The sequence below is a fragment of the Equus asinus genome, chromosome 2 (assembly GCF_041296235.1).
Source record: "Equus asinus isolate D_3611 breed Donkey chromosome 2, EquAss-T2T_v2, whole genome shotgun sequence".
NCBI lineage: Eukaryota > Metazoa > Chordata > Mammalia > Perissodactyla > Equidae > Equus > Equus asinus.
In genome coordinates this window covers 121,810,234-121,882,322 of record NC_091791.1, presented here as the reverse complement: position 1 = coordinate 121,882,322, position 72,089 = coordinate 121,810,234, and positions in this window count along the sequence as shown.

The window sequence follows — 72,089 nt, the reverse complement described above, 5'->3', positions numbered from 1 at the left end:
AGATGAAGAGGATATATGTATCTTACAAGATATCCAAAAAATAAGTAAAGCAATGCAACAACTGACAGAAATATGAGAAGAACCAAAGATAAGTCAACAATTCTAATAGGAGATTGCAACATTTCTTTCTCAGAAGCTGATTGACCAAGAGATTAAAAAAATAAGCAAAGATACAGAATTTTTGAACAACATGATGAATACACTTGAAATTTTAAAAGATGTAGAGAAGCTTATGTCCAATAGGAATGTACCATTCTTTTGAATGCACATAGGATTTTGTAAATGATATATACTAGGCTGCATGGGAAGCTCCAATAAATTCCAAAGAATTAACATCACATCGAGGATGTTCTCTCATGAGAATGTAATAAAATTAGAAATAAAGAATAAAAGTTACCTTTTATTTTTTAAAAATCCTATATATCTGAATGTTTAGAAGCATGCTATTAAGCAAAAGGAAATGATAGGGGACACGGTGGAATACTTATTGCTGAATGACAAAACACTACATGTCAAAATTTGTGAGATATGGCTAAAGCAAAGGGACATATTTAGTTTTAAATACATTTATAAGGAAACAAGAAAAGTTGAAATAATGGACAAATCATTCAACTCAAGAAGGTAGAAAAAGAACAAATGAAAGAAGCAGGAAGGAAATAATAAAGAAAAGTGCAGACAATCAAGTAGAGAACTAGAAAATAATAGATGTTTAACTGCCCTATTGGATAAAGCTACTGAGTAGAAAGACCTCTGGAAAGACTGACCATCAGAGAGAGAGAGGCAGAAAGGAGGAAGTGAACAAAACAGAACTATCTGTGGTTTCTATTAGTGACAATTTCATAGGTATTACAGTTTTAGAAATCACAGATATTTTCGTATCATATTACAATTGTTGCAGGTATCTCAAAATATTATTTATGCATCTCATTACTTTGAAATTATGGCATTTATTAGACCCGCCACTATATCTTGCTATTTAATGTAGTAATAATATTTCAGTAACTATTTCAGTAGTTGGTTGCCTTTGCAATCCTACATATTTTATTTTACACCTTTAAAATCTTAATTCAGAGAAGTCTGTAAACTTCACTTGACTACCAGAGGGATCCAGGGCACAAAAAAGGGTTATGAACTCCTGCATTTGTCACTTTCCTAATAAAATCAGGACCGAAACAAGGATGTCTACCATCTCCAGTGGCACAAAGGATTCTCAGGCCAGAAGTCTAGCAAGTCTGCCAATGATATCAACCTATCGCCGCCCTGCCCTACGTGATCTTCCCCCTTACACACATACACATCCAATCAGTTTTGGTTCCTTGCTAAGTGAGAGGAAAGGGAAGGAAGATGAAGAATGGGAAAGGAAAAATAAACTCCAAGCACAATGCAATCCTTCAGTCCCCAACACTTGTAGATCTCCAACCCTCTCAAGTGAGGGTACAGCTTCAGTCTTGGTGGGTTCCCAAGAGAATCCAAGCCAGACCTAGCAGGAGGTGGCAGGTCAGTTCCAGCAGCAGGTAGGACATGGAAACAAGGGTACTGCCCCAGTCCCGTGCCTGCTGTGTCTTGGGGGCTAGCTTGGGGATGTCTTGGCCATCAAAAAAGTGCCAACATTCATTTCCTATCCTGTTGCTCTGTCTAGCTGTTTGGACTTCCCTTGACTTCCTACTCACGCAGATATTATAGCCCTGCCCTGAACCTCTGTCCATTTGCCTGGAGCCCTGGTTTCTTATCTGGCTGTAACAAACTCTCTCCCTACGAAAGTGGGAAGAGAATGGGTCAGGTTCTGCCCTGGGCTCCCAGCAGCTCACTAGAAACCAAAGGGACGATGATGTTGTAATTGACCTGACAATGAAGACCATTATTGCTTACTGAAGTGTTGGAAACCCAAATTATTCAAGAGGTCAAGTAGCTATCTACAACATATAAAACAATCATTTCACTTAAAGACATTCAAATGATATGTAAAAATACATACCCGCTACAAAGTAGGCCAAACAAAGCAAGTCTACAGGCTTTATTCAGCTCCAAGAGCCATCAGTTTGCAACCTCTAGCAATTCCTGTTGCCTCCAAAATTACTCAGTCCTGTGAGGAGAAGCTGTGCCCTGCACTAAGCCTACCCTACATACTCGGTAATCTTTGTGCCCTCTAATTTGAACTATTTGCTCCCTCCACTTCCTGGGGAAGCATCGAGGCTGCCCACTGCCATATCAGATTCCCTGTTTCTTTTACTCACCACTTCGGCTGCTGAGCAGCTAGCATGCCTAGTGTCTGGGTAATGACCCAGTCAGCACACCTTCCCATGAGTCCTCAGAGCCTCTCTTCCTAAATGCACGCACAAAATTGCTGCTGAAACCCAAGAGAAGATTTGGCTAAAGAAGGTGGCACAGAGAATCTAAATATAGTTATCGGTCAGGTGCAATCTCCATTGAATATAGAACATATAAACTGGATTTTTTTTAGACTCTTGGAGTAAAATATATGATTGTGGGCTTCATTCATGAACCAATTCTTTTATATAATTCATGCTCATTTCAAAATATCCTTGTCGTTTGACAGCCTACAGAGAGGTAGGTTGACCAGAAAATTAGCATTAGCACTGCCTGCAAATTGCAGGTTTTAATAGCTCTAGTCATAGTCATGGAAATAACCAGAGGAGATCAAATTAAGGAACTGCAACAACCTAAAGGGCTCAAAGGAAAGGGAGAAATGGCAATCCTTACCATTTACACAGCAGTCTGCAGCTTGGAAAGGGCTTTCATGTTCATTATCTACTGTGATCTTCATAGGTCATGTGTGGAAGGTTTATCATCCCTGATCCACAGATGAGGAAACCAAAGTCCGGGGCGGTTCCCTCAACACCCCAACCAACAAGTTCCAGAGCCAGGATTTGAAGCCAGAGGTGCTGGCTCCACCCCGATGTTGCTCTACTACATGGATCAGCAAACTTTTTCTGTAAAAGGCCAGATAGTGAATATTTGAGGCTTTGAGGACCATCCAAGGGTCTTTGTTACAACTAATCAACTCTGCCATTATATGATAAAAGCAGCCATAGACAATATGTAAACAAACGGGCATAGCTGTGTTCCACTTAAACTTTATTTACAAAAACAGGCAGAGAGCTGGATTTGGCCCCAGACCATAGTGTGCTGACCCCTGCTCTACCACTTTACCTTTGTACTGTCATGAACCAGCTCACAACTGAACTGGTATGGAAGAAGGAGCAATGCTGAAAGAACAGAAAGTAGAAAGGTTAAGGAAAATGCGTGGTAAGAGAGTCCCAGGAAAGGACATTATTTACAATGGAGTTAAGTCAGAGTCCTGGGTTTGAATGCTTTGGAAGAGGTAGGACAGACACTCCTCTAGCTTCCTCATGAACAAAAGGGCATCACCAGCCACCAAAATTCTTGTGTTTCCTAGAAAAGAAATAGGAAGGAGTTTCAAAAGTGCAAATGTGATCATCGATTTGGTTTACAAGAGTTTCATGATCAAAGTAGGACTAGAAACAAACTCCTGGCCCCATATCATACTTGGTCCCACAACATTCCCTACTCATATCCACAGAAGCCCTGTAGGCTCACCCATGTCCCAGATTGCAGGAGCCAGCTCGCCCTAGGAAGATTGAAGAAGCCCTAGGTGTGCTCTCAGACGGTGGAACACCATGTCTACTTGCTCTTCATCTGCCTTGGGAGTCCTGTTTAGGTTGTCAAGATTCTGCCTTGCTCCTCAGTCCATATGCTCATCTAATTCACTGTATGGAAGCTGGATCCCTGTCTTTGTCTCTGTGCATTGGTCCCTATGGATGTCTCCTACTCCATCCCTGTATGACCATCATCTGTCCTGCTGTTGTCAAGTGCTCCATCTCAGTGAGTGTGCCCAGGGTCAGGCTAAGGCCCCTTCCAGGTTGGTATGTCCTATTGCAGTAAACTCTCCCATGCCTGGCTGTGTCATGCACATCCACCCTCCTCCCTCATTGCAGGGATGTCTTTCTCCTTCCCACGGGAAGACAGGTGCATAGAACGTGCTACCCCTTTCACAGTAATATGGGCTAACCCATTCTATTCAAGGACCATAGAAGAGCCATTTACAAATATCATTAATTTTGCAGGAGCAAATCTCCCTTTGGCATATATAGATTCCTTAATGGTCAATGGCAGATCCAGAAAGAAAGTATGTCCTTTCATCGTCACCCATAAGAGAGAAACCTGAAGGGTCAAGCCACAAGGGAGCAGTGACTGGAGTAATATGAAGGAGTTATCAACATTCAAGAGTTAGCAGAGCAGTCCCAAGAAGGTCCAAACTCTGGACTCACACATAGAGTGGGTGGTTGGAGGTTCCTGGGTGTGAGAGTCTTGGGTGGCAAAAGGGCAGCAGCAGCCCAAAACAGGAGTCTCCAAGGAAAGTTCAGCCAGAGGCTTTAAGCCCTAATCTAGGAGTGTGGGGTGAAGTAGGGAAAGCCCTCAGGTACCCCCAATCTGCCTCTCCCCTCACTGCCATGATGGGTAAAGCAGTCCTCTTCCTGGCTTGCCATTAGGAGCCCACATAACCTTCAGACTGGTATGGGGAATAGCTCACAGGCACTAGGCCAATTCTATCTTGAGAGAGGAATGAAGTACCCCAGAGTCAGTGATAGCCATTGATTCGCTAATTACAATGAAGTGTGATCAAGTAGGCAAAAAAGACTGCAGGAGCCAAGAGGAGAGACCTAACCAGGGTAGGGTCAGGGACCTTTCCCTGGGGACAGTGGCCAGGCAGTGAGCCAGTGAGCAGCAGGACTTCTGACATACTTTCTCCCTTATGTCAGAGTCACAGACTGGTTTCATCTGGTCCCAAGACCCTTTTTTATTGCTCATCTAGTGTTTTACATTAAAATTCACTGCCAACATTTTAAAATCTGAAATTTCACATTAAAATCTGGACTCCTGATTTCTCTCTAAAAGAATGGAAAGAGCTACAACTCTAAGTCACATTTTTACATAGTCCCAGTAGTTGGATCTGAGTAGCTAATGCACTCTTTCAAGAGGGTGTATATTCCCCAGGTTGTCACAATTCCCACTCTTCTCCAACTCCCCAACACTGAAGCTAAGGTCAGTTGAAGTTTGCGATCATGTATCTTGCCCATTTCACTCATTTTTTTACTGGCTGGCCCATGGAAATGTACTCATTTCTTGCTTCTGCATTAACCCTTTCTCTTCTTCCCTTCACCTTCCTCTTCCTATCAAGGCAGCTAATTTAAGGCACACACTCAATAAATATTTGATATATCGAATTGAAAATTGCCACATGCCCTATTTTGCTGTGGAAGCAGAGCAGCAGGGATGTGGAGGAAAAAACACCGGACTGAAAACAAGGAGACTCCCATTCTAATTTATTTTGTGCCAACACATGTCTAAAACTGAATCTCACCTTTGTCCAAAGGCCACGGTGGAAGGAAATGTGCCCTTTTCACAGTCTCACAATCAATAGTATAAAAGGGTTCCCCATTAACTACTGAACTCAGTCCAAATTTCAAGTTCTGGAACCTCATGGCCCAGTTGCAGTCTGCCCTTCCAACCCTACTTCCCATTGGTAACACTCACTTATCCATTTTTCCTTCATGTTGAATTAGTCTCCTAGCTTTCTGCAGAAAGCTGTGCTCTCCCTAATGCAAGGCCCCTGCCTGGCACACAGTGGAAGTCACTCTTAGTTGCCTGCACGACAGGTACTCTCCCCACCTTCCTGAACTCCAATTTTGTTTGGAATAATGATGTCCCAGCCCTGGTGATGAATGGTGATTTGATCTAATCCCAGCATTTCACTCCTATCCCATTTTGCCAAATACATAACTACCAGCATCCTTAAAGGGTGAGGTTGCCATGTCTCCCAGCTCCAGACAATGCAACTTAAGGGGAGTCTGCTGGAAGCACTCAGGGAAGCTTTGGTTTTCCTGATTAACTGAGTACCTTCAAATGGTACTATTCCTCCATGCATCTTCCCACCTTGAACGTAGCCATGATGCCTGGAGCTACAGGAGCCATCTGGTAGCCACACGGAGACAAGTTATACTAAAGACAGCAAAGTAACCAAACAGCAAGAAGAGAGGCAAGGTAGAGCCTTGCTGCATCATGGAGCCCCTACACTATCCTTGGACAACCTCTCTTTGGACTCCTTGTAATGTGAAAGAATTAAAAATTTTTATTGCTTACGGTATTATTAGCGGTGCTGTTATTTGTTCCTGAAAGAATTCCTCCTCCTTCCTATCTTCTCTCTGGCTTTGTTATATTGAAGATAATGTATATATTGCATCTAGAATGATGTCTAGCCCATAGTAGTTACTCTATAAGTCAATGCCATCCCTGCATCTGCAGTTCCTTGTCCCCAAGATGCAGATCCAAGTTCTCTGCCACCTCTACAATTCCAGTGGTATCATCAGGGCCAACACTTTAGCATGAACCATATAAGGTTGTCTAAAATTCATATTGAAATATCGCTTTTTTCTGGGGGCCGGCCAGGTGGCACAACTGTTAAGTTCACACGTTCCGCTTCTTGGAGGCCCGGGTTCGCCAGTTCGGATCCCGGGTGTGGACATGGCTCCGCTTGGCAAACGCCATGCTGTGGTAGGCGTCCCACGTATAAAGTAGAGGAGGATGGGCATGAATGTTAGCTCAGGGCCCATCTTCCTCAACAAAAAGAAAAGGATTGGCAGTAGTTAGCTCAGGGCTAATATTCCTTAAAAAAAAAAGTGTATATATATATATATATATATATATATATATATAACTTTTTTCAGGCTGTCTTCTCTCCTTTACCTTAATGTAAATTCTTTTTTATATATATTTATTTTTTACTGCAATAACATTGGATTATAACATTATATAGCTTTCAGATGTACATTGTAATATATTTCTAATTCTAGGTAGATTATTACATCATGTTCACCACCCAAAAACTAATTATAGTCCATCACCTCACATGTGAGCCTAATCACCCCTTTTGCCTTTCCCCCACCCCCTACCCAAGTGGTAACCACCAATCCAATCTCCTTTGCTATGTGTTTTTTTGCCATTGTTTTCATCTTCTACTTATGAGTGAGATCATATGGTATTTGACTTTCTCACTCTGACTTATTTCACTGAGCATAATACCCTCAAGGTCCATCCATGTTGTCACAAATGGCCGGATTTCATCATTTCTTATGGCTGAGTAGTATTCCATTGTGTATATATACCTCATCTTCTTTATCCATTAGTCCCTTGCTGGGCACCTAGGTTGCTTCCAAGTCTTGGCCATTGTGAATAATGCTGCAATGCACAGAGGGGTGCATGTATCTTTATGCACTTGTGTTTTCAAGTTCTTTAGATAAATACCCAGCAGTGGGATAGCTGGATCATATGGTAGATCTATTCTTAATTTTCTGAGGATACTCCATAATGTTTTCCATAGTGGCTGCACCAGTTTGCACTCCCACCAGCAGTGTACGAGGGTTCCCTTCTCTCCAACACTTGTTTCCTGTCTTGTTAATTATAGCCATTCTGACACAAATGACGTGGTACTTCCTTGTAGTTTTGATTTGCATTTCCCTGATAGCTAAAGATGTTGAGCACCTTTTCATATGCCTGTTGGCCATCCATGTATCCTCTTTGGAGAAATCTCTGTTCAGATCTTTTGCCCATTTTTTAATTGGATTGTTGGTTTTTATGTTGTTGAGCTGTATGAGTTCTTTGTATATTTTGGATATTAACCCTTTATCTGATATCTGGTTTGCAAATATCTTCTCCCAACTGTTAGGTTGTCTTTTCGTTTTGTTGATGGTTTCCTTTGCTGTGCAGAAGCTTTTTAGTTTGATGTAGTCCCATTTGTTCATTTTTTCTTTTGTTTCCCTTGCCTGGTCAGACATGGTACTTGAAAATATGCTGCTAAGACTGATGTCAAAGAGCATACCGCCTATGTTTTCTTCTAGACATTTCATGGTTTCAGGTCTTACATCCAAGTCTTTAATCCATTGTGAGTTGATTTTTGTACATGGCGTAAGGTAATGAGCAACTTTCATTCTTTTGCAAGTGGCTGTCCAGTTTTCCCAACACCATTAATTGAAGAGACTCTCCTTTCTTCATTGTATGTTCTTGGCTCCCTTGTCGAATATTAGCTGTCCATAAATGTGTAGGTTTATTTCTGGGCTCTCGATTCTGTTGCATTGATCTGTGTGTCTGTTTTTGTGCCAGTACCATGCTGTTTTGGTTACTATAGGTTTGTAGTATATTTTGAAATCAGGGAGTGTGATACCTCCAGCTTTGTTCTTTTTTCTCAGGAATCCTTTGGCTATTTGACGTCTTTTGTTGTTCCACATAAATGTCAGGATTCTTTGTTCTATTTCTGTGAAAAATGTTATTGTAACTTTGATAGGGATTGTGTTGAACCTAAAGATTGCTTTAGGAAGTACAGACATTTTAACAATGTTAATTCTTCCAGTCAAGAGCATGGAATAACTTTCCATTTCTTTATGTCTTCTTTGATTTCTTTCAACGTTTTATACTTTTTGGTGTACAGATCTTTCACCTCTTTGGTTTATTCCTAGGTATTTTATGCTTTTGGTTGCAAATGTAAATGGGATTGTGTTCTTAAGTTCTCTTTCTGCAACTTCATTCTTAGTGTATAGAAACGCAACCGATTTTTGTATGTTGATTTTGTATCCTGTGACTTGACTGTATTCATTCATTATTTCTAAAAGTTTTTCAGTGAACTCTTTAGGGTATTCTATATATAAAATCAAGTTGTCTGCAAAGAGTAACAGTTTCACTTCCTCTTTGACAATGTGCATCCCTTTTATTTCTTTTTCTTGCCTGATTGCTCTGACTAGGACTTCTAATACTGTGTTAAATAAGAGTGTTGACTGTGGGAATCCATGTCTGGTTCCTGTTCTTAGAGGGATAGCTTTCAGTTTTTCTCCATTGAGAATGATATTTGCTGTGGGTTTGTCATATATGGTATTTATTATGTTGAGGAATTTTCCTTCCATACCCATTTTATTTAGAGTTTTTAGCATAAATGGATGCTGCATCTTGTCAAATGCTTTCTCTGCATCTATTGAGATGATGATGTGATTTTTATTCTTCATTTTGTTAATGTGGTGTGTCACGTTGGTAGATTTGTGGATATTGAACCATCCCTGCATCCCAGGAATGAAACCCACTTGATCATGATGAATGACCTTTTCAATGTATTGTTGTATTCCATTTGCAAGTATTTTGTTGAGGATGTTTGCATTGACGTCCATCAGTGATATTGGCCTATAATTTTCTTTTTTTGTGTTGTCCTGGTCTGGTTTCTATATCAGGATAATGTTGGCTTCATAGAATGAATTAGGAAGCCTCTCATCCTCTTCAATGTTTTGGAAGAGTTTGAGAAGGATAGATATTAAGTCTTCTTTGAATGTTTGGTAGAATTCACCAGGGAAGCCATCTGGTCCTGGACTTTTATTTTTTGGGATGTTTTTGATTGCTTTTTCCATCTCCTTACTGGTGACTGGTCTATTCAAATTCTCTCCTTCTTGGTCCAGTTTTGGAAGGTTGTATGTTTCTAAGAATTTATCCATTTCTTCTAGATTATCCAATTTGTTGGCGTATAGCTTTTCATAGTATTCTCTTATTATCTTTTGTATTTCTGAGGTGTCCATTGTAACTTCTCCTCTTTCATTTCTGATATTATTTATTTGAGCCTTTCTCTCTTTTTTTCTTGGTGAGTCTAGCTAATGGTTTGTCAATTTTGTTTATCTTTTCAAAGAACCAGCTCTTGGTTTCATTAATTTTTTCTATTTTTTTTTTAGTCTCTTTATCATTTATTTCTGCTCTGATTTTTATTATTTCCTTCCTCCTGGTGATTTTGGGCTTTGTTTGTTCTTCTTTCTCCAGTACCTTTATATGCACTGTTAGACTGTTTTTTGGGATTTTTGTTCTTTGTTGAGGTAGGCCTGAATTGCTATAAACTTCCCTCTGAGAACCACTTTTGCTGTATTCCACAGATTTTGGCATGTCGTATTTTCATTTTCATTTGTCTCCAGGAATTTTTTGATTTCTCCTGTGATTTCTTCATTGACCCAATCATTGTTCAGTAACATTTTGTTTAATCACATTTTTGTGGCTTCTCTCATTTTCTTCCTGTAGTTGATTTCTAGTTGCATACCTTTGTCATCAGAAAAGATCCATAGGATTATTTCGATCTTCTTAAATTTATTGAGACTTGTTTTGTGGTCTAATATGTGATCAATCCTGGAGACTGTTCCATGTACATTTGAAAAGAATGTGTATTCTGTGGTTTTTGGATGGAATGTTCTATGTATATCCACCTAGTCCATCTGGTCTAATGTGTCCTTTAAGGCCAGTGTTTCCTTATTGATCTTCTGTTTGGATGATCTAGCCATTGGCGTAAGTGGAGTGTTAAAGTCCCCTACTATTGTTGTGTCACTGTCTATTTCTCCTTTTATGTCTGTTAATAATTGCTTTATATATTTAGGTGCTCCTATGTTGGGTGCATAGATATTTCCAAGTGTTATTTCTTCTTGTTGGATTGTTCCCTTTAACATTATGTAGTGCCCTTCTTTGTCTCTTGTTACAGTTTTTGTTTTAATGTCTATTTTATCTGATGTAAGTATTGCTACCCCTGCTTTCTTTTCTTTGCCATTTGCATGGAATATCTTTTTCCATCCTTTCACTTTCAGTTTGTGAGTGTCTGTAGGTCTGAAGTGTGTCTCTTGTATGCAGCATATATATCAGTTTTTTTTTATCCAATTGGCCACCCTATGACTTTTGATTGGAGCATTTAGTTCATTGACATTTAAAGTAGTTACTGATAAATATGCGTTTATTGCCACTTTGTAACTTTTTTCTGGGTGTTTTATTAGTTCTTCTCTGTTCCTTTCTTTTTCTCTTGCTCTCTTCCCTTGTGGTTTGATGTCTTTCTTTAGTAATATGTTTGATTTCTTTTGTCTTGCTTATTTGCTTATTATAGGTTTCTGATTTTTGATTACCATGAAGATCCTATATAATATTCTATGTATAGAATATGCTATATTGAGTCTATATTGAGTTGATTGATAGACTCTGTTGCTTGACCTCTTTCTCAAAGCTCTACTTTTTCACTCCCCTCCTCCCACATTTTGTGTTTTTGAAATCATATCTAATCTCTTGTTTTAAGTGTGTCTATCCATTACCCTCTCATCGTTGAAATAAGTAATTTTAGTACTTTTGTCTTTTAACCTTCATCGTATCTTCACAGGTGGTTGATCTGCTACCTTTATTATATTTTTACCTTTACCAGTGATTTTATTGCCTGGTTTTTTGGGGGGGTTTCTTTGACAATGTTTTTATCCCTATTTGTGGTCATTGTTTTCCCACTTAAATAAGCCCCTGCAGCATTTCTTGTAGAACCAGTTTCTTGGTGATAAACTCCTTTAATTTTTGCTTGTCTGGGAAGCACTTTAGCTCTCCTTCCATTCTGAATGACAAGCTTGATGGACAGAGTATTCTTGGCTGTAGATTTTTTCCTCTTAGCACTTTAAATATGTCATGCCATTCTCTTCTTGCCTGTAGGGTTTCAGCTGAGAAGTCCACTGATAGCCTTATAGGCTTTCCTTTGTATGTCACTTGTTGCCTTTCTCTCACTGCTTTTAGGATTCTCTCTTTATCTTTAATTTTGGACATTTCAACTATAATGTGTCTTGGTGTGGGCCTCTTTGGGCTTATCTTGTTTGGAGCTCTCTTTACTTCCTGTACTTGTATATCTGTTTCCTTCCTTAGGTTAGGAAAATTTTCAGCAATTATTGTTTCAAATAGATTTTCTTCCCCTTTGTCTCTCTCTTCTCCTTCTGGGACATCTATAATACAAATGCTAGTGCACTTGATATTGTCCCAGAGTTCCCTTAGACTGTTCTCTTTCTGTCTAATTCTTTTTGCTTTTTTCTGTTCAGCTTGGGTGATTTCCTCTAGTCTTCCGTGTAGCTCACTGATCTGTACTTCTGTATCCTTTACTCTGCTATTGAGTCCCTCTAGTGAATTTTCATTTCCAGTGTTGTAGTCTTCATTTCTGATTGGTTCCTTTTATATTTTCCAGTTCTTTGTTGATGAGCTCACTGTGTTCATCCAGTCTTCTCCCATTATCTGTGAGCATCCTTGAGTTTTTGTTTGAACTCTTTGTTGGGTAGGTTGCTTACTTCTGTTATATTTACTCCTTTTTATGGGGTTTTGTCCTGTTCCCTTGCTTGGAATGTATTCCTTTGTCTCCTCATTATGCCTTTTTCTCTGTGCTTATTTATATGTATTAGGTGGCTCAGCTATGTTTCCTGATCTTGGAGAAGTGGTCCTATGCAAGAGATGCCTTTTGAGGGCAGCAATGTTCTTCCCTCTCATCCCCAGTCCAAATGATCCAGGAGTCACCTCTTTGTAGGTTACTTGTGTCCTTCTGCTGTGGCAGGGTTGCTTTTAATGCAGGTAGCCAGGGAGTCTAATCTTTCCCTCCCTGGCCAGTTGTTTGTAAATCCAGTTTGGGGAACCTCAGCACCATTGGCTACAAGGTCTAACAGCACATTCCTGTTGCAGTTTTCCTCTTAATTGGGTAGGTGTAGCTGGTTGCTAGGCTCAGGGGCTTACAGTTGCTATAGGCCTCAGGTCTACAAGGCTGTTGTCAGTTCTCTTAGGAGAGCCACTGAGTGGGGCTGGTCCTAGGCATGGGAGCACTCAATTATTTCAAGTTTTGGAAGCTGAGGCTGATCCTTTTAATGGGTATTTGTTAAGCACAGGTCTTCTGCCACTGATAAGCCCCACCCCCTGAAGGACCACATGCACCATTAACACAGTTCTGGTCCATGTGCACTTCCCAACCTCCTGGAGCATAACCCCAATGCCTCACTGCAGAGGCCCCCACCTCTCCACCAATGCCCCCCACAGTTCACCTGGTCCTCACACAGGTCCTGCCCCACAGAGGCAGACACTCTCCCCTGCCTATAGAGGATCAAGGCACCCAGCCAATGCAGGCCGACAAGTATCCTGAGGGCTTGCTGTTGGGCAGGGCTTGTCCCTATGGCAGGCTGCCTGCCCTGGCTGAACAAGATTAAAATCTGCACTCTAGTGGGTGTGGCAGATCCCAGGGGTAACAGGCCAGGGGAAGAACCTCAGTGGTGTCCACCAGGGTCTGTGTTAGCACGCCTGGACCAGGTCAGAACAATGTCCCCCAACAATGTCTCAGTCTCTGTAGAGGTCCCTCCTCTCAGCAAGATGCCCCTAGAGCCCACCAGGTGAGTCTCTTTTCACCAAAGGACTGTCAGCCTTCTTTGTGGTGATTTTGGGTTGCTGAGATGGGTGAGTTTGTGCATAGGCCCTTTAAGACCCAGGTCTTTTTGGCTTTCGTCCAATAGCTTTTCTGGGGGTATCCCCACTGCAGTTAATGGCCAGCAAAGCCAGATACTAAGACCCTTGTCTCAGTTGTGCTGAGTCTGAAGGATGCTTACAGCAGTATCAGCCCTCACTCCAGACCTCACTCCTCCAGGGAGTCCTGTGTACTTTAGCATGGCTCCCTCCTGGCCAGCTGAGAAACTCTGCTGCTCCTCAAGGTGGCTTTTTTCCTCTCCAGCTGGAATTTCTGCCTCTTCTGCCTTAGTCAGGACTGTCCCTTGTTGTGGGGGTTCTTTTTATCCAGTTTTCTATCCAGGGTAAATTTTCCGAAAATAGTTGTAACCTGGTTGTGTTCATGGGAGGAGATGAGTTCAGAGTCAGCTTACACCACCATCTTGACAAGATCTCTCCCAGTACCATTTGTTGAAGAGGCTTTCCTTTCTTCAGTGTATGTTCTTGGCTCCTTTGTCAAAGATTAGCTGTCTGAAGATGTGTGGTTTTATTTCTGGGCTTTCAATTCTGTTCCATTGATCTGGGTGCCTGTTTTTGTACCAGTACCATGCTGTTTTGATTACTATAGCTTTGTAGTATATTTTGAAGTCAGGGATTATGATGCCACCAGTTTTGTTTTTGTTTCTCAGGATTGCTTTTGCTACTCTGGGTCTTTTGTTGCCCCATGTGAATTTTAAGATACTTTGTTCTATTTCTGTGAAGAATGTCATTGAGACTCTGATTGAGATAGCATTGAATCTGTAGATTATCTTAGGTAGTATGGACATTTTAACTTTGTTTATTCTTCTAATCAAAGTATATGGAATATCTTTCCACTTCTTTATGTCATTATCGATTTCTTTCAGTAATGTTTTATAGGTTTCCTTGTATAGGTCTTTCATCTCCTTGGTTAAATTTATTCCTAGGTAGTTTATTCTTTTTGTTGTGATTGTAAATGGGGATGTATTCTTGAGTTCATGTTTTGTTACTTCATTACTAGAGTATAGAATTGCCACTGATTTTTGTATCTTGACTTTGTATCCTGCAACTTTGCTGTAGTTGTTGATTATTTCTAAGTTTTCTGATGGATTCTTTAGGGTTTTCTGTATATAAATCATGTCATCTGCAAACAGCAAGATTTTCACTTCTTCAGTGCCTATTTGGATTCCTTTTATTTCTTTTTCTTGCCTAATTGCTCTGGCCAAAACCTCTAGTACTATGCTGAATAAGAGTGGTGAGAGTGGGCACCCTTGTCTTGTTCTCAGAGGGATGGCTTTCAGTTTTTCCTCATTGAGTATGATGTTGGCAGTGGGTTTGTCACATATGGCCTTTATCATATTGAGGGGTTTTCCTTCTATACTCATTTTATTGAAAGTTTTTATCATGAATGGCTGTTGAATCTTGTAAAATGCTTTCTCCATGTCTATGGAGATTATCATGCGGTTTTTGTTCCTCATGTTGTTAATGTGGTGTATCACATTGATTGATTTGTGGATGTTGAGCCATCCTGGTGTTGGCCTTGTAGAATGTGTTAGGAATATTTCCATCTTCCTCAACTTTTTGGAATAGTTTGAGAAGAATAGGTAATAAACTGTCTTTGAATGTTTGGTAGAGTTCTCCCAAGAAGCCATCTGGTCCTGGACTTTTATTTTTTGGGAGGTTTTTCATCATCATTTCAATCTCTTTACTTGTGATTGGTTTATTCAAATTCTCTATTTTCTCTTGATTCAGTCTTGGGAAGTTGTAAGAGTCTAAGAATTTATCCATTTCTTCTAGATTGTCCAGTTTGTTGGCGTATAGTTTTTCACAATATTCTCTTATAATCCTTTGACTTTCTGTGGTATCTGCTGTACTTTCTCCTCTTTCATTTCTCATTTTATTTATTTGAGCCTTCTCTCTTTTTTCTTAGTGAGTCTGGCTAAAGGTTTCTCAATTTTGTTTATTTTCTCAAAGAACCAACTCCTTGTTTCATTGATCCTTTTTAAGTCTTTTTTGTTCAAATTTCATTTATTTCTGCTCTAATTTTTGTTATTTTCCTCCTTCTTCTGAGTTTGGACTTTGTTTGTCTTTTTTCTAATTCTGTCAGCAATAGTTTAAGATTACTTATTTGAGCTTTTTCCTGTTTGTTAATGTGGGCTTGTGTTGCTATAAATTTTCCTCTTAGGACGGCTTTTACTGCATCCCATAAGAGTTGGTATGGTGTGTTTTCATTCTTGTTTGTCTCCAAATATTTTTTGATTTCTCCTTTTATTTCTTCAATTATCCATTGGTTGTTCAGTAGCATGTTGCTTAGTCTCTACATTTTTGTTCCTTTCCCTGCTTTTTTTCTTATAGTTGATTTCTAGTTTCATAGCATTATGGTCAGAAAAGATATTAGATGTAATTTCAATCTTCTTAAATTTATTGAGGCCTTGAGAAAGTTCCATGTGCACTTGAGAAGAATGTATATTCTGCTTTTGGGGGTCTAGTGCTCTCTATATATCTATTAAGTTCATCTGATCTAGTTTTTCACTTAAGTCCACTATCCCCTTTTTGACTTTTTGTATGAACGACCCATCCATTGATGTAAGTGGGGTACTGAGGCCCCCTACTATTATTGTGGTGTTGGTAATATCTCCTTTTAGGTTAGTTAATAGTTGCTTTATGTACTTTGGTGCACTGGTGTTGTGTGCATACATGTTTATAAGTCTTATGTCTTCTTGGAGGAGAGTCACTTTTATCATTATATACTGCCCCTCTATGTCTCTCTTTACCTGTTTTATCTTGAAGTCTACTTTGTCTGACATAAGTATGGCAACATCTGCTTTCTTTTGTTTGCCATTAGCTTGGAGTATTGTCTTCCATCCCTTCACACTGAGTCTGTGTTTGTCTCTAGAGCTAAGATGTGTTTCTGTGAGGCAGCACATTGTTGGGTCTTATTCTTTAATCCATCCTGCCACTCTGTCTCTTTTGATTGGAGAATTCAATCCATTTACATTTAGAGTGATTATTTATATAGGGGGGTTTAATACTGCCATCTTATGACACATTTCCTGGTTCTTCTGCATTTCCTTTGTTTCTTCTCCCATGTATTTTGCACTATCAATTTGATTAGGTAGTTTTCTCTGTTGGTTTTCTTGGTTTTCTCCTTGTTTACCATAAATGTTTCTGTTCTAATTATTTGTTTAGTGGTTACCCTGAGTTCATATAAAAAATCTCATTAGTTGAAATAGTCCATTTCTGATAGCCTCTTATTTCTTTAGACTATACCGATTCCATCCCTTTCCTCTTCCTGTTCTTTTTGTCACTTCTTTTTCCATCTTGTTTTGTGAGTTTTTGGTTAAAATTATGAGATCTGTTTTGGGGGTTATTTTCCTTTTCTCTATCCTTGCTATTAAAGTTAAGTGTTTAGTAATCTGATCTGAGAGAGAACTGCCATTTTCTAATTATTGCCTACCTATTCATGTCCTTGCTCAGGGCTTTGTAGCCCCTTTCCTATTTTTATTCAAGTACGAGGGCCTTCTTGAGGATTTCTTGTAGGTGGCATCTTGTGGCAATGAACTCCCTTAGCTTTTGTTTATCTGAGAAAGTTTTTATTTCTCTGTCATATCTGAAGGCGATTTTCACTGGATAGTATTCTTGGCTGAAAGACATTTTCTTTCAGGATTTTGAATATATCATTCCACTCATAGTCTGTAAGTTTTCTGCTGAGAAATCTGCTGAAAGCTTGATAAGGATTCCTTTGTAAATTTTCTTCTGCCTTGCTGCCCTTAATATATTTTCTTTGTCCTTGACTTTTGCCAGCCTCACTACTATATGTCTTGGAATGGGTCTTTTTACATTGACAAAGTTAGGAGATCTGGAGGCCTCTTTCACCTGGATTTCCAGCTCCCTCCCCAGGTTTGGGAAGTTCTCAGCTATTCTTTGAACAAGGTTTCTGCTCCATTCTCCTTCCCTTCCTCCTCTTGAATACCTATAATCTTTATGTTGCATTTCCTGACTGAGTCAGATATTTCTCTGAGAGCATCTTCATTCCTTTTATTCTTAGTTCTCTCTTCTCCTCCCTCTTAAGCATTTCTACAGTAATATCCTCAACTGGCTGATTCTCTCTTCCATATTGTCAGGTCTGTTGTGTAAGGAATCCAGATTTTTCTTTATTTCATCCATTGTGGTTTTCATCTCCAACAATTGTGATTGGTTCTTCTTTATGGTTTCAATCTCCTTTGTGAAGAAGCTCCTGAATTCGTTAATTTGTCTTTCTGTGTTTTCTTGTAACTCATTGAGTTTTTTTATGAAAGCTGTTTTGAATTCTTTGTCATTAGGTTATGGATTTCTGTGTCTTCAGGGTTGGTTTCTGGGTACTTGTCACTTTCCTTCTGGTCTGGAGCTTTAATATACCTACTCATACTGCTTGATAGAGTAGATTTTTGCTTCGTCATGGTGCTCTTATCTGGTTGCAGTTGCCACTTACTGCCAGTGGATGGAGATCATGCAATGTGCATTCTGGGCCCAGCATGAGCAGGGGCTCCCCAGCTCCAGCCACTGACTTCTTTTCTCTCTGAGCCACTGATTAATGGCAGATTTGGAGCACTGGGCAGGGGGAGGGGTACTCTCCTTCACCCGTGCTTCCCCCTGCCCCTGCTTGTCTTTCTGTATGGAGCTCTAGGTGATTGCAGGACTGTACACTTTCACTTTCCCCACTGCCATTGCCAAGCTCTCTGCACCGTGCTCCAGATGATTCTGGGACTGGAGTACTAGGTGGGGGTGAAGCATCTCTCTCACATGCACACTTTCCCCTCCATGGCTGCCACACTCTCCATGCCATGCTCCAGACAATTCTGGGGCTGTGCACTTTCCCCCCTGCCACCATCAAGCTCTCTGCACCTTGCTCCTAGCGATCCTGGGGCTGGGATGTGGGGAGAGGAGACTTCTCCTCACTTTCACACTTTCCCTGCTGCCACTACCATGTTCACTGTACCGTGCTCTGGACAATTCTTGGGCTGGCATACCAAGGAGGGATGGGGCGCCCTTTTCACCTGCACACTTCCCACTCCTGCATCTGTCTCTTTCCATGGAGCTTCCTGTGGATCAGCTTCCACTTCCCCCAGAGGATCCAACCCCATTACCACCTTCAGGCATATGACTGCATGGGTTTCTCAGACGTCTTTTGTGATGTATATATGTCCTCTGTTGGTGTATGAGTGTCCTTTTGGTTGTGTCTTAGAAGGGAGAGTCCAAGGGAAGAGCTCACTCTGCCATGATGCTGACGTCACCCACCCAACAATTTTTAAACTGTATCGGTTAAACAAGGTGCCTCTAGGTGAAAGAATAATTGGATTATTAACAGACAATTTATAATATTGTAAAAGCCTTTTTGTACACTTCCCAGTAATTGAAAAAGTGAATGAGTTTCTGAGTGGATAGCAAATCCTTTTCCAAGCCAGGTGGTTCCCAATTCTTCACTTTTAACAAAATGGAAAATAATCTTGATGATAAATCAGTGTGATTTTTGGTAAATAACTCAACAGGCATTCAAAGCATCAAGTGACAATTACATAGCAAAGTTCTATTTCTGTGCACTTTTGTATCTAAACAAGTTTTTTCAGTGCTTACATCTATAAAAAGGAGAGTAGTAACAAGAGATGTCAGACACTGCTTCATTGCATAAATAAGGCATATTTATGCAAAGATATAATAAATCATCAGAAAGATCCTCATTAATATCATTAATAAATATTTTCAATAAAAATTAATTACATTTAATAATTATTAATAAAAATGTAATATATGTTCTTATTTTTGATCAATTATGTACTACTAATAATTATAATTATAACTCAATACAGAAGACCTTTTAACACTTAAAACCACATGGTGACAGAAAAGAAAACAAATTTTAAAATTTAAATTTATCAGACAATCTTATTTTGATAAGTATGAGAGGATGATCAATAAGAAACTTTCAGTATAAAATATATGTGCATTAACATAAAATTCTGTAGGAGAAGTGGAATAAAAGTATGAATGCATGGGTAAAAGGAAAACATAAAATTTCAAGACGTGGAAAAAAAGAATTTGTGTCTGTTTTTCTTTAAGTGGATGGAGGGGACTACTATCACTATGGTATTTAGATTCCTTTGGATACATCTTTAAATATGTAAATTCTCTCCTTAAAATTGTCCATTTTTATAGCATATTGGAAATCACATCCTTTGCAATTATTTAAATAGAAGATGCAAAATTTTAGATATCAACTTTTTAATGTGCATTGAGTCATAGCTTTTCAAAAAATCATTTAGAGGCACATGAACAAAAATATTTGAAGACCACTGTCCTAGAGCATTAGAGCTTGAAATACCCTTGAGGATCAGGGAATTCAGCCTCTCCACACCACCACCAGCACCATTTTACATATGAGAAAACTAAGACAAAGAAAAAGAGAGTGAGCCTCCTCCCACCTCCACTCCCTCAACCCCTTTACCCTTGCCTAAGTCATACAGTGAATCAAATCCAGTCCTGGTTAAAAACCCCAGGCATCCTGACTTTCCCTCTAGTGCTCATTCCAACCCTATGCTCAACATCCATAGATGCTCTCTCACAAGTGGGCAGTTTCTATAATAAATGTCACCCTTGCCAAGCTTCCATGCCCCTCTCTCTTCTGGATTTCCTTGGCATTTTGTGCATCTCTCTCTCCAACTATTCACAGGGGATTGACAGCTTTCTCTTATTGTTAACATTCTCAAAATCACTGGGGCTGCTGTAACAGAAATGACAGTGAGGAAGCTAGAGAGACAATAGGGACAGATAGAGGGAGGAAGGTAGGCCTTTATGGGTGGGGCACTAAATGATGATACAACCAAGCAGGACAGAGCTTGACACACTTGGTCGACTCCCAGCCTCAGTCAGGGCTGAATGACAGCATAGCCAAGTGTGTGCCTGGAGGCTTCTAGATTCTCCTTAGTTATTCAGCTTCTGTCACACTTGATAGCAATTCTTTGGGTTCAAGAACAGGCATAGAACCATTACAGTAGTCAACAAATATGGTGGGACAGGCAGAAAATTTCCAAGAGTGCACAATTAAAGATCAATGGCTTCAACTTGCAAAGAGGCAAAAATTATATGTATTGATAGCCAAGTCATGATGTTTCAGCCATTATTAACTTGATTTTACAATCTCACATATAAAACCAAGTTAATTTATTACTATAAAAATTATGTTACCCTCAGGTAGTAATAGCGTGCTACAGTCATAGCCTGAATTTTAAGGTTTACATCTTAAATAGAAAAGGTTAATACATTTCAAATTTTTAAGTCAAAAACTACATGAAAACAAAACCAAAACTTTCTCATAAGCCACTTAATTCGAGTGAAACTGAGCATGATATTTTGGAATAATGTTTGGCTATTATTTTATTTAAAACATTTATATTCATCAAAGAGAAATACAAAGAATAAAACAAAAATTGCACCACTCAAATAATTTTTGCTGACATTATAAGAATAAAAGTAATACGGTTGAGAGAATGAAAAGACAAGCTACAGACTGGGACAAAAGATTTGCAAATCACAATCTGACAAAGGACCTCTATCAAGAATATATAAAGAACTCTCAAAACTCAACAATAAGAAATATAAATAAAGTCTGGAGTTTAGCTAATCTTAATGTACTAATGCTGACTTCTTAAGTTTTGACATACACCATAGTGATGAAATATGTTAACAATAGGAGAAACTGGGTGATAGTTATAAAGCAACTCTCTGTGCTTTTTCCGTAACTTATCTGTAAATCTACATTTTTTCCAAAATAAAGTTTAAGAAAATGCAACAAAAAGAAAATAAACAACAAAATTTAAAAAACTGGCAAGAGACTTGAATAGATTCTTCATCAAAGAGCATATATGGATGACAAATAAGCACATTAAAAGATGTTAAAAATATCAGTGAAAATGGTAGAGTAAGGGCCTCCAAAAATTCTCTCCTCTATTCCTCCATAAAAGCAACAAGAACAGTGGAAAAAATTTTCTAAATCAACTTTTTCAGAACTCTAGTTTTAACTAAAGGCTTGCAACAATCTGAAGAGCATTTATTTAAAAAGGAAAAAAAAGAAGAGCTAGATTTCAATAGGAACAGCAAACTTTGTGGCATATAACTTGCCCTTTACTCAACCGACCTCCCTCCCCTCCCGGTTCCGCAGTGTCCTTGAAAACCAATGGCCTGCAACCACAGCTTTGGAGATTAAATAATGTACTTCTAAATAATACATGAGTGAAAGAAGAAGACTTAAGAAAAATCTAAAAATATTTTGACCTAAATGGAAATGAAAACGCAACTTACAAAAAATTTGTATGACACAGTGAAAGCAGTGTTTGGAGGGAAATTTATAGCATTGAATGCATGCACTAGAAAAGAAGAAAGATCTAACATCAGTAATCTGAGCTTCTACCTTAGGATTGGAAAAAGAAGAGAAATATGAGCCTAAGCCAAGCAGAAGAAAGTAAATAATAAAAATTAGAGCAGGAATCAATTAAATGAAAAACTGGAAATCAGCAGAGAAAATGAATGAAACCAAAGTCTGGTTCTTTGAAAGATCAATAAAATTGATAAACCTCTAGCCAGGCTAAAAAGAAAGACCACACAAATTATTAATATCAGAAAAGGAAAAGGGGTCATTACTGCTGATTCCAGGGTCGCTAAAAGGATTTATTACCCTTTATGAACAACTCTATACCTGCAAATTTAATAGCACAGATGAAATGGAACAATTAATTCTTTGAAATACACGAACTGCCAAAACTCACAAAGGAAAAGTAGATTATCTCAATAGGCTTATGTCTATTTCTTAAGTTGAATCAATAATTAAACTTCCAAAATAGAAAGTGCCAGGCCCAGATGGTTTCACTGGTGAATCCTACTGAATATTTAAGAAAGAAAAGGTATCATTTTAATCACTACATTATAATCAATCATTACAATCACTTCCAGAAAACAGAGGCAGAGGGAACACATCCTAACTCTGTGAGGCCACCATTACCCTAATACTAAATCTAGACAAAGACATTACAAAAAAGAAAAACTGCATTCCAATATCTCTCATGAACATTGATGCAAAATCCAAAATCCTCAACAACATATTAACAAATTCAATCCAACAATGTATAAAAATAATTATACACCAGGACCAAATGGAATTTAATCCAAGTATGTAAGGCTGGTTCAGTAGTCAAAAATCAGTTAATGTAATCTATCACACCAATGGGCTAAAAAGAAAAATCACATAATCTGGTCAATAGATGCAGAAAAAGCACTTGACAAAATCTAACACCTATTCATGATAATAAAAAAAAAGACTCTCACAAAACTAGGAACGGAGGGGGACTTCCTCAATTTGATAAAGAACATCTACAGAAAACCTACAGCTAATGTCAATCATACTTAGTGGTAAGAAACCAGATGCTTTCCCCCTAAGTTCAGGAACAAGACAAGGATGTCCTCTATCATCATTCCTATTCAAGATCATACTGGAAGTCCTAGTTAATGAAAAAGACAAAAAAAGGAAATAAAATATAAACAGATTAAAAAGAAGAAACTCTTTGTTCACATATAACATGATTGTCTATGTAAAAAATGTGAAAAAATTGACAAAAACTCCTGGAACTAATAGCAAGGATATAGGATAAGAAATTAGTATAAAGATACGAGGAAATAACAAATTTTAATGAGGACGTGGAGAAATTGGAATTCTTGTACATCGCTGATGGGAATGTCAATTGCTTTCCTGAATACCAACAATGAACAATGGAATTTGAAATTAAAAACACAATACCATTTACATTAGCACCAAAAGAGAGAGAGAGAGAGAGAGACAGGGAGGAAGGAAGGAAGGAAGGAGGGAAGGAGGGAGGGAGGAAGGGAGGGAGGGAGGAAAGAAAAGAAAGAAAGAAAGAAAGAGAAAGAAAGAAAGAAAGGAGAGAGAGAGAGAGAGAGAGAGAGAAAGAAAGAAAGAAAGAAAGAAAGAAAGAAAGAAAGAAAGAAAGAAAGAAAGAAAGAAAGTAAGAAAGAAAGGAAGGAAGGAAGGAAGAAAGAAAAAAGAAAAATACTTAGGTATAAAGGGCATCTGCAAAAAAACTCCCAGCTAAAATGATCCTTAGTGATGGAAGACTGAATGCTTTCCCCTAAGCTCGGGAACAGGACAAAGATGTCAGCACATACTATTTTTACTCGACATGGTACTGAAGCTTCTAGCCAGGGCAATTAAGCAAGAAAAGAAATAATAAAAGGCATCCAGATTGGAAAGGAAGAACTAAAACTATTTCTATTTGCACATGACATAATAATATAGAGTGAAAGTCCTAGAGAATCCAAAAAAAAAAAAAAACCTACTAGAACTAATAAATAGGTTCAGCAAAGTTGTGGGATACAAAAATCAATCGTATTTCTGTACATTTGCAATGAATAATCCAGAAATAAAGTTAAGAAAACAACTCTATTTAAAATAGCATCAAAAAGAATTAAACACATAGGAATAAATTTTTAAAAGGAAATGAAAAACTTATAATACCCTAAAACTACAAAACATTGTTAAAAGAAATTACAGAAGATCTGGAGAAATCGAAGGACATCCTGTGTAATACTGTTAACAAATTGATCTCCAGATTCAAAGTAATTCCTATCAGAATCCCAGCTGACTTTTTTGTAGAAATTGACAAGCTCTTTCTAAATCTCTTATGGAATTGCAAGTAATCCAGAATAGCCAGAACAATTTTGAAACAGAACAATGTAGGAGGACCCACACCTCCCAATTTCAAAACTTGCTATAAAGCAACAGTAATCATGAGAGCATGGTACCGGTACAGGATAGTTATATAGAACAATAGAATAGAATTGAGTCCAGAAATAAATCCATACATCTATAGTCAACTAATATTTGACAAGGGTGCAAGGACCATTCACTGGGGAAAGAATAGTCTTCCAAATAATCACCTCCAACACCTTCCACAGACATACCATATTCCTTTTAATTAAGCCTAATATTCAATCTAATAAGATGCAGATGGTTTCTCATTGCAAGCATTTTGGCAAGCGATTGTTTTGTTTTTGAAAATAAAAATACACAGCAAATCTTGGAATTTTGGAAACTGGAAAGGACCAAAGTTATCATATAGAAACTCATCCAATCTGTGCATTTTACAGCCAAAGAACTCAGTAATTTGCCTAAGGACTTACAACTAACAATTGCAATTGGAAAGAAGACTAATCAGGTTTCCTGCCTCCTAATCCTGGGTTCTTTCCATCCAATGAGTTTGCCTCTCTAAATTATGTCTCTTCTCTGGAGATATAAAGAAAATAACAAACCAAGGCAATATGTCAGATTAACTAAAAAAATACATATACATACACATATGTGCACACACACATACACACATCTTATTGCTCTCCTTTTAACTAGCCTGAGAATTTATGAGAAAGCTCCTCTCCTAGTTTAAAGCGCGACATACCTGGAAAGAAGTTTTAAGAAGAGCACTCACGGTCTGATTGAGAAAAGAGAATTGATTCTTTATTCAAAACGCAACTCAATTTACCATTTGAATTAATGTCTGGACTTATGTCTCAGCTGCCTAGATTTGATTTTCCCATTAATCATAAAGATCATTTGGACCACAGGCTTTGTGCTATCCATTTCTGGCTCATTCCTTCTTCCTTACGGATCCTGTGCCCTATGGAGCTTTTAAGACCAAGAGATATGTCAGGAGGAAAGGGGACAGTGCCCCCCTGCAGTGGGTGTTTGTGCTTTTACGCTATGAATTTCATCCTATATTGACAGCAGAGAGTGATAAAGACATTTGCCTTTCATTTTTCCTTCCTTTTTTCCTTTTTTCCTTAACACAAAGTGTGTAACCTCATTCTCTTTGTAAAAGACTTTAAGTAATGCAAAATTATAGAGCGTAAAATATGAATACTCCTCTCTAAACACTCCCACTGCCCTCACTAGAGATAGCAGCTGCTCGTAGTTTCATGGGTTGTCCTATTCCATAGTCTTTTACTTAATTCATTCTCATCCATGCATGTGTAAATATGGAATTATTTTTATTAAAATAGAGCTATACTCTATACATTGTCCTACTTTCTTAATAATATGTCTGAGATCATTCGGAATCATTGCATATTGGCCTGCCTCATTCTTTTTTAAATGCTACACTACCAAGTTGCTAATAATTATGTGGAGGTCACTATGTTGTAAGGACCTATTCAAAGTGCTTTACATTATTAATTCACTTAATCCTTGCAGTAAGCCTCTGAGATAAAACTGTTATGCTTAATTTATAGATGAGGAAATTGAGGAAGTTAGGTCATCTTCCCAAAGACACACAGCTAGTTAAGTCTGGCATCAGAATGTCATGCTTTCAACTGCTAGGCTACATAACTCCTTCATAATGTAAATGTTAAGTAATGTATTTAAATAGTTCTTTATTAAGAAATTTTTAGATTGTTTCTAATCTTTCACCATTATAAACAATGCTGTAATTACATCCTTGTACATGTAATCAAGTCTATCAATCTTTTCTTTTACAGTTTCTGAATTTGTATCTTGTGTGGGAAGGCCTCTCCAACCCTAGGTTATAAATAATCCTCCATTTTCTTCTATAACTTTTATGGTTTGGCTTTATTCATTTAGAACTTGAGTCCCTCTGTAATTTATTTTGATGTATGGCATAAGTTAGAGGTCTAATTTGATTGTCTTCCATACAGATAGTCAATTGTCCCAACATCATTTTTGAACAGCCTATCTTTTTTAAAGTTTTTTGATTAAGGAAATATTTCCCAAGAAAATCATTTAAGACTTAAAAACAGCTTACATCAACACATTACAATCTACCCATGCTTAATCAACCGTTGAGAAATATAAACATACAATGGCTCATTAAGCATACAAGTAAAATTCAGTTTACAGGATGGGGAAAACAAGGGCAGAAACCAGGGGTCCCCCCCCCCATATCAAATGCACTGAATATTTTATAAGGGAAAGATCTTGGACTTAGTTCAAATTCTGGCTCTGTTCCTTCAAAAATAGTTGGTCTTGAATAAATTCTATGCCCCTGTTTCCTCATCGGTAAAAGGGGATGATAGTAACACTTGTCTCAAAAAGCTGTTGTAATGATTAGAACACCTGGCACTCATTAGTTGAGTTGTTCAATATGAAAGGTCTGATTGTCCATTTTTTGCTAAAGAACCAAGTGTCCCCCAAAAGACATTCCTGTTCCTATACTCAAAAGTCTTTAGGTGATACAATGTTGTCAGTTGGACCTTGGTTTCAAGGAACAGATTTCCAGAAGTAGATATAAAGTTTATTGTTGATTTCTTGGGAAAATGAAGAGAATTCAGGTCCTTTTATTTGTCTTTATGGGCTCAGAAACACTAAGAGAACAAAATAGAAATTATTGAAAGGCAAATTAAGTCTCCCTTTTTGTCTTACCTTCCTTCGCCACAGCTATTATTTCAAACCTGTTCTTTCTTAATCCTTCTGTTCTGCCACCATCTTCAACAACTAGCCTCATCTCACCTCCTACAGCGGAGAAAAAGAAACGCATCTTCCCTCGACTTCCGGCTACCAAACTTATCAGCGCCCGCACCTATACTAGTCCATTCTCCACCAGTCCTCCCACCAAGATCAATCACTTGTGTGTACTCTGCACCCCTCCCCTGACTGCCTCCCTGAATCAATGATCCCCTCTCTCCATCTCTCCAGCCTCTCCCTCTCCATCTTGGCTCCCTTCAGTCAGATCCTAAGCAGATCTTAACTACCACCACCACAACAAAACCCTCCCTCAACTCCACATATCCCCCCAACTGCTGCCCTCTTTCCTTCCCCTCACAGCCCGACTTCTTTAAAAAGGAGATGCGAGGCCGGCCCACTGGCATAGTAGTTGAGTTTGGCGTGGTCCACTTTATGGCCCAGGTTCACATCCTGGACATGGACATACACCACTTATCATGCCATGCTGTGGTGGTGATCCACATATAAAATAGAGGAAGATTGGCACAGATATTAGCTCAGGGCCAATCTTCCTTTTGCTTGAGGAAGATTGGCAGTGAATTTTAGCTTAGGGGCAATCTTTCTCACCAAAAAAAAAAAAAAAAAAAAAAGGAGTGCACCCTTGCTATGCCCACTTTCTCTCCTCGCTAGAGATCTCAACCTACTATAATCTGGCTGTTGTCCCCACCTCCAAATCTGCTTCACCAAGGTCAAGAAGCACTTCCTTGTGCTAAATCAATGGACTCTCCTCAGTCCTTATCTAGCTTGACCTCTTGGCAGCTTTGGGCACTTTTGACTACTTCCTCCTTCTTAAAATACCCTCTTCTCTTGGATTTCATGACACTATAATTTCTTGTTTTGCCTCTAACCACTCTATCCACCTCTTCCTAGGATTCTTCCAGAGCCCGTTATCCTCTGCAAGTATCTTACATACTGCTATCTTCAGAGTTGTGGTCTAGGCCCTCTTCCCTTTTCTTCACATACATTCCCTGAGTGCTTTCTATACCATGGCTCCAATTAACATTCATATTCTGTTGACTTCCAAAACTGTCAATCCATCCTTGGCCAGCAAACCCAAAGTCCAACTTCCTAATGGACAGTTCCATTTGACCACCCACCTTAAATTCCTTAAGCACAATATAACCAAGTGAAACTTCATCATCATCTCAACCCCGTCCTTCACCATCTATGAAGATGGCCAAGTGCCACGTCATCTTTCTCTCCATCTTCTCCTTCATCCCAAGTCCTGTCCATTCTACCCCTAAACATCTCTTGAATTCAATCCACTTCTCTCCAACTCCATAGTCACCATCCTGGTTAGGCCATTATCACATCTCAAGTGGACTTCTGCTGCTACCTTCTAATCAGTCCGCTCCTTGCTACCACTCTTTCCTCTCTCCTATCTAGTCTGACACCACAGTCAGCTTAATCTTTTAAAATCTCAAATATGATCTTGTTATTCCTTTACGTTAAACCCATCAGTGGTGTCTTATTGCTCTTAAAATAAACTTCACAGATTTTTATACAGCTTATAACCCTGTAAAATCTTGCCTTTGCATCTCTCTCCAGCATTGTCTCCTACCATTCCCACCCTTACCTACACACACACACATATACGTCACAGTTCACTTATACTGAACATTTTTTTATTTCCCCAAATACCCTTTTTGACCTGTAGATATACTATACCCTCTGCCAAGAATATCCTCCATCCAACCCTACCATGACCCCAACCACTTCTACCCAATTTGTGCTTCAGATTTCAGCATTCAACTCACTTCCTCTGGGAAGTCCTCCCTGAATCCTCACCTGTGAGCTCTGATAGCAATCTAGACCATCCTTTATCAGGATTTAGTCCACCATAGTAAGTTACAAGTACTGATCTTTTGTCTGTCTCCCTCACTGGTTTGTGACCACAGGGACCAAGTGTTTTTTCTACTTTTCCCATCACCTAGCACAATGCTGGATCAGAATAGACACTCAAAACACTGAAGGAAACCAGAATATGTCATCCAAAATATGACTCTTTGACATAAAAATTATTTTGAGCTGAAGGCAACTAAGAAGCAGCAAACGCAGAAAAAGCTCCCTCTACCTATGTTCTCTACCTTAGTCCTAGGAAAACCAATATGATTGGTCACCTTACACAAGGTAGTGAAGCCTCTGGTTGGTGAACATCCAAGGGCACTTTCTATTTGAATGAAAGCCATGACTGCCACTGGATTTTCAGATGGCTTCTCTGTCCATGCATGCACTTTAGAATCACATGGAGAATCACCCCCAGAAACTTTTGACTTAATTGATCCACGGTGGGACCCAGGCAGGTGTTTTGAAAGCACCTCCAGGTGATTTTTAACGCAAGCCAAGATTGAGAACCGCCAGGTAAATTCTTCTCAAAAGTATTGTTTCCATGTTCAGCCTTCAGAAACCTGAAAATGGCTTTTGAATATTAAAAGGGAGATTTTGATATAAAACAACATTTTTTCACATGTGTAAGCAAAATTAGAATATGCTTAGCAATGGAAAAATTCTAAAATTCTTAGTAAAATTGTCCAACAATCAAGTTAAGAAAGAATATACAAAAAAGAACTTTTGAGGAAAGCTTTGTCTTTAACAAAGATCCTTGGAGTTATATATCTGAATTATGTCCCTTCAAAGTAGTTACTACATGAAGACAAGCCATCAAACCTATTTTAATGATGCTGCCACTATGGAAAAATAAATTTATTAGAGAGAAATTGCCCTTTGAGACTGAGATTTATTAAAATGTGTTGAATGGTGAAAAAATGTTGATCTTTGGTTGTGGATTTAACCTCTGGAACCAAGGAAATATCACTTGGGATTAAGTCAGGTGAATCAGTCGTTAACCAAGTTTGGTGCTCTCATTGTGGGCATTAGGCCCACTGTCTCTGAGGAGCTCTTGCTAAATATCATAGCCCTAAATAACGAGCACTCTACCTGGCACAAAGCACAAGCTCAGGGACTGAACTTAAATGAAGTATTGAGACGAATTATCCTAAGTGGCCTTGAAGGTCATTCTCAAAGAACACATGAGAAATGGTTGGAGCAATAATGGCCTCATTGGAATAAGGATGTGGTTTTCCTGACAGAGAGTGTTCACACCAAGTTTGTTACAAAGACCATTTCACTCCTTCCCAAAGATGTTTATATCAAAGGGAAGTGACCCATTGCAAAGTCACGGTGGCTCCAAGAAAAGATGATGGCTGTGTCTTTGGAACCTTCACAGGAGGACATTCATAACAAGGAATAACCCAAAATGTAGGTCTGACCCATGGCTGTGCAGGCTCAAAACCATAATTGCCAGCATGCAGAGAATAGGTCTACCTCTCAAAGCTAGACTCCCATTAGCCAAGATGATAAGAATGATGTACAACACCAAAATTTCAGTTATGTTACAAAGAGAAGTCTAACAGTTGTAGGGTCCAGAAGCCTCTGGTAATTATGACCAGCACACTTTCTCCCAGAAAGCAGACCTAAGTAGGAAGCTAAGTCATCATGAGAAGGTGGCTTGGTGAGCAGGAACTCAAGATCAGGTAAGGCCTCAACAGCATACAGTTGGAATAACCTAATGACCATTCTCACAATAGGGAGAGCCCTTCAGCAGGAATGCAACACTCAAGTCCAGTTACCAGGAATGCCTCTCCTCTATTATTTGGTGGAAATGGCTCAAATTCACCTCTGCAACCATTGTTTAATTTTTATTTCCATGACTACAATCTCTTTCCTGAGGGACATATTCTGTACCTATGTTAACACATTCAATCATGCTATGTTAAACCTTTCGAGTCTTAAAACCAGTCTGTTTTCTTAAGGTGACTTTGCACCTTTTGCTTTGGTCCGTTATGAGTTGACTTTAATGTTTAACTCTTATTTCCCTATTTTCCAAGTTTATGAAGTTCAGGAAATATATAGAACCCATTACATTCTGACAACACTTAGTAGTACTGGCAGTCTCTCATATTAGAAAGAAAAATTCATTCATTCATTCATTCATTCATTAAAGAAATATTAATTGTGCCAGGTACTTGTCTAAATGCTGGAAATTCAGTAGTAAATAAAACAGATAAAGTCTGAAACTTAATGGGGCTTACATTCTATTGAAAAAAGCAAATAAATGAAGGAATAAATAGTTATATAAAATAATTGCATCTGGTGATAAAGTGAAAAGGAAATCATTAAAATTAGAAACTCCTATTAAAATGTTCATTTGTAAAAAAGAGACAATTGTCACCTCTGGGAGATTTTAAATTATATCTTCCATGTCCCCAAAATAACGAGAAATATCACGGTTAAAGGAGAGAAATGAAGGAGAGGGTCCCACTCAAAAGAATACAGAAAAATATGAGATCAAGAACCTTGGAAATTCAAGGACTCAGGACAGTGAGAATAGGACCTGTGTGGTTCTGCAGTCCCACAAATCTATGCTAGTGAATTTTCTCCCTACCATTGCTGCTTGTATTTTGACAGTTTCCTCAGGATCTATGACCTTAAGTGATGCACGGAGAAGGGGGAAAATGAAATTACTTCATTGTGCAATAGCTGAATTTAATGTCTAGCAGCAATACCCCGGATTTTTACTTTGGGTCTTGCAAAAGTAATATCTCCCCATGAGGGATGGACAAAAATGGAGTCAAGAAGGACCTGAATGCCTGAAAACAGACCCATCATATTTAACCTAAGAAATAGAGAAGCAGCAGCCAGAAGTAATTTTGTTCATTATAGCATGTATCATTTATTGACTACCCACTAGGTCTTATATGTTCAAGAGGCATGTGCATGTTTTACCCAAATAAATTCGAAGACCCAGTGTAAACTGATCTCCAAGCAAAGTCACATTCAAAGAAATATAATCCAGTTGTCAAAAAAATTTTTAAATAATTGTGTTCATTACTTGCATTTTGAAATAAACTCCTTAAAATTCCCTTTCATTGCCTCTCCATTCTCTAGAGCCTCTTATCCCATCCTCACACTCCATTTCCACCCAAAATGCACTGAAAACCCACCACCACCACTAGGATAGGCTCTGGTTTCTTCTTTTTTCTTTCTCTTTTCCTCCCATTTTTCTGGTCCACTATTTCTAACCATTCTCCTGATTCGAAGTCACAAACACTCGGAGAGGCAAACAAGCAAGACGGAAATCATCTCATAAGATGAGGAATGGGTGAAACTGGAAAGACAAAAGTAATATTATCTTTATTAAGTTAGGACAAGGGAGAGTGCAGGAAAGGGAAAGGCTGAGAACATCCACGTGTTAATAGATGTGAGAGATGATTAGAACAATGGCCCTAGGGAATCCTCTTCCCTGCTTCCAGTCCCTTTGCAATGAGATATGCCTCTCCTTGAATCTGGACTGGCCTTGTGATTTGTTTGGATCAATAGAATGCGGCAGAAGTGACGTTGTGGAAGTTCTGGAACCTTGCCCTGAAGAAGCTTGGTAGATTTTGTTTTTGTTCTTTGAGCCCTGAGACTATTATGCTGTGAAGAAACCCAGTCCAGCCTGCTGGAGGATGAGAGGCCATATGGAGAATAACCAAGGCATCCCAGCCGTCAGCCAGCACCTATGACCAGACATGTGAGTGAGGCCATTGTGGACTCTCCAGCCCCAGTTGAGCCATCAGATGACATAATCACTTGAGAGATTCCAGGTAAGAACTGCAAAAGAACTGACCAAACTACCAAACCGTAAAATTAGAAGAAATAGTAAATCATTGCCTTGGGATGGTTTATAACAGAGTAAGGATTATTTGCATATAAATCATTAGTTCATGTAATGCTTACAACACAGAGTAGGTTATCCTTATTTTATAAATGAGAAGCTGAATTCTTGCAAAATTAAGTATCTTGTTCAAGGTCACAGAACTTCCAAATGCTAAAACTAATATTGGTATCCTGGTCTGCTGGATTTCAAATCTCATTCTTACGTGGTCCTCTGGCTCCACCTCTGTGAAAATCTGTAATATCTACCGAGAATCATTTCTTCTGTTAGACTCATAGGAACTGTTCACTCAAAACAGTCTCTTACTTTAGATCTCCCACTTCCCAGCATCTTTAAGACTTATACATACACATCCATACAGTTGGAAATACGCACACATTGTGTTCTAGTTTATGTCTCTGTGGCATATTATATATGGTTAAGAATATTGTTCAATTTGGACTTCAAAGGTATTTTAATGGCTGTCCTAACTTCATTTTTGTTTATTTACTTACTCTTGTTTATTAGCTATAATAATTGCTATCAATTGTTGAATGTTTCCAATGGGTCAGATACTCTACTAAGCACTTTATATGCATTATCGCATTTAAAGCTCACACTGACTAGTGTTGCTAGTATGATCCGTATTTTGCCAATGGGGACACTGAGGCTAGGAGAGTCATATAACTAGTAAGTGATATAACTGGGATGCAAACCCAGGCCTGTCTGATGATAAAATCTGTGCTCTTAACCAGTGGATTATATTCAGTGGTATTCTGGTAAGTGGTTTGCAACTGGTTCCACGAGAAAAAGAAAGCCTAATTTGCAGCCTTTCCTGATTCCCATGGTGTAAATACTCCCATCATCATCAATGTCAATCTAACAAAGTGACTTTGCTGAAGGCAGAGATGGGAAAAGCAGAAAATCTAGGAAGAGCCCCCCAACCCTTGAGTCCTCTCCAAGAGACAGACATGGCCTATGACATGGTAGGTGCAAAATCTTGGCTGATATCACAGTTGGCCATCAGTCATTTTGAAGCAAGAACACTGATAAAGAGCTATGGCACAATCCAGAAAACTGAACTGACATGTAGATGTCCCAAAGATGTTTCCATTGTCCTCTGATGCCCTGACTAGTCACTGGCACCATTATGGCAGACCACGTTCCAGGAAGTATCATACAAATCACCTAGCCCAGAGCTGGGAGGGATTTGAAAAGGCCTCTAGTCCAACTTCCTTCTCTGAGTAAACCCTTTTCTCCTTACAACCAGTGGGGGTGATCTAGCCAGGGTGTTGGCCTCATGGCTTGGGGGTTCTAAAGGAGTTCAGATGAGGGTATGGATTTCTACCTGAGTCAGCACAGGGCTTGGACACTCAGAAAGGACAATCAAGTCAAAGACGAATGAGAGGAAATATGGCCTGATGGCTAAGAGCATGGACTCTAAAATCAGAGATACCTAAATATGATTCCAAATTCCATCCAGTATTACTCGTGGGACCTTAGACTATTTAATCTTTCTGTGCCTCAGTTTCCTCATCTATAAAATGGAGATACTAATATCATCCTCATAGAGTTACAAGAAATACATATGCTAATGTATGTAACACAGTGCCTGGCACATAAAAATGTTCAATAAAGAGCAGCTGTTAGCATTATTTTCCACTACTCTTTAGGAAATGCTGAAGCTCAGATACCAAAAACATAAAAAATAAATACTGACTCTGAACAGCAAGAGCAGAATGGACGTCAGGGTAGCAAAATCAACAACAGGGAGTTTTAAGCGAAGAAACTCATTTCAGCTTTGTATTTTAGAAAGAAAACTCTTGCAGGCTATAAGAGTAGGATAGACCAGAGAACAGAAGACCCACTAAATCCAACTGAGTGATAATGAAGGCTCGAACTATAAGTGGAGATGATAGGAGAGTTTTGAGAGAACTCTATGATGAGCTTGAGGATGATAACAATGAGAGAAGTCAAGGAAAAGGAGGAATTCCACTCTCTGGCCTAGATAGCTAGGTAGATAGAGTCTGTGGGAAGCACAGGAGGGTTGAGGGTGCATCTGCTGAGAAAATCTGTGGACATGGCTGGTAGAGACATGTGGTAGTTGGTTGGAGAGATGTGTCTGGAAGTGTTGGAGGCAGAATCAGGAGTCATCGGGCAGAGGAGTTCCTATCTCCTGCAACTAGCCACCCATGGTTCCTCCTTCCGGAGCCAAAGCTTTCACTAACATTGATCCAGATCTCAACAGAGCACTGAGTCCTGAAAAACCAGCAGAAAGGTAGAAGAGTTTTTGTCTGAGTAAATAAGGAGGTGATAAACAGCAGCTGCTGGAAAGATAACAGCTTTACATGGCAGTCAATAGAATCTCATAGAAACTTAAAAGTACAGAAGTGTTTTAGAACTACAGCAGAACCTCTCAAGAGAGCAGTCAATATAATAGACAGTCAAAGAAATTAGAAAACCAGGATTCCATTTGGGGAACTTTTTTTTCCATAAAATAGTTTTCCATTATTGTGTATATGAGAAGATTTTGAAAATGACAGTAAAAGGGAGAGACAAAGAAAACTAGAAAATACAGTTTCATACAAATACTATAGTTACTACCATTTTAGAATTTTTTTCTCCCAGTCTATTTTTACTATGCTTAAAGTGTTTTTTGTATCGTTGATAATATATATACATACACACATATATATGTATTTTGCTTTTCCACTTACCATTATAACAAAAGTATTTTTGCAAGAATATGCAGGATAATTCACTCAAAAGAAAAAATCGACTTAAAATGAACCATTTCACATAAATGAATTTATCAAATTATAAAAGAAGTTTTAAAAAACAATGAGAAAGGGAAGCTTTATCAATAAATAGTGTTGACGGGGCCAGCCCCCTGGCCAAGTGGTTCACGTGCTCCACTTCGGTGGCCCCGGGTTTCGCTGGTTCAGATCCTGGGCACGGACATGGCACCGCTCATCAAGCCATGCTGAGGCGGCATCCCACATAACACAACCAGAGGTACTTACAACCAGCATATACATCTATGTACTGGAGAATTTTAGGGAGAAGAAGAAGAAGAAAGAAAGAGAGAAGAAAAAAGACAAGAGGATTGGCAACAGATGTTAGCTCAGGTGCCAATCTTTAAAAATAAATAAATAGTGTTGGTAAAATTGATTAGCACTTTGAAAAACGGCATTCACTTAAGTCTTTATCTTCTTCCTTGCATTGAAACAAAATGCTGATAGATTAAAATTTTTTGAAATATTAAATACAAAAGCTAGAGCAAATATAATTAAATACTTATTGAACTTCTAGAGGAAAAGGACTGTCTCCTTTCTAAGCTGAGACTTGACAGAATAAATCAAATATGAACTACAAGGGGTTAAGATCCTCTCTCCCTTGAGAACTCAATCAGATCAATAAGAAAAATCACTAAACCAGTAATGATAAAATGGCAAAGGAGATAAACAGACAAAAGATATACCTAGTCAACAAACAGAAAAATGTGTGACTCCAGTAATAATCAAAGAAATGTAAACTAAATACATTACCCTGTTTTTTATCCATTAAATTAGCATACTTTAAAAATAGTACTTAGTAAAGCAATCAGGAGAGGTTAGGAGTACTGCAATAACAAACAACCATAAAAATTAAGTGGTTGAAAACAGGGGTTGACAAACTTTTCCTGTAAAGAGCCAAACAGTAAATGTTTTAGGCTTTGTGAGTCATACAGTTTCTGCTGCAAGTACTCAACTCTGTCATTGTAGCAAAAAATCACCCATAGGTAATTCATAAATGGATGCGTGTGGCTGTGTTCCAATAAAACTTTATTTAAAGAACAGGAAGTGGTCCAGATTTGGCCTTCAGGCCCTTGTTTGCCAACCCCTGGCTTAAAATAAGTTTATTTCTCCCTCATGCTACAGATCCATTGCAGATCACAAGGACATTCTGTTCATTATAAAACTTAGGGGTCCAGGCTGATGGAGGCTCCAAATCCACTTCTGCTTCTACAATTACTTCATCAGGGGAATTCTAGAAAATCACATGTAAGCAATTAAATGGGCCAACCTAGGAGTCACATCCATCACTTCCACTCACATTTTCTTGGCCATAACGTGTCATCCAGTCCTGCCCAACCACAAGAGAGCGAGGAAGATCAGATTTCCCTCTAATCAGAGCTGGTTATCAGTGAGCAGCACTAATGATAACCTTACTTAGTACTGGTGAGGATGAGGGGAAACAGGCATTCTCATACTTGGCTGACTTTTGAAGGTCATACATGTGCAGTAAGGTTGCTAGATGTAGCAAATAAAAGTACAGCATACTTAGTAAACTTGAATTTCAAATAAACTACAAATAATTTTCTAGTATAAGCACGTTTCATTCACTCTTTTCTTCCAGCCTGTGTTGAGTGCGCTGTCTGCCATTTTGTGACCATGAGGTGACAAGCCATTGTGGGGTATCAGAATTTGCTACCCCAAAATGTGTCTCTTTGGCTTGATTATGTTTAAGAACAAAAGACTCAGAAAGAAACTTTGACCTTCCCCTTACTGTCTGAAAGAATTTACGATAGAAGGCCTGTCCCAGGAAGGAGTTATCACCATAGATAACTATAGTATAATATGAACTAGGGGTGGTGGACAGGAAGGAACCCAGCAAGGCCTATTTGATCAAAGTCCTCCCCATGTCCCATTGTCTTTGCTTTAGGCATGGCAAACATTTGTTTACAAAACATTTGTTTTTCCATCTCCAAGTGAATTGCCTGCCTCTCCTCTGAGGTTTCAAACCACTACCCCCAACATCCTCCTTTGTCTTTAGCTGAAGATGATATTTAAGGTGGTGGCTTCAGCCATTTTGGTGAACTATTCAGTTTTCCTGGGTTTCTCTCATGTATACATGTCATTAAATTTGTTTGATTTTCTCCTGTTATTCTGTCTCATGTCAATTTAATTCTTAGACCAGCCAGAAGGACCTGGAGGGTAGAGGAATTATTTCTTCCTCCCCTACACCATCATGCTGAGCATATCAGAGTGAGGCAAGAGCAAGAGTCCAGGTCTTTAAAACTACTATACTGAGTGCCAACTTTGTGCCTGGTGTATGCATCATGGATGAGATCAGTTATTTTCATTTTACAGGAAACTGAGTCTAAAGAGTTTGAGTAACTTGCCCCACATCACAAATGTGGCCAATGGTGCAGCAGGGATTGAACTCCTAATCTCCATGCTATATGGCTCTCTCCTGCACTATCAAAGGGAAGCTTTGGGAGACACAGGATTCTCCTCCTAGTTTCCCATCAGTAGGATGAAGGGGTACACCAGAGGTCTTTAAGGGTCCCCTCCTTCTGAGAGCCTCTAAATCAGGGATACTTTGAAATTAACCATTTCAACAAATGAGCATTGCAGAAGTAGAGATGCGCAATTTTGAGAACTGTTCCAGTTTTGATTATTTCAAATGATTAACATTGCCAAACCCAGCTACTCACTTACTCCAAAGAAAGTTCCTGCTGGGTGGAGGAGGTTAGGAACTTCCATGTGGAGGCCTAAAGAAAGAGCCCATGTCCATAAACAACTGTGCTGGTCTAACTTGGGAAGCAAACCTCCTGGGACTGAAATCAAGCTCAGCCCCTAACTAACCATGATAACCTTGGACTTCTGTGTCTCAATGGAGATATTAATAGACAAAGCCTCGCAAGGTTTTTATAAGGAGTAAATGAGATAACATACATAATGCACTTAAAACATTGCCTGGCACATAAATTAAAAGTAAATAAATAAACAAATAAATGATAAATAAATGCTGTGTTTCACTATTATTATCTTCTTCTCGAATCTAGTCTTCTTGTTCATTCCTTTCAGCTTTTGACTCCAGAATGACCCAGTAGATTTGAACATCCTATTTGCCCTGCTAAGATTTTGGCACCTATTGTTGAATGACTACAGTCTTGATTCTGGCCCCAGCTCCTCCTTTCTGACATATTTCTGGAGCTTAACTAGGATAGCCCCAAACCCTGACTTTGGCTTCATATATCTAATTGTGACTCCAGAGCTCCATATATACTCCCCCTCTCTGAGCTACTGACAAAAATCTGTCCATACTTAGTTTGGTCCTGTAAATAAAGATTCCCATCCTTCCAAAAATTCTTTTCATTCCTTCATTCTTTCAATGAATATAAATCAAGACCTCCCCCCCCCCCCCCCGCCCCCCGAGGCAGGCACAGATTCAGGGAGTGAAGATCCCAGTAGCCAATATGACAGGCAGAATTCCTGCCCTCCAGAGTGAGCAATCTACTGCAAGAGACAGGTGATAAACAAATCAGCAGGTAAACATCTGTCAGATGGAGATGAGTCCAGAGGCATAGAGTGACCAGGGTACTGTTTTTACAGACAGTGTGGTGAGAGTTGACTGAAAAAATTCATTTTGTTCTACAAAGTGGAGCAAAGAACCAGTCTTTGACTGCTACTTGGAAGAAGACAGCTGCATGTACCACACATGGAGGAACAAGGAATAGTCCATGCAACAACAAGTTTTACAAGGAAGTCTGGGAACCATTCAGCTTTTCCAATGGGGGGGGGGGGTACTTGCTCAGGGAAGTTACAACTCTCATAAGCATCAGGGCTTGGATTCTAACCAGATCTCTGCTGCTAAAACCCTGGGACCAGTCATCTCCTATGGTTCCTGGGGCTCCTTGTCTGGAACTTGATGGCCATACCATGAGACAGTCTTAGTCTCTTGGCTTAAGAAGTAACCTCAGAGTGCTGAAGCCAGGCTCTTGATGCAATGCAGGTGACAAAGGAATGGCAAGCAATAGGATATATTGGAGTATAGGAGGAAGCCATTTGGTGTAAACCTAATTTGGCCTGACTTTGTTTTTTCCAAAAGGGCCTGACCTGGCCATTGAGCATGCACTGTAGATCTGCTATAAGCATTTGCTATGTCCCAAGGACGAAAACAAATGGCCTTAAGATAATGATGCAACTTCCCGGACATTGGCATTTCCTTAAGGATAAGCATCTCTCCCTAGGCTAGGAACTGATTGCTGTGCTCACCTGGGGCCACTCATCTTGAGACAACAGATCTGCTACTCTGCTGTGTCTACCAAGACAGCAGACCTACTGCCTGCTGTGTCCATCAGTCACTGTGCCTCCAAAGCAATCTCATGACTATTGTAAAAGGGACATTTCCATCATATGTGAAACATGCTCTTTGATGGTATATAACCACGCTGTACACTCCCCTTCTTTGATGCCCTTCTTTCCTTGGGGAAGGAAGGCCACAGCCTATGTGGTCCTCACATTTGGCTCATAATAAACTCACTCCAATTTTTATTTATAGGTTGGTTATGGATTATTTGCATTGACACAGGCATCATCTCCAGATGGGAATGTCTAGGAATGTCTGAGCAGTATCCTCTTGATTTCCTGAGGACTTTCGCAAGGAGTCCCTATGAGCCCAAACCACAGGGAAGATGCCTCCTTTCTGTTCTTCCTCTTCTTCTTCCTTCTCTTCTTCACACTTCTGCAGCTTTCCCATGTACTCAGAGAACCAGAGAGGCAGAACACAGAGAGAAGCAACCTGATCTCTGAGAATCTCAGGTGAGAGTCTGATTTCTCATGACCCACCAGGAGTGCCTCATCTTCCCTGAGAGAAATTACCAGGGGCTACCTCCAGTCTCGGCCTGTTGACCCTGAGAGGAAGCTGGGGAAGGGCCTCAGTGGAGGATCCCTGCCTGTAAAATCCAAAAACCTCCATCGTCACAGCCCCCCAGTTCTTCTCTCTGACCCACACAGACCCGTCTCCCTCAAAAAGACAAACATGTAGGAAAACACCTGCATTCTTAATAGAGCCCTTATTTCAAGCAGAGCACCTTCATTTTGAGTTGGCAAAAGAAATAGGTTTGTGAGGGAAATCAGGAGCAACCGGGGGGGCCATAAGATGCCCCAAAGGCTTACTGTTATGGGGTTGGCAATGATTTCAGAACAAAGTATGAAAAGTTGCACACTTAAGATAAATGAAAATGCATTTCATTCATAACCAAATTAAAGGGCTTCAGGCTCTGTGAGTAATCTTGGGCTGGTCTCTTTTTTTTTCCTCAGTCTCCTAATTTAACCATCTGGAATTCTTCAAAAAGTGCCATCTTACTCAGCATTTGGAAATGAAGGACTTGACTTTAAATGGAAAATCTACATTTCATTGTAAAGTGAGAACTCAACATTTGTGTCCTATTCTGCACAAATCACAAATATGTATGCTTAGCGGATGGTAAAGGATAACTCCAGAAAATTCATTTCATACATGACAGGAGACATATAAATGTATAAATGGACTGAAGAATCTGAAAAATTCACCCCCTGTCCAGGGTCTCAAGGGCCCTATGATGTCTTTTCTAAGCATGTGGAATGTTCGGTGTAATATATGCTACATCATTTGCAAGTGCAGAATGACGTGTAGTCTGTGGTCTAATCCCGGGCTGGGCACTCGTTACAGTGCTGCCAACACAATTTAAATCAGTCTTGGTTTCTTGATCTTTAAAATTGGACTGAAAACAAACCTCATGGTATTTTTATGATGCTCAGAAGTTTAAACAAAAAAATATATGTACGTTCTTGGGAAATCTTAAAGCACTATATAAATGTAACTTTCCAAATAAGTATAATTCTGGGGTCTAGGAGTTAGTAGGTCCCAAAGGACCATGGAGGTGGCTTGAGGGGCTTGAGTCCCTGCTATTGTCACAGCTGTCATTCAGCAAGAGCAAACCCTAAGAAGCCTTGTGTGCCCTTAGTAAACACGGCAGGGTTTAGTAGGCCAGGGTGAGGAGTTTCCAAAGGTTTTCTCACAGGAGAATGATGTGGGCAAGATCTGAACTTTATAAAGCTCACTCTGACAGCCTTGGAAGAAGTGGAAAGCAGGAGAGCACATTAGGAGGTCGTTATGATACCCAGGGAGGAGAAATGTCACAGAGGCTAAAACCGGAGCAGGAGCAGAATAAACAAAGGAGGGGAGATACCTGTAAGTGTTTAGAAGATGCAGTTGACAGGAGTAGTCAGGAGTAGGGCGGGTGAGGGTGAGGGTGAGGGAGTGGGAGGGATCTAGAATGACTCCTAGGTGTCTGTCTGGGAAAACTAAGTGGAAGGTGCTGCTATTGATTGAGATCATAAGCCCAGGAGGAAGAGCAACATTTTCTGAAATCAATAATATGTCCAGTCTTGGAAATGTTGTGTTTGAGGCACCTGTAGAATATCCACGTGGAAATAAATATCCAACAGGGAATTGGATATACTCGTCCTTAGTTTAAGACAGATGTCAAGGCAAGATAAGCCAATTTGGGGATTATTGGCACTACATTGCTAATAGCTGAAACCAGAAATCCAGATGAGATCAGCTGGTGTGGTGAACACACTGTTTTTACCTTGTATGGAAGTGTCGCACATGGTCTGGCGGGGATGTCAGTCATGAACCCACCCCACAACCCTCATGCCAGACATGGCTGATTGTAGCATCCCTGTCCCCTTGCACAGCCAGGGATGGGCACTTAACCCAAGGGCTGCAAACTCAGAATCTTCTCTGGGGTTGATACATGCAACTGGGGAGCATGGCTACTGAATGAAGTGCTCACACAGAGGGAGACAGAACCAGAGATGGAAAGATCTTTGTGCAGATAACAACACTTGAATCCTGATTTAGCCAGGCCTGAAGCAAGATTCTCCCCTCGACTTGGCAATTGTGAGCCAATCAATTTCTTTTTGTTGTTGTTGTTGTTGTTGATGTTAATTTGATTTAAGTTTCCTGCAACCCAAATAGTTCTAACCAACACAGAAATTGACACCAGACGAGACGTACTGCCAATGAAACAGCGTAAAGGGCAGAACTGGCTCAATCAAAGCGAAATGGAAGAAAATGAAGATCCCTCCAATTTTCAAATGAGAAGTTGGTGATGAATGTTGTATAGTGCAAAGCAACTGGCTGAATTCTTGTCTATCTCAGGACACAGATTGTGCTCCTACTAAGCTTGGAGCTTTAGGGAACTTGGTTAGAAATAGATATATGGGGGATGAGGCAGTGGAACTAGGCTGGTGCAGCTGCCATGTGCAAAAGGGTCAAGAATGGGAGGCTGCTTACATAAAAGAGATTAAGTAAATAAGTAATGATATTGAAGGTAAGTAGAACTAGGCTGCTCACTGTCAGACAAGGGAAGTAGACTTGGGAAGGGAAAAGACTAGACTATAACCTGGGGCAGTGAATTGGAATTAGAGATATTAATGTGAATTTATGGATTTTAATAGAGGAAGAGACATAAACATAGAATATATATATAGATGCATGTGTATAGGTGTGTTATGGTTAAATGATCCTCTCAGAATTCATATATTGAAGTCCTAATCCCCAGGACTTCAGTATGTGACCTTTCTTTCAGTATGGACCTTTCTTTACAGAGGTAATCAAGTTAAAATTAGGTCATTAATGTGAACCTTTATCTAATTACTGGTGTTCTTACAAAGGGAAAATTTGGAGACAGATACACACACAGGGAGAAAGTCATGTGAAGAAAAAGGCAGAGATTGGAGTGATGACACAAGCCAAGGAATGCCAAAGATTGCCATCAAACCATCGAAGCTAGCGAGGAAGCATGAAACAGATTCTCTCTCTCAGCCCTCAGAAAGAACCAACCCTGCCAAGACTATGATCTCAGACTTCCAGCCTCCAGAACTGTGAGATAATAAATTTCTGTTATTTAAACCACGCAGTTTGTGGTACTTTGTTGCAGCAGCTCTAGGAAACTAATATAATATGTGTGTATGTGTGCATAACTACATATACATATTTCCTAGGTCTTTCCACTAAGAGAGACAAGACCTCCTAGAAGCACACAAGATCTTCCGCATCTTGGCTTTTAAATACCATTCTTCACTAAAAGGAGCAGGACTCCTTGAGATGGAGAAATGGCTGAATCCAGGGTTAGTGCAAGGAAACTACAAGATGAACTTGAAATACTTTGACATGCCAAAAAAGTCAGGAAATGCTCAAAGAATGATGAGCACATGTCAAAAGGACACAGAAACCAGACTGAAAGGTCTCCCATGGGCCAAAGATGGAAAGATTTGAGGGTCAAAATAACTAATTATAATAATGGATTATAATCCATTGAATAAAATAAGAATCCATGGGTCTGTATTGATATAAATAAATAACTGAATAAACACATAAAGGGAAAACTCTACCTAATAATAGAATTGCAACTAGTTAGTGTAGAAGAAATGATGGAATTAGAAAAATCACCATGTGGCAAACACTAAAGTAATAATTGACTTGGGCAAGAATTATCAGTGAATGCAAAAATCAGTGAGTGGAAGTTTAATGAGGAAGAGGATGTTTACTTACTCTCAAAGAATCTTCCCATGGGGCTGGCCCCCATGGCCAAGTGGTTAAGTTCGTGCTCTCTGCTTCAGTGGTCCAGGGTTTCACCAGTTCAGATCCCGGGCCCAGACCTAGCACTGCTCATCATGCCATGCTGAGGCAGCGTCCCACCTGCCACAACTAGAAAGACTCACAACTAAAATATACAACTATGTACTGTGGGGCTTTGGGGAGTAGAAGAAAATAAATAAAATAAAATAAATCTTTTAAAAAAAAGAATCTTCCCATAAAATACATTTTAATCACAAAGCACTTATTGGTTACCTTTGCAGTGAAGAAACCAGCAGATGCCATCAACCAAGTGGTAAAAGTTAACATCGTAAGTCATGGGACAAATTGACATGTGTGCCTCCTGAAATGATGCACTGAGAAGAAAACAAGATTACATCTGTGTTATTCCTGCAAAAAATAGCAAATAATCAAAATCTAATCATGAGGAAACCTCAAACAAAACCAAATTGTGGAATATCTTACAAAGTAACTAACCTATACTCTTGCAAAGTATCAAGGCAATGAAAGACAAATAGTTCAGAAAAAATTATATATATCTATATGTGTATATTATACACACATTATTACACATGTATATATACATACGTAATTTTTCTTTTTTTCTGTTTTTATGTATCTGCATATATATACACATATATGGGAGAGAGATTTAGAAAGAGACTAAGACAAATGTGATAAAATGTGAATAATAGGGAAATCTGGTTAGGGGAGTACAGGGTGTTCTTTTCTTTCAACTTGTCTGTCAATTTCAAAATATTTGAAAATAAAAACTTAGTTTAACAAATTGGAACACACACACACACACACACACCACACACCACACACCTATCTCATGATGGTATAATGTTGTAATGTGCTTCCCACTTCTCCACATCTTGAAGAAAAGGACACTTCATATCCAATTGCCTTGTATGAAAGTGGAAGGAGAAGGGCACATGGATTTATCAGGAGAGATCCTTTCTGCCTGTGGTCATTAATGACATATCACTGTCCACGTCAGATAACCACTTGTCTTTGGAAGTGCAAAAGCCAAATTCTCCACCCCAAGATAAACGTAGCACAAGCTTTGTGGGAGTGAAGAGAAAACATGGTAGAGGATAAACTGAGACCTAGGTGGAGGCAGAGACGTCAGGCTTCTCTCAAGGTTATCCAGCATAGCAGTTATTATGTGTTTCCTGCAAGTAGTAATACATAACAGAAGTTTACGTAGTGAAACCTTTTAATTACCTCACACAGCAAGATGTCTGGAGAATATGTGTTCCAATTTTGGTGAACAGATCAAGTACAACATCAAAAACAAAGCTCTCTCTACTTGTCTGCTCTGCCATCCTCAGTAGGAGAGCTTCTTGCCCTTAGTTGTACAGGATTCACATATAGTCTCAGAGAGATGGTCACCCTCTGTTGGGGTTTCCATGCTGGGCAGATGTGCATCTGAGGCCTTTGGAAGCCAATTTCCCCACCACATAGAAAGAGTGTCAGCAGGATAAAAGCAGCACACAGAGGAGCGAGCCAAGACTCAGAAAGAGAGACAGTGCCATGGCAATGCCATCTGAGCTTCAGGACCCCAGTGGCCAGAAGTCCACCTCTACATGTCCCAGTTCTTGTGCCCGTGGATCTCCCTTTCTATTCCTTCTTCTCCTTTTTGATTTAAAAGTTGAGTGGTCCAGCAATTACACTTTGAGGTATGTACCCAAAAGAATTGAAAGCAGGGACTCAAAAAGACACCCATCTTCATAGCAGGATAATTCACAATAGCTGAAACATGGAAGCAACTCAGGTGTCCAGCAATGGATGAGTGGGTAAACAAATGTGGGATATACATACATAGAATACTATTCCGACTTAAAAAGGGAGGAAATTCTGGCACATGCTACAACATAGATGAATCTCGAGGACATTAACTTAAGTGAAATAAGACAGTTACAAAAAGACAAATATTATATGATTCTGCTTATATGAGGTATCTAGAGTAGCTGAATTCATAGAGACAGAAAGTGGAATGGTGGTTGCCAGGGGCTAGAGGTGGAGAGAATGGGGAGTTGTTTAATGGGTACAAAGTTTTGGTTTTGCAAGAAGACAAGAATTCTGGAAATTGGTTGCACAACAATGTACTTAACACTACTGAACTGTACACCCAAAAATAGTTAAGACGGTAAATGTTATGTTATGTGTATTTTAACAAAATTTAAAAATTTTTTAAAAGAATAGAATGGGGTTTCTGTCATGTACAACTGAAAGTGTCCCGACTTGAAAAAGAAGAAGTAGGAAGAGGAGGAGGAAACATGTTGTAAACAAAAAGGTGATAGAGCACCGGAGAACTCGAGTACTTAAGGAGAAGCTGGAAAAAGAGTAATTGGTGTAGGTGAGTGAGATGAAGATTCCCAGAAATGAAGGTGAGAAGCCAAGTGAAAATGGTGTCAAGGAACCCAAAGCAAAAGAAAGAGTTCTAGCTTGGAGGGATTAGTCAACAAATTTGAGTGGCCTTCAAGAGACCAAATAATATGAATACTAAAAAGTGTCTATTAGATTTGGCAGTTAGAAAGTTTTTCCACAGCTGATTCAGTAAAACCAAAAGAGAAGACTTTGATTACAGTGAGCTGAAGACTGAAGGCAGAGACAGCTTTTTAATGACATTTCAAGACTATCACTTAAAATCAATTCCATGAGCACAGGTTACAGGGATAACAATGGTGAGGCAAAGGTTAAGAAGCATCTCCAACGGTGGCCACATGGGTAGGAAAAAGCAGGCAGACCCGCGCTTTGCACAGCCCAGTGACCCTTTCCAGTGGACTTTCTGTTGACAGCCTGCTTTGGTGACTCAGGCAGGCCTGCTCCCTGCCTTGGCCTCTCGCCTCCCTTACAGTGTCCTGTGGACCCCCAGTCTGCTGAGCTCTGCTTGGCCACTGGCCTGACTCTGATCTTGAGCAGAACAGTTCTAGACAGGACCAGCCTCACACCATGGCATTGAGCCCCAAACCTTCAGCTAGTAAGTCGACCCTGCCCTTTTCACCTGTTCCTACTATGGTGACATTTCCTCATTCCCAAATACCAGTGCCCCCTTCATATCCCAGTTTGGCATGAGGGCTCTGCCTTACTCCTCATGTTTATGGTAAACTCACCTGTCCCCTTCCTGCTGGTATCAGAAGACCTGTCCTATCCTCAGTGGTCCCTATCCTCCCTGTTCTCCTGCCCTGGACCAGGCCATGGACCCCTCTACACAATGAACACCTACCATCACTTTGCATGTGATAGCTTATTTAATATTCACAATAATCCAATAAGTGTTGGACTAGTGTGGAAACTGGTGCCCAGAGAGACTAAACTGCTCAAAGTCAACTAGATAAGAATGAGCTGACCCAGATGTCACACCCAGGACATCCATTTCCAATGCCTATGTTCTTCCATACCACAACAGTTCTCACTAATAGAATCTCATTCAGGCATGCCATAGCTGTATATCTCCATCTGAATGTCACTCACTTGTTGTCCCTATTACTAGCCTTCCCCACCTGTACAAACACTCCTATCACCCTTTTACTCTCTATTTTGACAACTACTTTTGGCCTGAACTCCTTTATACCTGCTACTACCTTCTGAATACTGTATTTCTTTGCTACTCAACTTGTCGTCCAGAGACCAGCAGCACCAGACATCACCTGGGAGCTTGTTAGAAATGCAGAATCGGGGGCCCTGCCCCAGATCTACTGAATCAGAATCTGTATTTTAACAAGATCCCCAAGCGTGTGTGCACTGAAGTTGAGACGTGCTGCTGCTATATTTTACCTGTTAACTGGGCTTCCTCCATGACCCACGGTTACAGCTAGTCCTCCACCCTCCTAGCCCTACAACCTGAAGGGGGCAGGTCTCCTTCCATATCTAAGTGCCTCTCCTTGGCCCTGTCCACACTGCAGGGTGGCCATGCCATGCAGGGTCCAGAAATATAACAGATTTCATCCATGACTCCCATAATGGGATAACACATTTTAAGACCTTTAGAAAGAATGTCTCTCCACAAGCTGGATTTATATGCTTCTTTTCTTGGGTTCCTCAGTAGAAGTGTGAATGTTTGCGTCTGGAAGGGATTTTCATTTTTAGTCCTTTATAAATGAGCCAACACATGATGTCCTTTGTCACACTCTGCCTGGCTGCCCTTCATTCATTCATCAGCACCTACAGCTGGAGCAGCCTGCGTCCCCACCCCTATCCTCCCCAGCTTGCAGGATCACTGTAAACTGTGGATTTGAGGCTACAGTGTCATCACCAGTGCTGTGTGCCTGATCTGGAAGAAATGTCAGACCTCACAGCTGCCTCCTGCTTAGATCCTGAGAACTAGTCGATTTGCCTCAGCTTGTACTTCTGGCTTGAGGCTCCATTCCTGAGTGCAAGTTTTGTTACCTGACCATACCCTAAGCCCTTTTCTGAAGCCCTACACTTTCCTTGACAAACTCCTCTCATTATAGTAGCTCAATCTGCTAGATGTTTAACTACCAGGCTTTACTCTACTGCTAGGACACCTACCAATTCATCTTGTCGGTTGTTTGCCTCTGTCATCTAGAATCTGCCATAACCTTGGAAACCTTGCACTGATTTAAGTCTCAGACTGGCTAATGCTAGAAGAGAGGACACTCTTGGCAGGAGATCTGGGAAGAATTTCAACAGGACGTGGCTAGTTAATTTCTTTTCTTGAGATGAACAGAATGGATTTTATGTCACCATAGTTTTCATATGAATTCTTAACAACCTACAAAATGTCTTACTTAATATCACTTTTTTTGTAAGGCTCTGGATACCCCTGGGGTAATAGATAGTAGATTGTCCAGGATTCTGGCTAGAGATCATGTCTCTGGGACCTGGATGGTACCAGAACTAGGAGGGGCTTGCACTCAACCCCAGCGAGTGGCATAAATTTGAGTCAAAAGAGCACTGGGATTAAGGGAGCTCTGGAATTGCAAATAGAAAAGGGAGACAGGCAAAGAGATAAAAGTGAGGTCTAAAATAAAGGATCTCTCACTGAACTCAGCCAGACAGGAGCAAGAGGCAGAGTCTCAAGAGATTCCTGGGGGTGCGGGTACTTGAGAGAGTGAGAGGGGCCCTTCGTAGGGAACCCATAAACCTGCCATCGGTAGGGGGAGAAATGAAGGGACTAAACTGGTTCAGACCAAACAAAGCAGAACATTTTTATAAGGGGGAGATGGGAATTGGGGATATACCATAAGCCAATCATGTCTGACACTGTGATACTATTCTGAGAAGACTGAAGAACACAGAAAATATTCTAAAGAAATAAAAAGACAGTAATATTATGATGGTCACTTGTGGTGAGATGAACTGAAACATCCCCCTGCTCTTAGGGAAGAAATTTGAGGTTATATAGATACTATTTGAGGATGGCACCATCTATCCCAGATAGTTTAGACAGGACTTTCTCAAATAATATGGGGGCTCCTTGGAATGAGAGCAGAAAGGAGATCAACTGTAACGTTTCACAAAAAGTAGGGCTGACTTAATGCTAATAAGAAATGCAAATTCCTTTCAAGAGACTAGACTAGTCTTTGGAAGAAAATTAATACTTGATATGATAAAGTGTTTCATCTTGGGCATTTCAAGAAGGAATCAGATGTCATCATCACTGAAGAAGTGAAACCAGGATGTGGGTCCAAGTCAGGGCCTATCACAGAAGAAATCAAATGGACCACTAGGCCCAGCCTTATATTCCCAAAACCCTCAAAGGTACATATTTCACTGTCATCTCCGGATGAGGTCAAATAAGAGTGACCGAGCTACACAGAGAGGACTGAGAGAAGATGCTTTCACTATGGAGCAATAGACATGTAGCCCATCACCAAACCCATAGTACAGTGTGAATTAATTCTTCAGAATAGATTAGTTATAGAACATTTTTGTGTTAGAAGTATTCACTTGTAAAATGTAAACTTTCAAATATGATCATTTTTCACAACCCTGCTTCATCTTTCCTTCATTTTTATAAAAACAGTGCCCCTGATATAATGAGAATGACTTGGGTATTCTCAGTTGCTGGGAAGCTCCAGACAAAGCATTCACATACACACTCCCACTCCCCCAGCTATCTACCCCCAACCCACAGGATCAGACCTCATCACTCTCTGCTTTGAAGCCAGTAAAAGTTTAGGGCAAGAAAAACTCCTTAACATATGACAAAGCATGAGGGGGCAAAGGTAATGGACATAAGAAGAGACATGAGGTGAGAAGAGTGATGTGTTCTGAGGAAGGGTGCAGCCATCAGATGATGGAATTCTCATAAAGAGGACTGAGGGAGAGATAGGAAAAGGATCAGAGAGGTAAAATTGAGAAAATAAAGTGTTCATGGAGGACGCCTTCTGAAGGTGTCAATCATAAGTCTAGTCCCCCTCTTTATCCCACAAAAGGTTCAAGATGATGAATTTCCCATACAAACTCTCCAGTGCTGTACTGCTGTAGGACACTTACTGGAACTTTAAATGAGTCGCCTAAACACCCCCCAGAATTCGAATTTTCCCTTCCAATCTCCTCACAATTCAGAGTTCTTGAATGCCTCCGGTTATACAGCTAATCCATGGCAAAATTAGAATGCTCTTCATTCCCAGTTCTGTGTACTTTTCTCAATACCAGAGACAGTAGATTTCATTTCACATGTCGACTATTACTAGTTGGTCATGGGTGCCTGAAGAACAGTGTTAAGAAAGATTTTGAAGTTGCCTCTAAGGTTAGTGTGAAACAGCATCATAATTGATTAGTGATGTCTTCCATGGGAAGGAAGAGTAAAGGTAGCTATGCCAGGGATCTGCTACCCCCACTACCCCCGCACTGTCTTACACTCACTTCCTTACCCAGGGTCTGGACTCAATCCTATTTTAAGACAACTCTCTAATTAAGCTTCACACTGTCTCTATGTCTAAACCACACAATTCCTTTGGGTAGTATACAGGGTATAACTCTTAAATAATAGAGTCAAGAGAAATATATGTACAATTAAAATAGATTATAAGGGAAAAAATTTCTGCAGAAGTAGGAGGTCTTCCTCTGGAGACATGCAATTCATGTTACATTAGGACACCATACCTTCTTTCACCTGGAAGCAATAACTCCTTTCACACAAAAATAAAACATAAAGAAGGAAAAATTAAACCCAAATCAACTCCAAATCTTGTTGGGATATAGAAGAGAGCAAGGGCATGGTTGTGTCAAAGACAGCCATTGATTTTCATTTTCAGAAATCCATTATAGACCAATAGCTATTAAAAAGCATTAATATGATGATTATGCAATAAACACAGAATATACTTACAATATACCAATATAAACTAAGACTATTCTATGATTAAATTTTGTCTGCACCTAGGAAGACACTTGAATAAAGCATGAATAAATGTAACTAGCTTGATTTGTTATAGTGATCGGAGCATGAGTTAATTTATTTTTTCCAGTTTGGTTCCCATCAATGTTGTTCATACAACAATTTGTAAAAAGCCATTAAGGTGTCTCAGTAACAACTGGAAAACCAATTATAAATTCCTGCATCTTTGAAATGAGACTGAACCAATGGTGCAGAGCCACAGCATGGAGAAGCAGAGCCTCCGCACTCAATTTTTTTTCCCCTAAATAAAAGGAAGGCTTGATTTAAAGAGAAAAGACATTTTTATATGAGTATCATTTATCTATGTTTTATTCTAAGAACATGGCCTATTTACAAGGGATTGCTCAAATGGCCTCTGAGCTTCATCTCATGTATTCACTGCCATTGGTTTTGTTAGACACTCACCTACTGCCACAGAACCCCAATTTTACATTAGTCACTGCCTTGGGGCAAGCTGTGCCTCTCTACAAGGCTATTCTGCATATGCTACTCTGATACCTAAAGGAGTCACATAATATTAACTGCTCCATCATCAGTGCCCTAGCAAAGCTGTATTGATTGCTAGTCCCCAAGCAAAGTCCTAGGTGTTCTGAGAGGGGCCAGGACTCAAAGCCAGTGAATGCACTTTTTGGTTAGCTCCACCTCTCCCCCAATGTGTAGCAGTTTGAGGGTGCATCCTGATGGTCAGTCATGGTGCTCCCATCCTCTTACTGATGAATGGGTCAAGACTCTGGGATGACGTTAATCAGCATAAGGTTTTCCTACGTCCTCAGGATTGACTCAACTGGGGCCAAGGAGACTCTAGAAAATGTTGCTGGGAGGTTCTTTCTTTGGATGCTGCTGCACCCACATGTGAGGTCCAGAACTCTGTCGCTAGCCTGAGAAGAGCAGAGCCAAGAGGGTCACAGGGATATAGAAAGTGTGCTACTGGATTAAGTCAGCCTCAAGATTGCCATAACTGAATTTCCAGTATTATGGCCCTTGTTGTTTATGCCAGCTTGAATTCTATCTCCTGTTGCAGCTAATTGATGGCTAGACCCCATCTCTGACCTCCCTACTGAGCAGGACAGATGAACCCAGCTGCCACTGAAAGCTGAGGCAGGCAGACAAGACCTACCTCCAGGGATTCTCTCATCCTCTCTATCCCCATCCATCTTCACTACCATCTTCTGCACATTCACACACACTCACCTGGAAATGTAAATCCAAATGACAAGAGAAGTGAAACAGATATAGAGATCATCTTCTTTAAACTTCTCACGATATTGATAAGGAAATTGAGATTCTGGGAGAAAAAGTAATTTGCCAAATACTATTCAGAGAGGCAGAACTACATCCTTTGATATCCAAAATTTCAACTCTTTGGCAAACTTTTCCCCAAAAATCACCTCCCCATTACCGCCCCAAGAAGAGCTAGTTATTCCTCCTTCATTGCCACCAACATATTGTTTACCTACCTCTGTTATAAAAAATCCCTAAAACATTGGCCCTCACAAGGCAGAGACCACTGTATTCAGGCACATGATGCGTAGACTACAAGCTTCCAGCTGGAAATGCAAATTTTGAAGGATGAAAATCTCACTTCTGAATACATAGTGGTCCCTAATTAGCTCACAGGTAATTAGAGCAATTACCAAGGGCTGGCTGTGTGCCTAGGTTTTCTTTCCCTAGGGAACATATACCCAAATGGTTAAAACTCCTTTTCAGCAAAGATTACATTTTTCCATACGTTAACATTGAATCAACTCTGATTTATAAATATGGTCACAAATGTTCCTATTTATAGCCTTCTCTGTGAGTTGTTTCCAGAAGGACATTACTTAGCTCTACCCTCAGCTCAGTAATGAGTGAGACCAGTCTGACTCAAAGACCTAGAGACAGCCATCTATGAGGTGAGCCAAGGGCCAGGGCTGGGTAGATTTGAAGTCTGTTATAAAGTTCTCACAGCCATGGGAATATTCATACTTTTTAACTCAGGGATCCCACTACCTGAAATTTTTAGACAAAGGAAATAATCTTAAATAATGAAATAACTTTATGCATTGGCTTAGCCTGAGTTGCCCAGAAAGCTGAGCTGAAATCAACATTTATGTGCTACCACTTTATTATCAGGGAAGCAGGGATGGAGAAAAAAGTGAACAAAGCAGAAAAGGAGAAAGAACCAACATGAGGGGGGGTTCATTGTCAAGCTGGCCACTGCTTGGTATTAAACGAGATTGATTATTTGATCTCACAAGACTGCCCTCTACAATGCCACATAATGACCATGAATCAGGATAGGCCATCTGTGGGGAGGAAGTGTGAAATTATCCCCTGGCCTCCATCCCCCCTTGGTCAAAGTTTTCCCCACAGGGCATTAGTTCCTTCATACTGCCAGGTTGCACGTGTGGATGCTGAGAGGGTCCTGCAGTGTCTCACACTTCAGATTCAACAAGGAGCCCCCAGGCATGAGATGAAGTGTGGTAGGATGTGCCTACACGAAGTTGGACAGAGTCTATCCAGAGGTGGTCACCAAAGAGGCAGCCAAGATGGATTACGTACCCAAAAGCCATAGAGATGGAAAGCTGAGAGGTTCTGAACAGGTCTGATACACAGTGTGCTTTCCAACTAAAAAGCACAAGCTTTGCAGTTAAATCACCTTCTGTGTGAATCCTAACTCTACCATTCACTGACTGTAGGACTTAGGGCAAACTAATTTCTCTGCGCTAGATTTCCATATCTGTTAAATGGGAATAATGCCTACCACACAGAAATGTTTCAAAGTTTGAATGAGATAATCTGTGTAATGTATGTGGCCCAGAAAATGAATTCAATAAACTAGATTCCCCTCTCCTATAGTAATAATAAATTGAAAACAACATAAGTATCCAACAATAGAGGAATGGTTAAATAAACCATGGTGCAACCAGTTAATCGATCTTTGTGCATCCTTTAAAAATTATAATGAATAAGTGGTAAAATGGAAAACAGTTTATGTATTTTAAAAAGCAAAATACAAAAACCTGTGAGTACAGTATGGGAGGAGGGTGTTATAGGCACACAACATACCATGTGCAAATGCTTAGTGACACGAACACACATGGCATGTCTAGGGGAAAGTTGGAAAACACTAATGCGTAATGCTACTAATGAGTAACGAGTTTGGAAAATACAAATGAGTAATGTTAGTCAATTCTATTCACTCTTCTTTCTTGTTAACAGAACTCCAAATTTGTTCAGGGTGACAATATGCTCATCCTCAAGTGACAAATCACGATTTGTTCCAACCAATCTGGAAAATCCTTTTCTCCAAATTCACAACCTCCCTTGTAGCTGGAGAAGGTCATGTGATCCATTTCTGGAAAAAAATGATCTAATGAGAAGTCTGCTAGGTAGAATCTAGGAAAGCTTTGCCTACCTGATAAAAAGAGGAGTAATATGGCAGGCACTGTCCCTTTCCCTTTCTTTCCATCTTGGATATAGACATGAAGTCTTGTTCTTTCCATCTTGGATATAGACATGAAGTGTTGTTCTTTCCATCTTGGATATAGACATGAAGTCTTGGACAACAGCAGTCATCTTGTGACCATGAGGTGACCAGCATGAAGGGAGCATCAAAAAATTCAGCCCTGTGGGGGGCTGGCCCCGTGGCCGAGTGGTTAAGTTCCCGCACTCTGCTTCAATGGCCTGGGGTTTCACCAGTTCGAATCCTGGGCATGGACATGGCACCGCTCATCAGGCCACGCTGAGGCAGCAGCCCATATGCCATAACTAGAAGGACCCACAACTAAAATGTACAACTATGTACTGGGGGGTTTTGGGGAGAAGAAGGAAAAATAAAATATTTTTTTAAAAACCCACACACATACTAATTAAAAAAAAAAACCCTCAGGGGTGTTATTTTTGATCCACTGAATCAACATCAAAAACTGCTTTCAGTCTCTTGCTATACAGTTATTTGTTTAAACCTCTATGATCAGATGTTCTGTTACTTGAAACCAAACACACACCTAACCGATATGTTAGTCAGTTTACATTCCTATCTCACTGGAATTTTACAGTAGATGTTTAAGGGATGTTTTATAATTCCCACTTACAAATAGGATAACTGAAAGCCTAAGTGACTTACACAAGGTCATCTCACTATTAAGTCTCCAAACTAGAATTCATACCCAATCCTTATTCTAGACTCTTCTACCACTTCAGTAGCAAATAGTTGTGCACAAAAGGGAGACTGTAAAGCAGAGAAAGGAACGCTGAGCCATGAGGCTAGTAAGAGGCGCTGAGTCTAGGTTGTAAATGGTTTTGTGTAGCATGCTAGCAGTTTTGGCTTTATTGTATTGGTGATAGGGAACAGCAGTGTGCTAAGACCTACACTCCCGCAAAAATTGCTGCCGTGTTCCCAAGGTCTTGTGTATGATAGAACTGAACAAGCATTGAATGAATGAATGAATGAATAAACCAAGAAATAATTCGATAAAACTCTCTGGGTATTTATAGAGAATGAATCAGAGTAGGCAAGGTTAGAGGCAAGCAGAGCATTTAGGAGGTTATTGCAACATCTATTCCACATGAGAGATGTAAAGGTATGAACTATGGCAGTGTCTATGGGACTAGAGAGGAAGGAACAAATTCAAAAGCAATTCAGACGACAGAATTGATAAATTCACAAAGCTTGCCACCTGGCGTTCATGACCCTTCAATTAGCTTCTAGCTCTAGATCTACTCCAGAGTAATTATTTATTAAATGCCATTGAATAGAAATGCAAGTTAATTAATTTATTAATTTGCGTAACATTTTATCATTAATAAATGTCTCTGTTTACATTATTTATTTGTTTAGATCTTCCTTCACTTGCTACTTATTGTTTCCCAACAACCATGTGAGTTAAGCAAGGCAGGATTGCGCTGTGAAAAGTTGCATGAACTTATAGATGAAGAAACCAAGATTGGAAAAGACCAATTGTTAGGTTGAGTCTCTGGTCAGACCCTCCCCATCTGCTGCCCCTGCAATTCATGATCAATCCTGCACTGCAACTTAGCTGGTTCATTCCTGGCCCCAAGGTCACAGTCGGCTGTCTCAGCTTATGGCCCCAGAACAGAGGGCACGCCTGGTGTCCACTCAACTCTCTCCAAACCTCAGATGAACTGATGATCAAATCCCACGCTCAGACAGCTTTCTTAGCAAGAAAATTGAAGTCATCACTTTTAGCCCAAAAACTGGTTTATAGATCTTTGTCCCACACGGATGGATCATAAACACTCTATTGAACACTCTGTCAGATATGAAACTTCTGAAAGCTTTTCAATGGACAAAGATGACTCCAAATCTTTCATAAATCTTCTCATAATGATTGTTTTTGCAGCTATTTTCCCTCTGGCTGGAATGTGTGTCAATATCTGGAATTTCTGACTAACTGAAAGTCATTCTTCAAAGCCCTGTATTGTCTGTCTCCTCCAGGAAGCCCTTTGGGGCAGACGTGGCTTGCTGCCCACCAAATATTCATGCTTCTTTTCTATAGATTTGAGATGTTTTGGAAGAAAGGCTGCCTGGTCAGGGACTGCATTTCCAACCCTCTAAAGCCTAGATGAGCTATGTGACTGGTTCTAACCAATGAAATGTGAGGGAAAGACATGAGTGTCACTTCCAGGCTAAGATGATTAAAAACTGGGTGCATTTTCCATAATCTCTCTATTCTCCCATCAGCTGGCTGGAGTTCAACACTCATAGAGACCCTAGAAACCACAATATGTTGAAGATGCAGAGCCTCTATCAGATCGAGTCTCCAAATGTGGAATAGGATTTCCCCATCTCCTCACCCCCACAGCCCCAACCCCAAACCCCACCAACCAAGAACACCTGCAGTCAACTACTAAATAAGTAAGAAATAGCTTTTATAATGTCAAGCCATTCAAATCTTGGACTTTTCTGTTGTTGCTCTTGCTATAGCTAACATTATCATAACTAACATACCCTTCAAATCCCTTCAATGCAATTTAACATTCCTTTTTTTTTAAGCTCTACTAGCTTGATTAAAAAGCTATACTAAAGCAAGACTCCATGGCCACTCTTGTCACATTATAGTATAACACAGTTATCCACGGGTCCATCTTTCCTACCAGCTTGTTTCTTATCAAAGGAAGGTATCGGATCTTTCCTAACTCCCAGCTACTGAAACAGAGTGGTTAGCCACTAATGTTTGCCAAATTAATTTTGTAATAAATAGATTAAACTCTGTAATGTTTACCAGTTTACAAAGTGTTCCCCTCTTATTTGATTTCAATTTCAGTTTTCATTCATTCAACATATGTTTGTATAAAACTGTTTCGCCCTCTGAGTGGGGAGACTATGGCAATGCAAGTCTCATTATCCCGGTTTTATCAAAGAAAACTTTGAAGCTCTGAGAGTTTATATTGTCAGGGTGGTGTGGCTAAATACAAACAGCAGATGCCATATGGTCTGGTGGCTAGTGATGATAATCTCCAACTAATTCCCACTTAGATATATGGGGTCAGGGTACCCTAGCTAATAACTTGCCTTCTGATGTAGCAATGTTTTCTTCTCTCTGTTCTTTGAAGAATTATTAAGAGACATCACTGCCTGCTGGGGTACATGCGGGATGTTGATTCTCTCATTCTCAAGCCTGCCTCAGCCCAGACTGGGCAAGAGCCATCTCAGAAACATGGTTATCATAATACATATAATTTCTGTGTGAATTGTAGAGTGAATAGCAGGTGAGCTAGTGTCCAGCTTCCTGTCTATTGGGTTTAGCACAGTGTGATGTACTTTGCTATCACTCACGGGTTTAAGTCCAGAAAATTAAAATGCAATCCTAAACGCCAACGCCAAAGGTCAGCAGACTTGCACTGGCATCACCACAGTAACAGACCTTGTTGTCTGCCTACTCAATGGGCATTCACCTCTTCTTCCTTGCTTTTTTTCCAGGGAATCCAACCTCCCCACATAGCCATGAACTCCTGCTTTAGGAGTGGGCATGTGATCCAATGCTGGCCAGTGAGATGTGAGGGGAGTTTACTGGGGACGTTCTATGAGAGATAAAAAGAGACACACAGGAAGAGGTGGTCCTTCTTTTACAAGTGATTGCGGTCAGAGTTGGATGTGATGCCTGGAATTGCTGCAGCCAACCTGTAAATGAAGGCAACATGTAGAGAGGGGTGAGCCAAAAGATGCACAGAGGAGGACAGCTGGAATTCTGAAGTTCCACACTTCAAGTCTTTTCTACCAATGGTCTCCTTGTTGTGTGAGATGAAAAATTCTTTGGTCCATTAAGTCATTTTGAGTGTCATTTTGATGTCTGGTTTACTTGAATCTGAACACTTCCTAAACAATACACCACTAGTGTTAGTTAACAACTGAATCTGGCTGAATATAACATAAAACTAAATTAAGAGAAGCCTAAACAAGCAAGGAGCTTATTTCTCTCCTGTAACAGTAAGTCCAGAGATAGGTGATTTCTGGCATGGTTAGGTGGCTCAAGGATGTCAGGAGTCAACATTTCTGAAATTATCTCGGCCTGTTCCTCCTATTTTCAAGATGAATGCTTCAGTTCTGGCCACAATATCTGTGTTCCGAGAATGAGGAAGGGCCAGAAAGAGGAAGGCATGGTACCTATACCAGGAAAGTAAAACTTTCCCAATAACCCCCAGAAACTTTTTGCTTATAGCTACTGGTTTCAAGGAGGGTGTAAAATAATAGTTTTTGATGTAGACACAATGCCATTTTTAACAACATCGTCTTTTTGTTAGTGAGAAAAAGAGGGAGAATGGCTACTGGGTAGAAAAACAGTACATCACTCTGTAATGTTCAGGGCTAAATTCCCATTTAAATAAGAGCTAATCAGAGTCCTTAACTGGAATATCCAGAATACAGTCAAAGTAAGCAAGTAGTGGTCAAACAGTATCAAGCATGAATGATCTCTGACACAATAAAAAATCCAACAAAGGAGAAATTTAGCATCCAAAGGAGACACATACAAGGTATCTGGACAATTAAGATGAGGGTTTTAAATAACAATCTGACCGTGGACCACAAAAAGATTATGAGGAGGCAAGGAGATGGTGCTTTGCCTCAGGCCAGAAGCTGTTTGGGTACAAACAGTTGCAAGCATAGTTAGTCCAAGGTTTACTTAATGGAAAACCTATCTGTATATGGAGGCAGGGTACAGAAAGGTGGCTCCAAAAATGCTTTTTAAACGATTTTACTCTCCTATTCAAGAAGTTTGCTGGCCTTGTTCCAGATGGAAATTGAAACCCAAGCATGCATCTTCCCATTCTCCTGATTTTTTAAATAAAATATCTAAAGATATGAAAAATAGAAAAATCTATATCAGTGTAATGGAGGGTGCCATCAAAGGCTAGAAAATTTATGTGAGTTATGTAGAAAGAACTGGTTGGGGAAATTTCTAATCTTCTCCTAACTAATAGCATCTGAAGAAAAAGCTCATCTGCAAAGCAAGTGGGAAGTATTCCTAACAGAACCACAAAACACACCTAATTGGCAATGGTAGGGTTTAAAGACAAATGGTGGTGGGAGGAATGTAAAGCTTCTTCTGAAGAATAGTTTATGGACATGCCCTTGTGTTGGGCACAAAGTGGTTGTCTATATTTCTCATCTCCAGCCTTTACATGGAATTAATTGAATATTAAGAAAAACAGAGGTGTAGTTGCATTGGACTCCAATGTCAGCATTGGATGAAGTGTAGTGTGCAGCTAAATAAGCTGCCCCAAAACAACACAGAGAAGAAACCATTTTGCCCAACTCTTCCCTGTGGCATGGTTGACTCCTGTAGCCTCTCCCTCTGTAATATCCACCACCGGTTAGAACTCTAACTCGAGAAAACCCATGTCCCAACTTTTAGCAGCAGGAGCAGAGACAAAATTGCCATGGAACAGTTTAGAAGGTAGAAATCTGGACACTATTAGCCACTTAGGGAAGTCCAAGTTCTCAGAGGGCAGAATGGAGGGACTTTCCAGTGTCTCACAGCCCACACTTAGCAGGGGAGAGAGTGATTAGTAAAGCAATGACATAACCACAACTGACATCCAACAGTGGCAGTGGTGCTGCTTAGATATGACTGTGGCTATTCCAATTAACTTCAAGATCCTAGCAAAGATAGGGGAAAACAAGCATTCAGTACAGCCAGGGTAGATCCTACTAAAGATCTGCCTGTGGCTGGAATTCCCTCCCATCCCTCACAGATAAACAGACATCTACTCTAAAAAACCAAACTACTGTGGGGGAAAACACTTCCTGTCCTTCTTTTCTGAAGCTAAAAGGTTTAAAAGGAATACACAGAATTTATAACAGCTCAAAACTCTGTAATGGAAAGCCATATATCTCGGTCTGCTCAAATGAAAAAACAAACAAGTCCCTGAACATATGAAAAGATTAAGGCATTAAGAGAAAAGGAATATATCAATAATCACTTTGAATTTCAAGGTCTAAATGCACCAATTAAAAGACAGAGACTGTTGGAGTGGATCAAAACTCATGGCCCAACTACCTGTTGTCTAAAAGAAACCTACTTTAAATATAAAGACATACAAATCATATGTCTGACAATGGGTAAATACCCAAAATACATAAAGCACTCATAACTCAAAAGCAAAAAACAAACGAACTGATTAAAAAATGGGCAGAGAGGGGCTGGCCTGGTGGTGTAGCGGTTAAGTTTGCACTTTCCGCTTCGGTGGCCTGGGGTTTGCCAGTTCGGATCCCAGGTGCAGACATGGCACTGCTTGCCAAGCCATGCTTTGGCAGTCATCCCACATATAGAGAAAGATGGGTATGGATGTTAGCTCAGGGCCAGTCCTCCTCAGCAAAAAGAGGAGGATTGGCTGCAGATGTTAGCTCAGGGCTAATCTTCCTCAAAACAAACAAACAAACAAAAATGGGCAGAAGATTTGAATAGATATCTTTCCAAAGAAGATGAAAAAATGCCCAACAGGTACATGAAAAGGTGCTCAATACCACTAATCATCAGGGAAATGCAAAATCAAAAGCACAATGAGATATCACCTCACACCTGTTAAAATGGCTGCTGTTGAAAAGACAAGTAATAATAAGTGTTGGTGAGGATGCGGAGAAAAGGGAACCTTTGTACACTATTAGTGGGAATGTAAATCAGTGCAGCCACTATGGAAAACAGTATGGAGTTTCCTCAAAAGATTAAAAGCAGAACTACCATATGATCCAGCAATTCCGCCTCTGGGAATTTATCTGAAGGAAACAAAAACACTAACTCAAAAAGATGTCTGCACTCCCATGTTCACTGCAGCATTATTTACAATAGCCAAGACATGGAAACAACGTAAGTGTCCATCGATGGACAAATGGATAAAGAAAATGTTGTGTATATATACAATGGAATATTATTCAGCCATAAAAAAGAAGGAAATCCTGCCATTTGAAACAACATGGATGGACTTTGAGGGCATTAGGCTAAGCTAAATAAGTCAGACAGAGAAAGACAAATACCAAAAGTCATCTCACTTTTATGTGGAATCTAAAACAAAATGAATTCATAGACACAGAGATCAGATTGGTGGTTGCCAGCTAGAGGCAAGGGTGGGGTGGGGGTGGGGGAGTGAAATGGGTGAAGTTGGGTCAAAAGGTACAAACTTCTAGTTATAAAACAAGTCAGTCCTGGGAATGTAATGTACAGTGTGGTGACTATAGTTAATAATATTGTATTGTATATTTGAAAGTAGCTAAGAGAGTAGCTCTTAAAAGTTCTCAACATAAGAAAAAATTTGTAACTATGTGTGGTGATGGGTGTTAACTAGACATTGTGGTGATCATTTTGCAATATATCCATATATTGAGTCAATATATTGTACACCTGAAACTAATGTAATGTTATATGTCAATTATATCTCAATAAAATTCTGTGTATATAAATGTATATATATCTTTCACATATATACATAAAGACATATAGATTAAAAGTAAATGGATGGAGATAGGTGATGTCAGCACCATGGTGGAGTGAGCTCTTCCCCTGGACTCTCGCTTCTAAAATACAGCCAAAAGGACATTCGAACACCAACAGAGGACACACACACAACACAGGAGACGTCTAGGAGACCCACACAGCCATATATCTGAAGGCAGTGGTGAGGCTGGATCCTCTGGAAGAAGTTGAAGCTGCTCAGCAGGAGCTCTGTGGAGAGAGAGGGGCCAGCTAAGGGAGCCGAGTGGCTGAGGAGAGGCACTCTGTTCCCACCCAGCACTCCAGCCCCACATTCCAGTCCCACATTGGCCAAGAGAGCAGCACAGTGAGAGAGGGGCCAGCTAGGGGAGGGGCACAGCTGGGGAGAGGTGCTCCGTTCCTGCACGGTGCTCCAGCCCTGCACTCCAGTCCCACATTCACTGGTAGAGTGGCACAGTGAGAGAGGGGCTGGCTAGGGGAGGGGCACAGCTGGGGAGAGGCATGCTCTGTTCCCACCCAGCACTCCAGCCATGCACTCCAGCTCCACATTCCCTGGGAGAGCAGCACAGTGAGAGAGTGGCCAGTTGGAGGAGGGGCACAGCTGGGGAGAGGCTCTCCATTCCTGCCCAGTGCTCCAGCCTGATGGTCCAGACACACAATCACTGGGAGCACCAAACAGAGAGAGAAGCAGTGGCAGGTGGAGGCCCATGAGTGCCCACAGCAGCATGCAAAGAGAGAGGCAGTGGTTGCGGGAGGGATGCAGGTAAAACAAAGTGCTCCTTACCCCACCTGGAACTCCAGTCCTGCTATTGCCCAGAGCTCCACACAGAGTGAGAAGTGGAGGCTGGAGGAAGCACAGGGGAAGGAGAGCACCCCTCCCCCTGCCCAGTGTTCCAGATCTGCCATTGGCCAGAGCACTGCACAGTGAGAAAAGCAAACAGTGGCCAGAGCTGGGGAGCCCCAGATCATGCTGGGCCCAGAATACACAGCACCTGATCCTCACTCAGTGGAGGCACATGGCAGCAGCAGTGACCACATAATAACACCCTGCAGAGGCAAAAATCCACACTACTAACCAGTATGAGAAAGTATAGTAAATCTCCAGACCAGAAGGAAAATGACAAGTACCCAGAAACCAACCCCAAAGACACAGAAATACATAACCTATATGACAAAGAATTCAAAATAGCTATCATAAAAAAACTCAATGAGTTACAAGAAAACACAGAAAGACAAATTAACTAATTCAGGAGATTCTTCACAAAATAGATTGCAACTTTAAAAAGGAACCAATCAGAATTGTTGGAGATGAAAAACACAATGGATGAGGTTTAAAAAAATCTGGACTGCCTAAATGACAAAACTGACAATATGGAAGACCAAATTAGCAATTTAGAGGACATACTATAGAAATGCTTCAGAGCCAAAGGAGAAAGAACTAAGACTAAAAAGAAATGAAGAGGCTCTCAGAGAAATATATGACTCAGTAAGGAAATGCAACATAAGGTTTACAGGTACACAAGAGGGAAAAGAGAAGGAGAAAGAGCACAAAGCTTGTTCAAAGAAATAATAGCAGAAAATTTCCAAAATCTGGGGAAGGAGATGGAAATCCAAGTGAAAGAAGCTACCAGAACTCCCAACTATGTTAATATAAAAACACCAACTGCAAGGCATAAAGTAATAAAGCTGACAAAAGTCAATGACAAAGAAAAAATATTAAGGGCAGCAAGGCAGAAGAAAATAACTTACAAGGGAACCACTATCTGGCTTTCAGTGGATTTCTCAGCAGAAACCTTACGGGCTAGGAGAGAGTTGAATGATATATTCAAAATCCTGAAAGACAAAAACTTTCAGCCAAGAATACTCTATCCAGCAAAAATCTCCTTCAGATATGATGGAGAAATAAAAAAAAATTCCAGATAAACAAATGCTAAGGGAATTCATTGCCATAAGACTCCCACTACAAGAAACTCTCAAAAAGGCTCTCATAATTGAAAGGAAAAAAAAAAAAACAGGAAAGGGGCTACAAAACTCTGAGCAAGGAGATGAACAGGGATGCAACAATGAGAAATCAGCAGCTCTCTATAAATCAGGTTGGTAAACACTTAATTCTTACATCAAGGATAAAGAAAAGGAAAACAACAAAATAAAAATTACATCATCACCTTAACCACAAACTCACAACCCAAGATGGAATAAGATATAATGAAAATAACTTAGAAGGGGGAGAGGAAAGGGACGGAATCAGTATAGTCTAAGGAAATAAGAGGCAATCGGAAAATGGACTATCTCATCTACAAGACTTTTTTCTATGAACCTAATAGTAACCACTGAACAGATAATTAGAACAGAGACATATATGATAAACAAGTAGAAAATGAGGAAAACTAACATAGAAAAGTACCTAATCAAATTGGTAGCCGAATATACATGGGACAAGAAACAAAGGATATGCAGAAGAACTGGACATCCTGCAATAAGATGGCAGTATTAAGCCCTCATATATCAATAATCACTCTAAATGGAAATGGATTAAATTCTCCAATCAAAAGACACAGAGTGGCAGGATGGATGAAAGAACAAGACCAAACAATATGCTGCCTCCAGGAAACACATCTCAGCTCTAAAGAAACATAGGCTCAGAGTAAAGGGATGGAAGACAATACTCCAAGTTAATGGCAAACAAAAGAAAGCAGGTATTGTCATACTTATATCAGACAAAGTAGACTTCAAGATAAAACAGGTAAAAAGAGACATAGAGGGGCAGTATATAATGATAAAAGTGACTCTCCTCCAAGAAGACATAACACTTATAAACATGTATGCACACAACACCAGTGCACCAAAGTACATAAAGCAACTATTAACAAACCTAAAAGGAGATATTACCAACACCACAATAATAGTAGGGGACCTCAATACCCCACATACTTCACTGGATAGATCATCCAGACAAAAAGTCAACAAGGTTACAGTGGACTAAAATGAAAAACTAGACCAGATGAACTTAATAGATACACATAGAGTACTCCATCCAAAAACAGCAGAGTATACATTCTTCTCAACTGTGCATGGGACATTCTCAAGGATAGACAATATATCGGGAAACAAGGCAACCCCAATAAATTTAAGATTGAAATCATATCTACTATCTTCTCCAACCACAAAGCTATGAAACTAGAAATCAACTACAAGAAAAAAGCAAGGAAAGGAACAAAAATGTGGAGACTAAACAACATGCTACTGAACAACCAATGGATCATCAAAGACATAAAAGGAGGAATCAAAAAATATTTGGAGACAAGCGAAAATGAAAACACACCATACCAACTCTTATGAGATACAGCAAAAGTGGTGCTAAGAGGGAAATTTATACAATACAGGCCCATGTTAACAAACAAGAAAAAGCTCAAATAAACAATCTTAAACTATCCCTAACAGAATCAGAAAAGAAGAACAAACAAAGCCCAAACTCAGTAGAAGGAGGGAAATAATAAAAATTAGAGCAGAAATAAATTAAATTGAAACAAAAAAGATTGTAGAAAGGATCAATGAAACTAAGAGCTGATTCTTTGAGAAGATAAACAAAGCTGACAAACCTTTAACCAGACTCACTAAGAAAAAAAGAGAAGGCTCAAGTAAATAAAATGAGAATTGAAAGAGGAGAAATTACAACAGACACCACTGAAATACAAATATCATAAGAGAATATTATGAAAAACTATATGCCAACAAAGTGGACCATCTAGAAGAAAAAGATAAATGCTTAGATTCTTACAACCTCCCAAGACTGAATCAAGAGGAAATAGAGAAACTGAATAGACCAATCACAAGTAAATAGATTGAAACAGTTATCAAAAACTTCCCCCAAAATAAAAGTCCAGGGCCAGAAGGCTTCTCAGGAGAATTGTACCAAACAATCAAAGAAGATTCACTACCTAGTATTCTAAAACTATTCTAAAAATTTGAGGAAGATGGAAATATTCCTAACATATTCTACGAGGCCAAAATCACCCAGATACTAGCCAGAAAAGGACAACACAAAGAAGGAAAACCATGGGTCAATATTTCTGATGAATATAGATGCAAAAATCCTGAACAAAATATTGGCAAACAGAATATAGCAATATATTAAAAAGATCATTCACTATGATCAAGTAGGATTCATACCAGGCACACAGGGATGGCTCAACATCCCCAAATCAATCAATGTGATACACCACATTAGCTAAATGAGGGGGAAAACCACGTGATAATTTCTATAGATGCACAGAAAGCATTTGACAAGATCCAACAGCCATCCACATAAAAACTGTCAATTAAATGGGTATAGAAGGAAAGTACCTCAACATGACAAAAACCATATATGACAAACCCACTGCCAACATTATACTCAATGGAGAAAAACTGAAAGCCATCCCTCTGAGAACAGAAACAAGACAAATGTGCTCACTCTCACCACTCTTATTCAACATAGTACTAGAGGTTTTGGCTAGAGCAGTTAGGCCAGAAAAAGAAATGAAAGGAATCCAAATAGGCACTGAAGAAGTGAAACTCTCATTGTTTGCAGATGACATGCTTTTATATATAGAAAACTCTAAAGAATTCATCAGAAAACTATTAGAAATAATCAACTACAGCAAACTTGCAGGTTACAAAGTCAACTTACAAAAATCAGGAGCATTTCTATACTCAAATAATGAACTAACAGAACAAGAACTCAAGAACACAATCCCATTTACAATCACAACATAAAGAATAAAATATCTAGGAATATATTTAACCAAGGAGGTGAAAGACCTATACAAGGAAAACTATAAGACATTACTGAAAGAAATTGATAATGACATAAAGAAATGGAAAGATATTCCATGCACATGGATTGGAAGAATAAACATAGTTAAAACGTCTGTACTACCTAAAGCAATCTACAGATTCAATGTAATCCCAATCAGAATCCCAATGACATTCTTCACAGAAATACAACAAAGAATCTTAAAATTCATATGGGGCAACAAAAGACCCCACATAGCCAAAGCAATGCTGAGAAACAAAATGAAAATTGGTGGCATCATAATACCTGACTTCAAAATATACTACAAAGCTATAGTAATCAAAACAGCATGGTACTGGTACAAGAACAGACACACAGATCAATGGAACAGAATTGAAATCCCAAAAATAAGACCACACATCTATGGACAGCTAATCTTCAACAAAGGCACCAAGAATATACAATGGAGAAAGGAAAGTCTCTTCAATAAATGGTCTTGGGAAAACTTGACAGACACATGCAAAAGAATGAAAGTAGATCTTTCCCCATGCACAAAAATGGACTCAAAATGGACCAAAGACTTGAAGGTAACACCTGAAACCATAAAACTTCTGGAAGAGATTATAGGCAGTACACTCTTTGACATCAGACTTAAAAGGATCTTTTCTAATATGATGTCTACTCAGACAAGGGAAACAAAAGATAAAATAAACAAGTGGGACTTCATCAGACTAAAGAGCTTCTGGAAGGCAAAGGAAACCAAGATCAAAATGAAAAAAAAACCACCAACTGGGGAAAAATATTTGCAAATCAGATATCTGATAAGGGGTTAATCTCCACATATATAAAGAACTCACACAGATGAACTACAAAAACACAAACAACCCAATCAAAAAGTGGGCAGAAGATATGAACAGCTATTTTTCCAAAGAAGAGATATAGATGCCCAATAGGCACACAAAAAGATGCTCAACATCACTAATCATGAGGGAAATGCAAATCAAAACTACACCTAGATATCAACTTACACCCATTACAATGGCAATAATCACCAAGACAAAAAACAACAAATGTTGGAGAGGATGTGGAGAAAAGGGAACCCTCATCCACTGCTGGTGGGAATGTAAACTGGTGCAGCCACTTTGGAAAACAGTATGGAGATTTCTCAAAAAATTAAAAATAGAAATAACATATGACCCAGCTATCTCACTACTGGATCATCACCCAAAGAACTTGAAATCAACAATTCACATAGATTTATGCACCCCTATGTTCATTACAGCACTATTCACAATAGCCAATACATGGAAGCAATCTAAATGCCCATCGATTGATTGATTATTGGATAAAGAAGATGTGGTATATATATATATATATATACAATGGAATACTACTCAGCCATAAAAAAGATGAAATCGTCCCGTTAGCCACCACATGGATAAACCTTGAGGGCATCATGTTAAGTGAAATAACAGATAGACAAATGGTGTGTGACAAACAATAATGTATAAGTGAAATCTCACTATGCTATAAGGTATTATGATCACAATAAAAAATTAAAAATAAAATAAAGATAACACAGGCTAAAAGTAGAAAATGTGGAAAACAAAAAGCACAAATGGAAAATGAAATTTATACCATATTCCCTCTACCCAAAGAGATCCACTTTTAACATTTTCTTGTAAGTTTCAGGTAATTATTGGTGAATAATGCCACATAACCACAACCTCAAAATCTCAGTAGTTTACAGTGTTGATGAAAATAATCCATAACCAATCTATAAATCACAATTGGGGTGAGTTTACTATGAGCCAGATCTGAGGACTAGCCTAGCACAGGGACTTCCTTCCCCAAGGAAGGAAGGGCACCAAAGAAGTGGGGTGGTTATATACCATCTTGGAACAAAGAGCACACATCACATATGATAGCAATGTCTCTTTTACAATAGGCATGAGATTACCTAGCTGGCACAGCACAGCTATTCACACAGAAGGCAGTAGGTCTGCTGTCTCAATGGACACAACAGGGTGGGTGCAGCAATCAGTTCCCAGCCTAGGGTGAGATGCTTACCCTTAAGGAAATGATATTGTGGGGGAAGTTGCATCTTTATCTTAAGGCGATTTGTTCTTGTCTTCGGGACACACCAAACGCTTAAAGCAGATATACAATGCATTCTCAAGGGCCACGACAAGCCCTTTTGGAAAAACAAGCACAGACCAAAATAGGTTTACCCAAAATGGCCTCCTCATATACTCCAATATATCCTATTGCTAGCCATTTGTTTATCAACAGCAATAAACATTTATTTGTCCACTCATGGGTCTACAGGTTCATTGGGCTGATTTTGGTTGGGCTCACTTGGGTTTGGCTCCAAGCAATAGGTCTGGGTTCCATCCATGTCATGTGACTTATTTAGGGGCCTCAGCTGAAGAGACAGTACTACAATCTTCCAATGAAATGATATGATCTGTTGGGGAAGGGTGGGTGGGTGGGGAAGGGTGAAACAGCATTGGCCATTAGTTGATAATTACTGAAATTGTGGGTTTGCTATACTATTCTCTATTCCATTTTATATATTTAAAATTTTACTTAATAAAGAGTTAAATTTGTATACGAAAAGAAAAAGTAAATGGATGAAGAAAAATACATCATGCTAATACTAACCAAGAAAAAGCAGGAGCAGAGCATCACGGCAGAGTGAACTTTCCAGGGATTCTTTCCCCTCCAACATACAACAAAAAGGAACATCCATACTCCAACAGAGGACAACCTAACACAACACATATACGTCAGCAAGATATGCAGCCATAAGACAGAGGGTGGAGAAGCTGGAGACCCCCTCAGAGGAGCTGGAACAGGGTAAGAGAGAACTTCACTCCTTCCCCTAAAGACTGTGATTGCTGCTGTGGGAGGCTCCAAGAGGGAATGAATGGGGGAAGCGATGTTTGTTTGTGGGAACATCAAGAACCACTGAGGGTCCATGCAGCCTAGAGGGAAGAACTCTAACAGGGCAGGAGCTTTCACAGAGGTTGACCTCATCAAGCCAACACCCCAGGAGAGCAGATAGCGAGAGCAGAGCAAGAAAGCCCAGAGTGCACACAGGAGAAACTGCACCTCCTCCCACCCACCCCATGCCATCTCCACTGCTTGGGATCTTGGCTGAATGCAGAGGGCTCAGAATACACGACTTTTGCCCCCCACCCTGTGGCGATAGGTGGTAACTGCAACCAAATAATAGGATGTGTAAGATCCGAGCCACCTCCTCTAGCAATATCAAAAATTATATCAAACCTCCAGAACAGAGAGAAAACGACAAGTACCGAGAATTCAGTCCTGAGGACACAGAAGTATGTAATCTAAATGACAATAAATTCAAAATAGCTACCATCAAAAAACTCAACAAGGTAAAAGAGAATGTAGAGAAACAATTCAACAAGTTCAGGAGCTACTTCACAAAAGAGATTGAAACTATAAAGAAGAATAAATCAGAAATATTAGAGATGAAAGACACAATGAAAGAGATAAAACAAAATACAGATTCCCTGAATGCTCATGTGGACACCATAGAGGAGCATATCAGCATAATCAAAGATAGACATGTTGAAATGCTCCAGATAGAGGGGGAGAGAGAACTAAGACTAAAAAGAAATGAAGAAAGTCTCTGAGAAATGTCCAATTCAATGAGGAAATGCAACATAAGAATTATAAGTATTCAAGAAGGAGAAGAGAAGGAGAATGAAGCAGAAAGTGTGTTCAAACAAATAATAGCAGAAAACTTCCCAAACCTAGGGAAAGAGAGGGAAATCTATGTGGAAGAGACTTCCAGATCTCCTAGATATGTCACTGTAAAAAGACCTACTGCAAGGCATATAGTAGTAAAACTGGCAAAAGTGAATGACAAAGAAAGACTACTAAAGGCATCAAGGCAGAAGAAAATAACCTACAAAGGAACTGCTATCAGGCTTTTAGTGGATTTATCTGCCAAAACCTCACAAGCTAGGAGAGAATGGAATGACATATTCTAATCTTTAAAACACAAAAATTTTAAGCCAAGAATACTCTATCCAGCAAAAATATCCTTCAGATATGAGGAAGAAATAAAAACTTTCCCAGACAAATAAAAGCTAAGGGATGTCATAGCCAGGAGACCCTCCCTACAAGAAATCCTCAAGAATGCCCTCATACCTGAAATTTTAAAAAAGGGAGAAAGGGGTCACAAAGCACAGAGTAAGGAGATAAATAAGTAGACACAATCAGAATAGGATAGCAAAAACTCAAGTATACCATTAAAGATAAAAGGAAGGAAAACACCAAAAGCAAAGGTAACCTTGTCATTTTAACCACAAACTCATAACACAAGATGAAATAAGATGTGAGAAATACAACTTAGGAGGGTAGGAGGAAAGGAACTTAATCAGTTTAGACTAAGGAAATAAGAGGCCATCAGAAAATGGACTATGTTATACACAAGATTCTGAATACAAACCTCAGTGTAACCACTAAACAAAAAAGCAGAACAGAGACACAAAGAATAAATAAGGAGAAAACAAAGAAACACATCATTAAAAACTGCATGATTCAATGGGTAGACCAAAACACACAGGATAAGAAACAACGGAAATGTAGGAGAACCAGACAACGAGTGATAAAATGACAGCATTAAGCCCTCATACATCAATAATCACCCTAAACGTAAATGGATTGAATTCTCCAATAAAAAGACACAGAGTGGTGAGATGGATTAAAGAACAAAACCCAACAATATGCTGCCCCTAGGAAACACATCTAAGCTCCAGTGACAAAGACAGGCTAAGAGTGAAGGATGGAAGGTGATACTCCAAGCTAATGGCAAACAAAAGAAAGCAGGTGTCACAATACTTATATCAGACAAAATAGACTTCAAGATAAGAGAGTAAAGAGAGACAAACTGGGCAGTATATAATGATCAAAGGGACACTCCATCAAGAAGAAATAGCACTTATAAATATCAATGTACCCAACACAGGAGCACC